This window comes from Daucus carota, chromosome 9 (assembly GCF_001625215.2).
Source record: "Daucus carota subsp. sativus chromosome 9, DH1 v3.0, whole genome shotgun sequence".
NCBI classification, from domain to species: Eukaryota; Viridiplantae; Streptophyta; class Magnoliopsida; order Apiales; family Apiaceae; genus Daucus; species Daucus carota.
Genome location: NC_030389.2, coordinates 7,771,674 through 7,843,762, shown reverse-complemented (window position 1 = coordinate 7,843,762; position 72,089 = coordinate 7,771,674). Strand labels below are relative to the sequence as shown.

Below are 72,089 nucleotides of genomic sequence, written 5' to 3'. Positions count from 1 at the left end.
ATTATTTGTACACTGAGGCTTGAACATATTAATGAACTTCTTTCAGTGGTGTGCATCAGCATCCTGAAATTCTTCAGACATATGATTTTAATAAATCACTTGACGTTCTTCGTACGGATTCCTTCAATAGAGCTTGCTATTTTACTTTCTTTCTTATCAGAGTTGAGTTGATACTCTTAAATACAAATAGGCTAAACATGTGCCTTTCAAGCAAAGACAAATTATTTTTTTTAAGAAAAGTTATATTTTCTCTATTTTCATATATTTTTCTAAATTTATACACACGGATATTCATAAATTTTATCAATGCCATAATATAATAATTATTAAATATAATTATTTTTATGCCTTGATTGAAACTTAACTAAACAATAATTAATTGAATATCAATCCTTTTTTTTCAAGTATAAAATATATCAGCTTCTCTTTTTTCTCTTTTTTCAAAAAGAATCCTTTTAAAACAATCCTATATAAATTTTAATATTATTTGAATAAAAAATTAATGAAATCTTTTCCATGCTTTCATTCAGACCACAAAAATATTAATATTAATAATGGACAAAAAACATAACTTACAAACACACATTATTGGATCCATTTTGAGTGGAAAAAAACATAACTTACAAACACACATTATTGGGTCCGTCTTGAATGAAGAAGTTTAGGTAAGAGCAATCCTAGTATCCTACAATTTTCGATTCATTCGGAAAAAGTCCAACCGTACTCCGTAAACAAATTTTTGAGAATGAAAATGTAGGGTACGAAAATGTGGGGTTGATTGTCTTTTGATAGTGATACTTCTATTGAATGAGCATGGCTTGAAGTTCGTAACGTAATATCCACAACTCCCTTTCAGGTTTTTCTACCTGCCGGTATTGCACAAGTGAAACTAAACATAAATGTTATATAATATTTACTCATTTTGCGCATTTGGTCATATATAAAAGAAATCTAAGCATGTGCATACATTGTCGGAACAAAGATTATGAATAGAAACTATCATATATCTTCGTGATAGAAAATATTTTATGACTGAGGTGCCTTGTACAAAACTTCAAGTCCTACTAGTAACACAAGCAACTTGCCTTAAAAAAAAAAAAAAATTGTCTTCAAAACCATGCTTGTACTCCTAAGTATGATTAAATTTGTAATTATTCAATTTTTCTTATTCATAAATGAAATGATCCTTTTATTTGTTAACGCTTAATATCCTAATATAGTTTACAACTGACTCGTCATCAATTGAATTTTTATGTCTTCATTCAAATCAATAAATAACTCCGACTAAAAGATCCTTACGCTTGATATAAATGCTTCAAAATATTGACCAAAATAACCAACATACGGATCTTTTAACACTTCAACTAAATCTAAGTTGTAAAATTTATTTGTATTGGAGGTTTGATGGTATTAATGAATTTCTTTCAATTACTTGATTCTTTGTTGTTGCTGGATATTCTTGACATATACAATCGTGTGAGAATTAATATTATTCGATGTCTATATTTGTGTTGTATTACATATCATATATATTATATTATATTTTACGGTTATTTAATCTTGATTGATGAGATTTTGAAGATTTAAATATGATTAGTTTCTTCATCTAGAGTGTGATTGTGGAAATCAATGATGTCATTAAGACGGGAAGGCGTGGAGGTCTAAAATCGTTTGTATGAATTATAGTTAGAGTTGATACGGAAATGTGCTTGCGACAATGACCAAAATTCTTTTTTATAATATTTTATATAAAATATCATGACATTAATAAAATTGCTCTTGTAATATATTACTATGTAAATTTTTATTAACTCGTAAATATAAAAATAAAAAATGTCAAGAAAATATTCTTCTTACCAGTTTCTTGTTTTGAATTATTTTGAAACTTATTACATAAAAACACAGTTTAAAGTGAAAAAAATTACATGAAGTTGTGAGAAATGGGTAAATTGCTAACTATGATTGGAGCCCAATGTACATCTAAATTCAAATAATCCACCGAAAAACATTTTAAGAAAAAAAGAAAAAGGAGCCCGTAGCCACCAGGAAACCAAAGCTAGCTAGGCGGTGGTGGTCAGAGTCGAGTCCATCGGTCCACCCAAACCCAGCCACGTGCGCAGTTTAACACCCTCCAACACCCCCCGCGCACGTTAGCCCTCCTCCCCACCCTAACCTCTTCTTTCCTAGATCTCCAAATCAGCCGCACACCTCTCCCCCACCACCACCCCACCCTTATAAACCCACCCCACCCAATCTTTTTAATTATGTTTACAACACTCCGCTTATCGTGCGCCGCCATACCCTTATCGTGCGCCGATGGCTACCCCTTCACTTTCTCCCCAAGATCTCCCGAACCCACCTCTGGCCCCACCCGCTAACCCGTCTGGACCCACCAACCCGCGCCGCCTCCCTCCGCCGTGCTGGTCGCACGATGAAACGGTGGCGCTGATTGACTCGTATAGGGAGAAATGGTATTCGCTGAGGAGGGGGAATTTGAGGGCTTGTCATTGGCAGGAGGTTGCGGATAGCGTGGCGTTACGCAGCCCGAATGAGCCGGGGAAGACGTCTGTGCAGTGTAGGCATAAGATGGAGAAGTTGAGGAAGAGGTATAGGAATGAAATTCAGAGGCTGGCGTCTGCGGTGGGGAGGAATAGGTATAATTCTTCGTGGGTGCATTTTGAGAGGATGGATTGTATGGAGAAAGGGCCTACTGCGGTGGCGTTGCCTGTTAATAGGATGACCAAAATTGAGGATGATGTGGATGAGGATGAGGAGGAAGAGGAGGATAGTGATATCGGGTTTTATCCAAAGAGTGTTAGGAATGGTTATGGTTTGGGTGGGAATGGGAATGTTGGGAATGGTGTGAATTTGTGTTCTTGGAATAGGATTCCAGGTCAGGGGAACTTGGTTTCCCCGACTCCATTGGCAATGTATAATAAATTTGATGGGTATAGTACTCCGAAGGCTAGTGAGGTTCCGAGTTTTGGGGGTTTTAAGAATGGGAGTGTAGGGAGGTTTGGAATGGGGAATAATGGGAATGAGGGCAGAGTGGAAAGTAAGAAAGAGAGTAATGATCCTGCGATGGAGTTGGTGGGGGCGATTAAGGCGTTGGGAGATGGGTTTGTCAGAATGGAGAGGATGAAGATGGATATGGTGAGAGAAGTGGAGGCAATGCGAATGGATATGGAGGTGAAGAAGACGGAGATGATTCTTGAATCACAGCAGCGCATTTTGGAGTCTTTTGTGAATGCTGTTTCTGAGGGAAGTAACAAGAAGGCAAAGAGGATGAGTTCACCCTCGTCTTAGATAAGTTTAAGTAGATGGTCTTTGGTACTATGAATACTATATTTAGTTTATGCTTGACTGCTAATCAACATATTTATTGCGGAATCGGTTTTTGATAATCATTAATTAAGAAACATGGAACTTTTTTAAAATGGCAATTTTCTAGGTATGTTGATCTTCAAGATGATTATTATATAAAATGGGTCCTAATGATTGTTTTGTGAATGTGATGCTATGCGTTACCAGTGTTTACTTGGCTTAGTTTAGTTGGTTTGATTATTTGATTGCTTTTATCTTGGCACAGAAAGTATGAATCATTCTTGAGATGTCTGGTTTAGTTCAACTGAGCTGTATAGTAAGTCCTCTGTGGTTCTGAAAATTTGTTTGAAGTAGAAAGGAACTTATTTGAGGATATTTTACATGTAATTGTGTGTTATCTGTAGATGAAAGATTATAGATATACGTATAATTAGATGAATATCATATTTATTTGGTCAGATCTTTAGAGGTTTGTGTTAAAATCGATTGAGGTGTAATGAATGTATAATAATATGTCGATTATGAATGTGTAGAATGAACAGAGGGAATTATTAAGGGACCATTAACGTTTAGACGGGTATTAAAAGCAGAGTGTAGTTTTATAGATATTTGTGTTGAAATTGATTGAGGTGTAATAAATGTAAAATAATATATCGATGATTAATGTGTAGTAGGTATAGAGGAAGTTATTAAGGGACCGTTAACATTTAAACGCATATTAAAAGCGGAGCGTTTTTTTTCATTGCATGAAAAATCAGAGTACTTTAGTTACAATTCTGTAGATGATTTACATTCGTAGTACTTCAGTGGAAGGTTTTATATATTCATTTCAGCACATTTAGCTTGGAATATAATATAAACTTTTTTAACTGGTAGCATGAAACTGAAACTATATTCATACAGCGTTAGATATCAGAAAATTTTGTTTCCTGGTGTTTAGGTTCCTTAACTAGAGCGATTGAAACACGTCATATGATCAAAGTAGGTCCTAGTTTATTCACCGTAGACTATACCTCTAGCAAATTGTTTCAGGATAAAGCATTATGATGATGTAGATGGTGCAGGGTTTCAGACATGACTGAGTTCTGAGTTGTAGTTGGGAATTTTTTCTTGTATGAGTGATGACTGCCTTGAGATGAAGATTTGTGATAAATGTAATTATATTGTGTCATGATGATTAGTTTCCACTACGACATTGGAGGAAATAAAGGTCAGAAGCCTGCTTTTTCTGGAAAAACTTGAGCTGTTCAGGATATAGAGACCTTGAACCGCACTATTATGTACCGATGGTAACAAACCTTCTTTGTTGTAATGATCATGAATTGCTCCTCTGATAATTTTCTCAGGTGAAATATATCAGGCTTTGTGAATGTTATATTTGAATAATCTGTTTATTTGCTCTGATGTGATGTTCTGCATAGGAAGTAGGCATATCGGGTTGTGATGTTATGCATCACTTAGCCAGTATCAGATCTTCAGATACTTAAAAACTTGGTTATGTAACCTACTGCATATGATTGGATTAGCATATATTTTCTTAGTTTTTGATTTTCTTCATCATTCTGCCTCAGTATATATTTACAAAGTTATTATCATGTATGCCATAGTGGTATACTGGGAAGCACGAACTCTTTGTTTCAATTGTTGTATGCGAGTCCGAGTCGCCCAGCTCAGGGATTCGACCGATTGTGTATTGGACTCGCCGGGTGGAGAGTCAGGGTGAAACGGGGTTGGACCCTGGCCACTCAGCCTCTACTTGGGGCATACTCGTTTGCGACTTGGCCCTGTCTGAGGGCAGATAGGCCTAAGTGAAAAAAAATGTCAATCTAAGTAAGAAAAAGCCCAGCCCAATGTCTTTATAACTTAATTTTACTAGCAGTTGCGTATACATACAAACAACTTCTATAAGTACTCACAAACCTTATCATATGTGTCTCTATAACCCTGTTATCCCTCAAGGCTCAAACCCAATGATCTACACATCCATGTTAGTTTTCTACTTATTTTAGGAATGGAACTTTGGGTACTTGTTATGGATTATGATTTATGAATTAAAATGTCAAGTGTTTTAGATATCCAAATTTTATCATAAAATATTTTATTTGCCGAGTCTCGTACCCAAGACTGTTCGATGTTTGGCGAAAACTTGAGACCCAGTGCCGGAGTCCGGTTGAGTCAACTTTATGGACTTTCAGGAGCCTGTCTTGTTGAGTTGAGAGTCCGGTTCAAGAATGTGATTACCTCATTTCTTACTATATGAACAGTTTATGCTCAAAATTTTCATATATGGAGTTATGAAACTCTACGAATAAATTTCTGTATTCTTTTCTGGCACAATGATTTTTGATGATTCTAGAAGACTTCCCGTGCTTAATATCTGAGATTCTTGTCAAAATTACTGTTCTGAAAGCGTTCGGCGGATTTAGACCATGAATGATTTAGACTAAGAATGTCTCTTGGCATTACATAAGTAAAGTTGAATTTATTTGAAACTTTAGTTGCACACATTTTAATTTGTTTGTTTCAAACATTAGTTTCCGCCTAATTTGTTTTCTTCTCAGTCCGAGTAGTGACAGAATGCCAGGTCCACCAAAGAACTCCTGAGAGAGACTACGTTGGGACCGTGTGGCTAATTTCATTTTTCAGAAATAAAAACTTATTTTTGGAGAAAAATATATGAAATAATATTTTTTTTCTGAAACAAACTCTTATTTTTTTGTGAAATAATGAATATGAAACATTTCTTTAATATTTATATTCAAAAAAATTATATAAATATGTAGTTTTTTTTCAAAAAAAAAAAAAGAGCTTTTGTTTTGTTTTGTTTTTAAAGAGCCTTTTTTTTTTGTGGGAGGTACCCAAACAGTCACACGTTGAAGCATGTCTGGGAATCTGAATATAAATTGTGAGCGTATGTAAATTCACGCAGCGTGTATTATTATTAAAAAGTTACCCATCACCGTCACGCAGATAAAATGTCAATATCTGGGACGATTTTTGGAATGTTGAGTGAGGGGGTGACGACGGGTTGGATCGAGTCGGATTTTTTGAGATCCAGATCCGATTTATTATATTTTGGGTCGGTTCGGATTCGGGTTTAGATGTTTTAAATGAAGATCCAAATCCGATCCGTGGGATTTTTTCGGGTTTCGGTTCGGGTTTAAATCGGCTTAATTCGAACATTTAACAAATTAAAATTAAATAAAACCTAAACATTATATATCTATAAAAATGTGATGACTAATTGATTTAAAAATTTAGGCATATAAAAAGGGGGTTTCACTTCATTTAGTATAATAAATATGTGAAATATGCTACTTTGGTTCACAATCATTCAACTTATTGTTTATATCTTAATTATATTTTGATTATTTAATGCATAATAATTAAGAATAATGCAATATTGGTGAAATGAATGTTAATTACATATCGCGCATATAATATTAAGTAAAATGTTCATATACATAATTCATAATTCATAATATTTTAATATATACACTATACATTTAACACACATATCCATATCCAAATTTCGGGTCCGGTCTCTCTTCGGAATACATATCAAAATTTAAATTTTTTCGAGTTTAAAAATAAGATTTATGTTCAGATCCAGATGCCAAAAACATCGGGTCAGGTGGATCTAATCAGTTCGGGAGGGTCGGGTATTCATTGAGCATAGGAGTGTAAAATTCATCATCAAAAAATCTCTTTCTGTGCATATTGCGCATCTATCCAACTTGCTTTTCTCCGATGTTTATCTTGTAATATATATTATCTAAATTGAAAGTGATATTTAATATTAATTTATTAATCACGTTTTAGAACAATGTTGGTCACATAATGTAGAAAAGGGGTCCAAGACTAAAAAGAAATTATAAGTTATCAGTCTGTTGCATAATTTTTACATTAAAAAAAATGTTTAAACAGTCTTATATATAAATGTTTTTTCTCAACTGAAAACTAGCCCGCGAGGGAAAGGGAATTGCCATTTTTTTTTCTTTTCTTTTTTTGACAGAAAAGGAAATTGCCATTCTAAACATGAAGCCTCAGGGGTTCTCTTATTTACTTGCTTGGTCAATTATTTATTATATTTTATTTATTCATTTTGCTGGATCACAAGTTCACAACTATTCACAAGTTCCCAACTTATCGTTTGCTATGAGCTTATGACTAAAAACATCTTTTCTGATTGAGTTATGATCAGATTAACAAATCAGAGGAACTACTTGACTATTACAATTTACAGGAGCCCTTAGATATTCATGTAACATGTACCATTCATTTCGGGTGGCGCAACCTGATTTCGAAAAATTGGGGTAAAAAAAAATTTGTTGCTTACGTTTGGCTGTCATGGGCAATTTTTTTTTAACTAACGTTTGAAGTTTAACAAGTGCGGAAGTTTATGTTAGCCCCTTGATTTCGTCCCTGCTTATATATACAGTTCCTTTCTCCGCACATATGAACACGAGATTACAGTTTAGGTTAGTCCCTTGATTCCGCCCTTGTTACGTATATACTGATTCAGCGATTCTGATTTTCATCCGAGAAAAACTGAATTTAAGCAAGCTAATCTCAGATATTAACACATTATTATCCATACTCTTTTTGGCATTTTTGTTGAATATTATAGTATTATACTGTGTGGCCACAAGCGAAAAAAATAATTCAGTATTGAAATCGTTTGCATATACCTTTTGTTTTGCTGACACTGAAGACTTCTTCTCCGGTATCAATTTTTTCTTTCACCAGCAAGCTGGGTTGTGTTTATTATAATTTTTGCAATAGTTTTTGCCTTTCGGCTGCATTACTAAAGAGCTCGAATTCGAATACATCTTAAAGAATTTTTGCAAGATTGTGATTGAGCAATTTAAGCATCATTTTTCAAAATGGGCAAGTGCCTAACCAGTTCAGTTGGACCAATTGAACTTAACCGAATAAACCCATAGATCTATTCTTTTATTTGTATTGATTGTGGCTGAGCATCTAATTATAAAATCAGCCCAAAGTAAGATCAGATCATAAAAATTAACAAGTGGGTCTAATTGTTTGGCATGAAAAGAATTCGACAAAATAATGGATTTGACAAGAACATTACACTTTGGGAAATAAAAAATTAGGGGATAAAACTTAAATATTTGAATTCGACTCGACAAATAACTGAAAACGATATCCAAATTTGTCGACCGAGCCCTAAAATCCAAAAGAATTCGCCATAAGGTAGATTTAAAATAATATGTTCATTAAAAGTGGAAGATCGGAATCAAGTTTTGACGTGCATGCAACCAATTAAAGCTCATCTCCATGCAAAATTAACCCAGTGCATAGCAAAACGACGTAAAATTTGAATTCTGTTACCCAGGTTTTCACTTTATTCCGGAGTTTTGATACGTATCCTTCCTGATATTGAATTCAACCGTTGGGCCTCCATTCCTCATTCCCATTTTACAGTCTTGAAATCGTGACATTTTACGCCCCATGGAGATGGCGCGGTGATTATTAAGTGCGTAACAAACAACTGAAATTTGTTTACTTATCTTACATTTTGGGATTACTCATTACACGAGTGAATGTTATGATTAGTGTCGTTTGATATTGCTGTTGCAGATGGCACTCCAAAATATAGTGCTCCCTCTGTTGTTTTTATATAAGATTTTTGACTTTGGCACCTACTTAGGGGTTGGTCGGATAGCAAATTCATTATTTTTAACTAGTTGAGAAGCCACGCGTTGCGCCGGCCTATAAAAATTATATTAATAATTTAATATTAATTTTTGTAAAATTAAATAATTTTGTGGCTATCTAAAAACTATATTAACGTTTCAAAATTTATATTTGTAGGATAAAATAAATTTTATATTATAAAAGTTTTGATTTAATACCAATACTAATATATAAAATTGCAAAATTGGACTATAATTCATTGTGAAAAAATGAAAATAAATTTATACAGGTAATTAACAATTTAAAGCACCACGAATCTTAATTTTATTTGTGTTTTTTTTTGTAAAAAGTAATCATGTTCTTACATTGTCACCTTCCGCCAATTTTTTTGGATTGATTGTGCACAAAAACATCTAACTTAAATCCGTCAGGTTGTAATATTGAGAGAGAGGAGGTTGTGTTTAGATGATCCAAAACCTTACGATTTACAGGGGTATTTATAAGTATAGAGAGACTTGTGTGCTACTCTTTCCCATAATTAAATAATCTAAAACAAAATCAAATTAAAACTTTCAAGTTACTATATTCCGTAAATAATCTGAAACAAAATTAGATTCTGAAACTTGCTTCTTATATACCCGAAACTAAAAAAGGTAGTTCTAATTTTTGATATTTTTCATCCAAAAATTCCAGAAAATTAGAAAAATAGAACGGAGGGCTGTGAAAGGCGCCACTTACACGCCCCTCGCTTCTCCGCCATATTTTTCTGTATACAAAGTAAATCATATAAAAATTAACAACAACAAACATGTTCGATGAACAAAACAAATATTATAAAAAATAACCAACAAACATACATCACTAATAGTTAATCTATTGATATCATCCATCAATATCATGTCAAGACTATATTCTTTTCCCCTGTTTCAATTTTTCAACTCCCAATCCTTCACTTATCGTTGCAGAAGAACGGTACCACCGAGTTAGAAATCAAGCAAGAGAACTATCACCGGAGAGAGGTAGAGTTGTGGTATTGAGGGAGATGGGGTTGTGTTTAAATGATCCAAGACCCTGCAATCTGCAGGGGTATTTATAGGTGCAGAGAGACTTGTGTGCTACTCTTTCCCATAATTAAATAATCTGAAACAAAATCAGATTAAAACTTTCAAACTACTATATTCCATAAATAATCTGAAACAAAATCAGATTCTGAAACTTGCTTCTAGATTAAAACTTTCAAACTACTATATTCCATAAATAATCTGAAACAAAATCAGATTCTGAAACTTGCTTCTAATATACCCGAAACTAAAAAAGGTATATCTAATTTTTAATATTAAATAATCTGAAACAAAATCAGATTAAAACTTTCAAACTACTATATTCTATAAATAATCTGAAACAAAATCAGATTCTGAAACTTGCTTCTAGATTAAAACTTTCAAATTACTATATTCCATAAATAATCTGAAACAAAATCAGATTCTGAAACTTGCTTCTAATATACCCGAAACTAAAAAAGATAGTTCTAATTTTTGATATTTTTAATCCAAAAATTCCAAAAAATCAGAAAAATAGAACGGAGCGATATGAGAGGCGCCACCTACACGCCCCTCGCTCCTCCTTATAAAAATTATATTAACGATTCAATATTAATATCTGTAGAATAAAATAATTTTGTGATTGTCTATGAAAAGTATGTTAATGTTTCAAAATTAATATTTGTATGATAAAATAAATTTTATATTATAAAAATCTTGATGTAATACCAATACTAATATATAAAATTGTAAAATTGGACTATTATTCATGGTGGAAACAAACATACTATCACTAACAATTAATTTATTGATATCATCCATAAATATCATGTCAAGGCTATATTCTTTTCCCGTGTTTGGATTTGGCGACTCCAACATAGCGGTCTATAACTACATTTGCTTGCAACAACTTTTATTTTTCCAATACTGTATAAACAATTTCACTTTGCAGAAAAACGGCACCACCGAGTTAGAAATCGAGCAAAAACTATCACCAGATAGAGGTAGGGTTGTGGTATTGAGGGAGAGGAGGTTGTGTTTAGATGATCCAAAACCTACAATCTATAGGGGTATTTATATGTGCAGAGAGAATATTGTGTGCTACTCTTTTTCATAATTAAATAATCTGAAACAAAATCAGATAAAAATTTTCAAGCTACTATATTCCATAAATAATCTAAAACAAAATCAGATTCTGAAACTTGCTTCGAATATACCCGAAACTAAAAAAAGTAGTTCTAATTTTTGATATTTTTCATCCAAAAATTTCAAAAAATTAGAAAAATAGAACGGAGCGATGTGAGAGGCGCCACCTACACGCCCCTCGCTTCTCCTTTATATAAGTATATTGATGATTGATTATTTTTGTGAATTAAAATTTTGATTACATATTTTTATTTGGAAAAAGAAAATTTCAAAAATAATACTTTTAACTATCTAGTCAAAACACTTAAAAGCGTGTGTCAAAAAGTCGAACTTCATATTTAAAAAAACATTAAAAAACAGAGAGAGTAACATATTTTGACTCAGACATATTTTGACTCTGATAGTTGTTTTTTAAAAAAATAATTGTCCGCAAATTTTTTAAAAATACTGCATTAAAGTTTTTGCGGGACACATATTTCACTATTGAATCTTTCAGAAAATTTTGAATTCTGACATAAAATTATTTTTAAACAATACGACGGTTTGAACAACACTATCAAACAATTATTATTACATAAAATATAAAAATCTTGAGAAAAAAGGAGAAAGAAATGAAAACTAAAAGAAGTCTAAAAAATCAAACGTTTTGCATAAATAATTGAGTAAACTTCAGAGTTTGTGGTCAAAATTTACACTCATTTTCAAAATGTTGGCAAGAGTTCCAAATTTTCAAAAATATGACCAAATTTTGGCTCCGCTTTTAATAAGTGTGGCTCCCGTTAAATGTGTGGCTCCAAATTTTGACATTTAACGGGAGCCACACTTTTATAAAACGGAGTTAAAATTCGGCCACCTTTAGAGAATTTAGAATTTTAGCCAATATTTTGAAAATCAGTGTAAACTTTAGTCACAACTCTAAAGTTCACTCTAAAATTTATCATAATATATATAGTAAATATAGACAAAAACTAAAGATTAAATACACGACACGTTTCGGAACACAAATTACAAGTAAGGATGAATTTCACTTTCAAATACACGAAACACGAAAATATACGAACATTTGGACAGATGTACTCGTATGCACATACATGAGTGCTGTGCTAGTTGTATTGCTCTGACTTCACAAACAATGTAATAATAATGCTTCTTTATTTTACCGTTTAAAATATATAACATGTTTTAAATTTTTAAAGTCAGTCCCATATTCTATGTATTATTATTGTTGCACTTCATTTGTTTGTACTTTGTATGGAATATTTGGTTTTATTAATATTTGGTCAAATTTCAGCAAATTCATACTCAAATTACTACCGGAGCAACAGTTCGAATAATTATGTGACTTTTTAGTTGCTTTCTTGACCGGAAGGATTCCTAAATATGTTGCCGGCTTTCACCCAGAATAGATAGTTTGGGATTGAGAACTCGTATATAGTGGTCGTTTTGATGAGTTTAAAATAAGTGTTTCTTGCTTAAAATAAAAAAGTGGAGTAAAAGTTAGAAGTAAATCAAGACTTATAAGTGATTAAAGTGTTTGGGAAAGAATTGGAAATCCTGAAACAAACGCTAGTTTTTCTAGCTTTTTATAAGTGCTTCTTGACTTATTACACAAACGATACGAATAAGTACTTATAACTTATAAACCTAGAAGCCGACTTATAATCAGTAAACAAACACCCCCATAATTTCATAAATTATGTGATTATAATTTTCTTTTCCGAAAAATATTATAATATCTAAATTTTAATTCAGAAATGAGAAATTTATAAAACAATTTTATAAATTTTGAAAATACTTGTAAAAATGTACTCTAATACTCCCTCTGTTTCATATTACATGTCCATTATTGAGAACAAAAAATTATTTCAAATTATTTGTCCATTTCAACTTTCAATGGGGTGTAGTCAATATTTGTATTTGCAAGATGAGTTTTATGTCACACCTTACTAAATTATATTTCCTAGATCAAATATATGTCACATATTATACTTGTTCAATGCAATATATGCAATAATAAATGAAAGATTTCTACAAAAGTTAATTTTTCTTAATATGCGTAATTTGTTCAAAAGTGTACATGTATTATGAAACGGAAGGAGTAGATAAGAATTCGACGAAGAGAACATATTTATTCCTTGTTTTCAGTGTACACGTGAAAAAAGAGACCGCCGCCGGCTGAATCTTATGGTGTTTACAGGGATAACAGTTTGGTCCAAGTTTGTCGAACAAGACTGTAGACGGCAAGTTTGAAAATAATGAAGTTTGTCACTAGTACGCAGTTCACAATTTTTAAATTTTTGCGATTATATTTTAACAAGATTTTTATATAAGTAATTGATTATTTTTGAAATTAAATTTACAAATATTCTATTATAGTATAAAAAATATTAAATTTATAAATTTTTTTTTGATAATATAGTAAATCTATAATATCATGTAGTATTAAATCTAACTCTTAGCTACTTTTTTCAAATATATAACGTGTATCATTTTTTTGTGATTAACGAAATGGGATACTAAGAAAAATTGAATTAATTAAAGTCAAAATGGTAACAACATGTGACGCCCATTGTCTTACATTACAAATACATTACAAAATCGTTCATTTACATACAATTTAGTTTAAAATATTATTATAATACCGGAATCCGAAATTATAATAGACACAAAAAACTACGATCATTCTAGTCGCGGGGACTTTCCGACGTACCCTTCGCTTTGCTTCCACATCACGCTTTTGTTGGGTTCGTCCTATTTTGATCGAAATATTAATTGTAGAAGGATTAAAACGATGGTAATTATCAAATAAGATTTGAAGTAAATTCGAATTAGAATATTTGTGATGCTTATAAATATAATTATTTGCAAGTGTTTTATGTATTGTCAAATTAGAGAGTTGTGTGAGAGATGTATAAGAGATACTTTTGTGATCAAGTTGAGATGTTTGTATTCAAGAGTGTTGAGTAAGAGAGAGATTCCACTCTTGTAATATATCCATATTGTTTTACCCTCCCTTGATGGGTTTCCACATTAATTCTTTGTGTTCGTTAATTTCGTGTTTATCATTGTGTATGATTAATGTCAATCTACAGCGGATGCGAGCCTAACAAATTGGTATCAGAATCACGTTCGAGAGTTAGATTCGACTTTAAAGAGGAGGCAATCACGAAGTCGCTAGTTTGCGCGTATTTGATCTTGAGTTGATTTTTTGGCTTGATGGAGGATCTGAAATCGTTGAGGATTGATGCACCCAAATATAATGGGAAGACGGATTTCACTATGTGACACTTAACCGTCAAGGATGTGTTAATTCAACAAGGACTTGATGATGCCTTGGAGCAAACAAAGTCAAAAGAGAGGAGTGATACAAATTGGGGGGAAATTCAGAAGAGAGCGGCGAGTACAATCAAGCTGATATTTGCATCTGATGTGAGATACAAAGTGTTGAAAGAGTCGACACGGATGGAGATATGGGACAAGTTAACAAGCATATACGCTTCGAAGTCGTTGACCAACCGACTTAATTTCAAGATGGAGTTGTACTCTTACTAGACGAAGAAGGTAATCTTCATGATCACGTTAGTTGTTTCAATCAACTCATATGTCATCTGGCTAATGTTGATGAGCCGATGAAAGACGGGGGAAAAGCTTTGTTGTTGTTGTCATCATTATTTAGGTCCCTCAAATATTTCAAGTAGGTATTGTTTGTGGGGAAGAAGTCTCTTGCGCTTGATGATGTGTTAAAGGCGTTAAAAGATAATTAGAGGATGACAAAGGATGTTGTTCCTTAAAGTGGTGAGACAGTTTTAGTTGTCAAAACTGCTAAAAGAGATGGGAGTCACACGCGCGATTACCCGTAAGGAAGAAGTAAATCTCGGTCGAGTGAGAAGGATATGAGCACTTTTGAGTACTATTATTATGGTGAATCGGGTCATATGCAGGTGTTGTGTTCAAACTCCAAAAAAAACTTGAGATCCTATAAAGAGATGAATGAAAATAACAAAGTTGATGATGCCCACTCTACACATATGATCAAGGATGGAGAGTTTTTTATGGTGAGTGAGGATATCGTTCCTGATCAGGTGATGAATAAATCATGAGTGATGGACGCTGCAATTCTATGCACATATGTATGGATAAAGTGATGTTTGAGACTTTATGCATGGATGAAAGTCTTAGTAATATCATTATTGGGGAATGATGAGAAAATGAAGGCTCAAGAAGTTGAAACTGTTTGTCTTAAATTCCATGATGGTACAATTAAGAAAGCTCTTACTGTGAGATATGTACCAGATGTATTAAAAAATGTGTTGTCTTTGAGCGTGTTGGCATCACGAGGGTACATGTTTGTTGGACGAGGGCCAAATTGTAAGGTGTATAACGAAAAATCTTGATTCTACAAGGGGTGATGAATAAAAGGAACACCTATTTTTAATAGAGCAACGAAGATGAAGACCGAGAAAAATGTAAGAATCTCAGATTCAATTGAAGTTTTAGTGAATTCGAGTCGAAGGAGGATTTCCTTGTCTTACTGCCACTCACTTCCGAACTTTCCTCCGTGTACGTGTCATATGTATTCTTTACTATTTACAAATTATAATAAATGTAAGAATGAACAATTGAACCATGTGTCATCCTTAGAGTCTGATCATGACTGTGAAAAGACATCACACACACCTGTCTCTTTTGCTAGCATAAGGGTTATCACTTTCAACCCTTAAACTGTTCCATTTTAATTTTAAAGACAATAACTAATACTCTTTTTTATCACGGATGCAAATCGTTCGTGTTTACTGGTTTACAAAAAATTAAAAAATTCCCAAATACAAAAAATTCTTTTCTCGGTTATGTTTCTACTTTTTGCTGCAAATGCGAGCAATCCACCATTAATTTAAAAATCAAAAAACTCTTTATCCACGCTCAAATCATATAACATAAATGATTGTTAAAAAAAAATAAGAGTAAAAGTATTGAACCAGAATCTTGGCTATATTATACTTTATATATGATGAAAATATATATAAGGAGGAGATGTACTGATATTAATATGTTCAAGATTGTATCAACTTATCTAGATTATTTTTGCGTAACTTAACTAAATCTATATGCAGGATATAGAGGTCCAGTCTATTCTTCCAAAATCCAATAAATATGTGCACCAAACTCATCGATAATAAAAAGATCACATTAATCACTGTCATTGTTTCCTCACATACATGTTGTCCTCTGCATCTCTACTATTAATGAGTCCGTGAATCTGGTTGTGTATTTTTTTTTTCATTCTTTCTATCCAGAAAAGAATGAAAAATATGAGAAGAAGTTCAATTATATTATTATAAACTGTACATAAATAATGAAAAATATGAGATAAAGTTAATTATATTATTATAAGTTATTTAATTAATAATATTTTAAAAGTGCCGCTTAAAATTGCTAATATGTAAAACAGTTTTCAGTTAAAAAGATATGATAAAAGAAATCCGATAACTATTTTGCTATTTTTTTGTTATATGCGTATGATATATAAAATATTTGTTATTAAAGTTGCTTCACGCAAAAATGAAGAAACAGCTTCTCTTCTTTTCAAAAAAACATAGACATGTTTTAACAAAACCGTTTTGTAACATGAATTTAACATGAATTTAAACTACCGTAAAAATAAAACATTACACCTTAAAAGTTTTGTTCACGTATTTTAAAAGTTTTGACCGTACACATAAAATTATAATTTTATGTGTACGGTCAAAACTTATAAAACATTAATATTTTTATTCACGTATTTTTAAAAGTTTTGACCGTACACATAAAATTATTATTTTCAAATTTCTTTTGTAAATAAAAATATATCACTAATATTTTTATTCACAAAAAGAAAATTTTAAAAATAATAATTTAATTTTATGTGTGCGATCAAAATTTTTAAAAGTACGTAAAAAAAGTCAAAACACTAATATATCCAAATAGAGGGAGTACTACCCATGTCCATATATTAAAGCGCTGTTTGTTTTGGGGTAACTGACAAAGGGAAAGGGACAGAACTAACTTTATTCCCTTTGTTGGTATTTGTTTTATAAAATTTGTCATTCTCTTTCTCTTTTTTTAATTGTAGGTTTACCCAACTTCGTATTTGATTTCCCTTTCCTCATTCTTTTTTCATTTCCATTTATAATTTATTTCACAAATCATTAAAAATAAGAAATGATATGTGAATGCTTTTTTGAAAATCAAAATTAAATTTTAATTTAACTTTTATAAATTAAAAATAATTTATAAGTCAAGTCATTCAAAAAATAATAATATTTTTAAATAATAAATTATATTAATTTATAAAAATAATAAAAATATATCATTATAAACATAAATATTATTAATTTTTTTCAAATTAAGTGATATTTGAAAAATTAGATACAAAAATAATCATATAACTTTCATTCCGTTTCTGGATCAAAACCAAACACGTAATACAATTCAGCATCATTCCTTTCCTTTTTCTTCGTTTCCCTTTCAGAATTCCATTCCGTTTCCCCGAGTTAAACCAAACGGCCCCTAAATGTTTATATTCTTTGCATAATTTTCAAATCTAATACTCAAAATATTCCCTCGCTTCCAAATTAGAAGTGCACTTCGAGCATGTATTGAGCGTAAAATTGAAGATATATTCAGCACATAGCCGCCTAATTTTTTTAAAAAAATTATTCGATAAACAAAAAATTAAGTATGAAATTCCTATTCACAACAGAAATTTAAAAAAAATAATTATATAAACGGTCAATATATTTTAAATTACTTGTCCAAAATAAATTAGAACTAATTTGGAAAGGAAAAGGTATAAAAAAAATGTTTGCATGGTTGTACAAACATTAGTGTAAGAGAGGTCCTCAAAGCTCAAATCCTGTACATTCTTTACACCCTGCTGTCGGCTTTCCGATTATGAGAAAAACAAGTGAAAAAAAAGTAAAGTTATAAAGTTTAAATTCTATTTGTGTTCTCGAGTTTTAAGAAAGTAAAGTTATAAAATTTAATTTCTATTTGTGCTCCCGAGTTTTTAGAAAGACAAAAACAAATGAAAATATATTTTTAGTATAATTTCACTCCAAAACTTTGACATCTAAAATGAAATGCAAAATAGGATGCAATTGACAGCACTCTACATCACTTTACTTACCACCTTAAAACAAACTCGGGAGCCCGAGCAGCCCTTAGTCCAACTTCTCCCTCTTAAACTTCATCTCATTTTCTCTCCCACAGAAACCCAAGAGACCAAGTAAATATACAACAATGATTCAAAGAGCCAGAGCCTCTCTTCGCCATGTCTTGCACAAATCTTCACCTTTGCATTCTTCCATTTCCAAGGTTAGTAGTTTCAGCTACAATATCTATGTATTCATGTTTCATGCAAAAGCCAAAAGGTTTCAACTGTTAACACTGCTCTGTACAACAGGTCAGAGCTAGGCACCTTTCATCTGTTAATGTTGCTGCATCATTAAAAGCTGATGACCCATCTACTCTTACATGGTAAGTACTTCACATTTATGATGTATATTTATGTTCTTTTTGTGTTCTCTTGTGTTTGGTAATCAACATACGGTTTTTCTATGGTGTGCCTGTGGGCTAAACACTAAAATTTATAAGTTTGGTTGATTTTGGTTGGCTACTACCGCAATAACCACACCAATCAAAGTGAGCCGAACATATAGAATTTAGTGCTTAGCATGTGCCCATGAGCACACACTAGACAAACCCATTAACATATTTTTATGATTTGTGATTAGTAGTGAGCTTGACAATTTCGACTGGGATAATCTTGGGTTTAATCTGATGCCTGCGGAGTTTATGTACACGATGAAGTGTTCGAAAGGTGAGAATTTTACTCAAGGAGAGCTTTGTCGCTATGGAAACATTGAATTGAGCCCTTCTGCTTGTGTTCTCAACTATGGCCAGGCATGTCTCTTTTTTTCTAATTTTTTTATGGTTACATACCAGATGAAATTTACCGTGTTTCGCTTTGCATTATTTTCCAAATGTGTGAGCTTGTGTTCTCAATTTTTCTGTGTAAAGCATGCTATGGAATATATCGGTGGCTGTCTAGATTTATATTGTTTTTTAGTTCTGTATTATGCTATGCCAGCCTAATTTCTGCGAGATTTTTTTTAATTTTAAGGATGTACCTCCTAAGCAACTTGAAAATATTGCATATGTTAAAAGATTTATGCATAGATTTCATGATTTTAGAATATAAACTGACAGGGATTGCTGGAAGGAGCCAAAGCCTTTAGGGGAGAGAATGGGCGCCTTCGTTTGTTCCGGCCTGAACAGAATGCAATTAGGATGCAAATTGGGGCAGAAAGAATGTGCATGCCTTCGCCTTCCACGCATCAATTCGTTGAAGCTGTAAAAGAAATTGCTCTGGCAAACCATCGTTGGGTGAATTTCTCACGCATCATGCTTAAATTAATTGCCTAAACTGTCACTGATTTTAAGTTTGGTTTCATTTGAGCAGTTTTCTGTTGTTTTATCTACAGATTCCACCAACCGGAAAAGGGTCACTTTATATTAGGCCGTTGCTTATGGGAAGTGGCGCTATACTTGGCGTCGCTCCTTCTCCTGAATACACATTTCTCATATATGCTTCCCCTGTTGGCAACTATTTCAAGGTAAAAACTTATGCAGCACACGCGAACAGAGTCTTGTAAATGTACAAATTCTAAGATTGTCATGGCTTATTAAAATGTCCAGGAGGGTACAGCAGCATTGAATATGTACGTTGAGGAGGAATTTCATCGCGCTTCGCGTGGTGGAGCTGGAGGCATTAAAGCTATTACAAACTACTCTCCAGTAATTAAATTTAGTTATTATACAAATCATATTTATGTGTTGTTTGCAGATAAACAATTAGCTAACCCTTATGGCCGTTTGGCTAGAAGAAGACTTCATTCGGTGATTTGTGTTACAGCCATCTTGTTTTGCTTGATTTTTGTAGGTTTTAAAAGCTCAGGCCAATGCAAAGAACAGGGGATTCTCTGATGTACTATACCTTGATTCCAATAGTAAGACGAACATCGAGGAGGCCAGTTCTTCTAACGTCTTTATTGTTAAGGTATATGTACTTATCGGTTAAGACTAAGTAATGACAAATGATCTGCAGACTGCAGACTTTGCCTGTGCACAAGGCTCAGCCGATACAAATACTAAGGCCAATGCTGTTCTACATTGGTATTATTATTACACAATCAAGAATGGATACCCATTATTAGAACTGATTAATTGCAGGGTAATGTGATTTCCACGCCAGCACTTAGTGGTACCATTCTTGAAGGAATTACGAGGAAAAGCATCATTGAGATTGCAAAGGATCTTGGATACAAAGTAAGGTTCTGTTCGAGTTTCTTGACATAACGGATACAAGCTTCTAATTCCCTAATTTTTCCATGTCTGTGGAATTTGCGTAGGTTGAAGAAAGGTGTGTTAAAGTGGAGGAACTAAACGATGCTGACGAAGTTTTCTGCACTGGAACTGCTGCAGGCGTTGCTCCGATAGGAAGTGTTACCTATCAGGATAAAAGGTAAACACACAATTTCACCACAAACTATGTGTTTGTTTAACTTCGTCATAAACTATAAATTCAAAAGTGATGATCTAGTCGAGATTTGAATTCATAACCTCATGTTAGATTTGAGTGTATCTGGTTTTATTTAAAATTCTGCAGTCGACCATTTTAAAAGATGGAAATTAAATTTTAGTACATCTTGCAGGGTAAATTACAGTATGGAGGGGCAGCTCATTTCCCAGAAACTATATTCCACACTTGTTGGGATTCAGAGAGGGCTTATCGAAGATAAATGGGGATGGATAGTAGAGATAGACTGACCTACAAATCATTTCAAATGCTCTGTATGTCAAAAATATATGTTTTCGGAGAACCTCATAATGAATAACACACATTATTGTCATGTACGATTTCTGAAACTACCGGTCTTTGCAAACATCTTTGCAGACAAAGGCAGTGCCACACTGGGGCTGGGGGGACACGTGCCCCCACAGGTTTCCCTTTGTGGGTCCCACATATTAGTAATACTCGTATGTTTTGTCATTTGTGTCCCGGATAAATTACTAAATCTCTCAGCTTCAGTCTATTTCAGTTCTAGCAGTAGTTTCAGCATGGTCATGCTTCTCTAGGATTTGTATGTCTAATTCAGTTGTGGTAGCAGGTTGGTTTTTAAATAAGATTTGAAGGGTAGGATGTTTAGCCAGGTCTGTTTGTTCCAGTTTGTAGTACTTGCTGTTCGAATTTGTAAAACTAATTAAGTAACATATTTTGAAAATAATCGAAAAATTAAAAGTGCCCCCCTTGAATATTTTGTCTGGCTCCGCCACTGTTTGCAGACATTAATGTTATCATAAAGACTAGCTTGTTATCCGCTACAAGTCCTGAACCTGAAGCTGAAACTTCATAGTTATCATGACAAATAAAAACCTTAGGATTCAGTCATGGCTATGACACCACTTTGAGGGTTTAGCAGCTATGATAGGTGCACTACAAACTAAAAGAATGAAGACTGCAGAGCCACAAACAATAGAATTTTAGGTTACTCGATTTAGAGAATTGCAAAAGTTTTATATTGTTTGGACAAACGGCACTTTATTACCTACATTTTTGGTAATTGCACGGTGTATCCATTAATATATTTCAACGTCACATGTTATACCCTTTTGGCGTATTATTGTCAATTTTGATATATCACTTTGTTAAATTAAAAGTGTAAAATAGACTTCTTTTTTTTTTTTTGACAGAAGTGTAAAATAGACTTAAAAATATGTAACACTACATTTTAGTAAATTCTCAAGTCTATTTCGCTCTTCTTATTTACAATATGATAGGTCGAAATAAACATAAAATGTTACATTTTTTGGGTTCATAATGCAACCCAGAAAATGTTAAGAAGTATTGTACAATTATCTAAAATATAGGTAATTAAGTGCAATTGGTCTGTACTGAAGGATGCTTTTACTATTATTCCATTTATACAATGTACACCACCAGATCTTAATTTCCGAGAATGCTCTTTCAGTACTTGCAGTAAAAACAGGTGATCAACATCAATTTTATAAGTATCAGTAGATCAAAGAATGTACCACGTTCTTCTTTGTCTGAACTAACTTTTCTGCAAGAACATTATTTCCATTCAACAATAAAAATTCAATGTCGAAGCACATATAAAAATAGGCTTCGAAGGATTTTTAACCTTAAAGCATGGCCGTTCCATACCTTTTGAGGGCCCTGGGGCGAAAGAAGAAAATGGGCCCTAATTTTTTTTACTTCACAAAATTTGATAAAATATGACCTTGTAGTAATGCAAACTCAAATTTTAGTCAACTTCGGTAAGAAAATAACTATAAAACAATAGAGTGTACTGGATGTTAAAAAAACAGAAGATTAAACAAATGTTTGATGACATTTATCTGTTAGTGCATGATTGATAGTATCATTAGTTTAGTTACAGTCACTTAGGATAGAATAGGCTCGTATATATATAATAACAATACATAAATTATACAAATTTTGGGCCCCTAAACTTTTTGGGCCCGGAGCGGTCGCCCTGGTTGCCCTCCCTCTGGGCCGGGCCTGCCTTAAAGTATCACTGCAAATTGGTTCCCAGACCTTAAAGTTTGGTTACTAGAGAAATAAAACTCTCATGTATAAGTTTGTTGGGAAAAAAACCTTCCCACTTGATACAATATAACAAGTGCCAGAGTGTGAGGGGTATGAAGTGAAATAGCAATATATCATACTTAATTACTATAACCATGATTCCTGAACATCAACCATTCTAATGCCAAAACAAAATAGCACATATGTTTCAAATGATCTCAATTTTTTAGATACTTAACATTCTATATGTCGCAAGAAAATATGTTTAAAATTAAATCAGGCAAACTACCAAAACACTTTTTTTGTATATTCTGATCCCCTTTCTTTGAATTGTTTACTAAAGCTTTCAATCCGCTCACAGTTGTAACACACTTTCCGTTGTACCGAAATGGAGCTGAATTAATAGTCAGTTTCCAATATTGAGTGACTCATTTAGTTCTTCCGTTCGGTTATCACCAAAAAGATTAAAAAAAGTTGAATGAACTTTCATGTTTGGGCTCTCTGGTGCTCAGTAACTTGTTTAAAAACCTGAATCTTGTTTCAAGAAAATCTCCCATTTCAACCGAACCAACAGGCATTATATTACGAGCAATATTTGGTAGCATACGCATATAAAATTCAAAATTACATTAATCAAATATTCTTGCGGAGTCAATATCTATTGTTCTGAAATTAAATGTATGTGTTGCCTATTGTCATTCCGGAAAGTGCATACACAATTGAAGTGACAAAAAAACATGATGTGATTTTGTTGCATCTCATTCTTCCAGAAAGAATATGTAAAATTACTCATATATATTACCTCGTTTGGACTAAGATCACCTTTATTTTTCTCATGCGTTGTCTCGACTTTACGTACAACCTGATTCATAGCTTCGTCCATAAATGCATCATCATCAAAGTTTTCAGTTCTTTAGTGACGGAGAAATAGGTTGTGATGCAGACTCTACATCTACTTCCTATTGTTCTCCATCTGCTGGCTCAATTTCAATATAACACCATTCAATTAAGCATTCATATTGTTTTCCACCTCCTTCATTCCTATTTTTCTTGTTTAGTTGGAATTCTCCCAACATGTTGGATCTCAGTAGTTTGATTTGATTCTTGATTCCTCAAAATTAGTTAAGTTAATTAAGAGCATCTACAACGGCGTTAGCTATAATCGTTGGCTAAATTGAACCTGTAAGACATTATATAAAATTTGTTGAACCTGTAAGACATTATACTTCAATGGTATTGGCTATATATTGGTTGGCTATAATTTAAAAATAGAATGTTATTAATATTTTAGTTTGTTAAAATAGAATATATCAGTTTAATATGGTAATAAATGATGTGCAATCATCCTACAGATTTTTAACAGACTTGTGGAGGTTCGACAAATATAGCCATCTTTACGAGGTTGGCTAAAATTATAGATAACAGGTTCACCTGGTTGGCGTATGAATTTTTCAACAGGTTGGCTAAATTTTTTATATTTGGAATGCCAACTCATTTTTTAGCCAAGGGGTTTGTATGGTTGGAGATGCTCTAATGATCAGTTTGAGTCAAATTTATAATAAGTGACTTATTTGAGTTTCTGGAGTCAGTAGTCACATACTTCATGTTTAATTAACACATTTTTATAGGTGTTTATCTATACTTATATCATGTCTACACATATACATATATATATGTATGATTCACTTTATTTGTGATGCACTAAGCATGAGGTATTCATGAAAATAGTTTCCTTATGGTGTATGCTCTATGTACATGTTATAATGCCTAGACCATCCTCTACATGCGATATAGCGAATATATTTGATTTGATTTGATATGTCCTTCATCTAAGAGCATCTCCAACCATCTAAAACCCTTGGCTAAAAGATGAGTTGGCATACTTAAAATAAAAAGATTTAGCCAACAGCTTCAAAAACTCAACTCCAACCATGATCAGCTGTTGTCTATAAATTTAGCCAACCTCCTATGGATGGCTAAATTTGTCGAACCTCTACAGGTCTGTAAGAAAATCTGTAGCAAGATTGTACATTATTATTACCATATTAAACTGATATATTCTATTTTAACAATTTAAAATATTAATAACATACTATTTTTAAATTATAGCCAATCAATATAGCCAGTACCACTGAAGCAAAATGTCTTACAGGTTCAACAAATTTTACATAATGTCTTACATGTCCAATTTAGCCAACGATTATAGCCAACGCCGTTGGAGATGCTCTAAGTCCTACATGTATTTCATATTAATATATTATCAAATAAACTCGAACATCTAACTCAAAAATTTTAGATGTACTCTGTAAAATGTGATTTTGGTGGGAAGATGTTATTGTTGTCTATCAGTTGGCTTTCAAATAAACTATGGCAAACAGACAACTACTAAGAAAACTCCAGGAAAAAAAATACTCTCCCGTGTCACATGTGTTTTGTAGAATATTAAGAGGATGGGAAATGTACAATCTTAATGATATTTCAGATGATTAAACTAATACTTTCAAGTAATTCAATTAACCATTTAATTAGTACTACATCATCACTTTTGAAAGGGATGTTTTTCTTTTTGACAATGTGAGACTACAAATGAGTATCTATTTTTCTTTTCGACAATGTCGGCTTATAGGTCTTATAGATGAATACTTGTGGTAATACTTTCTCACCTGAGCACATCAAGTGCAGGATAATGTGATTTCTACTCTAGCACCTAATGGGACATTTCTGGAAGGGATTAATTACTAGAAAAGGAGAGATTGCATGAGATCTTGGTTATCAGGTAATATTGTGTTTCGGAATCTTATAACATGTATAACTCATTTTTGGGGAATTTTATCCTTTAGGTCGACGGAAGGAGTGTTAGTGTAGATGAACTAGATGATGCCGACGAGATTTTCTGCAAACTGCTGTCAGTTTTGCTGCTGTAGGAACTAGGAAGTATCACCCACCGGAATAAAAGGTAGGAGTATAATATTTGGCTATACATGCATTTCTATCTATTCTACATAACTAGATGATGGAAATCAATCGAGCTGGTTTATTCTTCTTGATGTCATATTTTGAAATCTCATTATAATATCTTCTACATCAAATGAATTTATTACACTTTTGGAGGCTAAGCTAATTTTACAATCTTTTTTATATAAAAATTTTATTTTCCTTTTCCCCTACTTGTGTTACAACTTACAAGTCTGCAACAATGCATTGGATCTTCGGCTCCGCCTAATACACAGGCCGGCACTATTTCCATGCAAACAAGTATGAAATTATATTAGGAACACAAGCTAGCCGAGCCGTCCAAAACACAGGTTGATAGGAACTAAACACACATGCATTATACATGTATCTTTAGTTTTGCATCTCAAAACTCAAGTGCGTACACGCCTACTGATTATTAAAATATTTTAATAATTATTTCGTGTTTTTCTGTCTCAAGGAATCATATATCTTCCAAGAAGAATAGGACAGACGAGGGAGAAGGAGAGGAAGAGGAAAGAGATATTTTTCAAGACAAGATTAAATTTTTTACACATATATTTAAGAGCATTGATTTCATAGTTAGAATATTTAATTTACAAATTTAACTTTTTGAATTAAAGTATATATTATAATATTATTCAAAAAATATATTTTAATACTTTAATTTTAAATATTTTTATTAATTTATAATTATATGTCAAAAAATTAAACATAAATACTTGAAAACAGAAGAGCACTTCTCAACCAATTTTTGTCGTCAAAACCAGATTTTCTGGCATGTAGTGTTGGTACCTAGGCCCCACAAGATCTCTTACAGCAAAAACCAGAAATTTTGAAAGATTCGTATTTATATTATTCCTTCCCTCTCATATTATATACATTATTTTAATTATTTAAAAATTAAATTAATTAAATTTTGATCATAATCATATACATTATGAAGTGTTCTAAAAATCGGCAAGTCGGCCGAGTACTCGTTTTTAACCCCTCATCCGATCCGAGTTCCGAGTAATCGGGTTCAAAACCGATTCATTAAAAAATCGATCAGAACTCGGTTCGACTCCGAGTACTGGAGGTCAAATCCGAGTTTGACTTATCAATTTTTTATTGTTTTATTTGAAAATTATTTCAAAAGAGACTAAATGTAAATTTATAGAGTATATGTTTTGGTTTTGGTTTTGCAAAGTATTGACATTAAGTAGAAAGTATATGTGTTTTATTATTAAAACTTGTGAATGATTATTATGTCAAAAACAATCCAGCAAGTAACTTTTATTTGAACTTCATTATTTCAAGTGTGTTATTAAAATATTAATATTATTAGTCAGTTTTATTATTAATCAGTATATAACTATATATGAGAGAAAAAATTAATTAAAAAAAATACCCGATTAGTTATCCGATAACTCATTCCGAGTACTCTCCCCAGCTCCGAGTACTCATTTTTCCAGAACCAAACCAAGTTGAACCGATTTTCGATTTTTACAACCTTACATTATCTAATACAAAAAACTAAAAAAATTTATTTTAGTTAAAAATATATCTAATCCTTATTAAGGTTTATTTTTCACATCTTTAAAATAATTAATAAATATTATTTAGATATATCAAAATTTGGTCAAAGAAATCACCTAATAATTAATAGAGGACAGACGGGGTAGTGTAGAGTATGTCTTTATTTTTCTCTCCCATAATATTATAGGATCCTCATGCTGCATGACTTCCGAATAATTTATTCATTTCCAGCTGTTCCTCTTAATAATTCGACTTCAACGTATATAGCTCTTGTTCTCTTCTTTCTTCTGTGAATGAGTAATCATATAACACCACGAAATTCATCATGTTTCAAAGAATTACGACTTTACGCCAAATCTTCAGTTCTAAGTTCATCCAATCTCAAGGTTAGCCACTACATCACTCCAAAAATACTCTTTCCCTTGGACAAAATCATGTTTTCACGTTAAAAGCTGTTGTTATTGTCTGTAACAGAATTGCACCGGGGCATTATTTTACGGACATTCTAATATGTGTGTGCTGTTTGTTTCTGTGTTTGTGAATCAGGGGCAAGATCTAGCTACCATACATCTGGAGCTGCAGTTTCTTCAAAAGAGTACGAGCCATTTGCTCATCAAAAGTGACTTTTTTTACATAATGCTGATAATTATTTTTCCCCTATGGTATATTTGCTACTTTAAACACTTTGTGCTCATTGTCTGCAGTGAAAATCTTAGCGTCGATTGGGATAATCTTGGATTTAATTTGATGCCTGCGGATTATATGTACATGATGAAATGTACAGAAGGCGAGAGTTTTACACAGGGGCATCTTGATCGCTATGGAAGCATCGAGCTGAGCCCTGCTGCTTGTGTGCTAAACTATGGCCAGGCAAGTGATCTTGTCGTAAATGAGTTGAGCGGAGTCAAGGGCGGATCTAGCACATAAACTTCAGGGTGGCACCAAGCAAATTTTCAGAAAACAGATATATATTTTTAAATTTTGTGGGGGCACTTTTATAATTTTGCAAAATTTAGAATGGTGAAAAAATGTAAAAAAAAAAAAAATTGGGGGTACACATGTCCCGGTGTCTCTTCCTAGATCCGCCCCTGAGCGGAGTATAAGGTCATAGTATACGAAAAAGATCATATTTGTTATGTAATGTCTATATATGGACAGGGATTATTTGAAGGTACGAAGGCCTTCAGGGGGGAAAATGGAAGGCTGTTTTTATTTCGACCTGAACAGAATGCAGTTAGGATGCAAATTGGTGCTGATAGAATGTGCATGCCTGCACCTTCAACCGAACAATTTGTTGATGCAGTAAAAGAAATTGCTCTTGCTAATCATCGTTGGGTATAAACTTTACTACTTGATCACATAAATTTGAGGAGTTCTTGATCATTTGTTCTGGTTTTTATGCTCTCTCTTATGGACAGATTCCGCCTACAAGAAAAGGGTCACTTTATATTAGGCCATTGCTCATCGGAAGTGGCCCTATACTCGGTGTGGCTCCTGCACCGGAGTACACGTTTCTGATATATGCTTCCCCTGTTGGAAACTATTTCAAGGTCCATGTTCTTGCTATTTCTTCACCCTAATAAATTCCAAGAATAAGCAGAAGAAAAATCTAGTGCAAAAAATCTCCTCTGCATTGAACCTTTTAGTTTAATTTTATTCATGATTAATTTATTTCCTCAAAGCAAATTTTAAAATCAGGCTCATTTCTGTGTACAGGAGGGTATGGCACCGTTGAGTTTGTATGTTGAGGACGAATATCATCGCGCTTCGCCTGGTGGTGCTGGATGTGTCAAAGCCATTACAAATTACTCCCCAGTATGTATACTTTAATTTTGCGTCGATCAAGTTTTACCTTTTACTACAATTTTTTGGTGTTTCTAATTTATTTGTGTCCTGCAAAAGAGAACAAGTTCTCCTCTCAAGATTTTCATTCTACAAAGGGCTGGTTTGCTTGTGTGATGTAGGTTTTGAAAGCTCAAGCCAGAGCAAAGAGCATAGGCTTTTCGGATGTTCTGTACCTCGACTCCAGTAGTAAAACTATCATTGAGGAGGCCAGTTCCAGTAACTTTTTCATTGTCAAGGTAAGTTCCAGAGTAACCTTATGAGTTCTTTTTCGAATTATCTTCAAAAAATAATTTTGGGGGGAAGATGTCATTGTTGTCGATCAGTTGACTTCCAAATAAACTATGGCAAACAGACAACTAATAACCAAACTCCAGGGAGAAAAATACTCTTCCTGTCACATGTGATATTTAGAATATGATGAGTATAGGAAATGCACAATCCCAAAGATATTGCAGATGATTAAACTAATACTTGCAAGTTAATCAATTAACTATTTAATTACTACTAAATCACTTTCGAAAATGATGCTTAATTATTAACATGTGCAAAAATCATCTCAAGTGCAGGACAATGTGATTTCTACCCCTGCACCAAATGGGACATTTCTCGAAGGGATTACCAGGAAAAGCATCATTGAGATTGCAAGGGATCTTGGTTATCAGGTAATATTGTGTTTCTGAATGGGTTAACAGTTAACAGGCAAAAAGATCACTGAACTTATGGCCAACTTGCAGTTGTGTCACTGAACACAAAAAACATGCAAACGAATCACAGAACTAGACTTAACTTGCAGTCAACCTGTTTCTAAATCTTATAACACATGTTTCGTATGATTTTGATAACACATTTCCAATGCCTGCTCTATCGACATTACATAATGGAACTAGTAGTACCTACAAGAAACCACGGATAAATTTATCTTTGAATACATAGGTACATGTCTGGAACTTGTGTAGGTTGATGAAAGGAGTGTTCGCGTGGATGAACTAGACCATGCCGATGAGGTTTTCTGCACCGGAACTGCTGCTGGTGTTGCTGCTGTAGGAAGTATTACCTTCCGGGGAAAAAGGTATAAAATTTGTCATAAATTTCAAGTATATAGTCGCGATTCTCTCAAAATCCTGGTTCGGTCATGCATCAAAATTTTCTCGGAGCTGAAAATTTAAAGTTCTTTAGCGTGTGTTGAATACGCAGCATGCAGTCAAGTTTTTATTACTGAGCATGCACGTTGCTATATACTCAAAATTGGCATTGCAATAAAAAAGTGTCTTATTTGCCCATTATGGCGTAGAGAAGAATTAAAGATTCCTCCCAAAGGAGCCTTGTTTTGCATAACTATGTGTTGATATATATGCAGATTTGACTACAAAGTAGATGGGAGGCTTGTTTCTCAAAGATTGTACTCCACACTAGTGGGAATTCAAAGAGGAGTTGTGCAAGATAAATGGAAATGGCTTGTCCGGATCGATTAGCTGAAATCTCCGTGTGATGTTTTGCCGAGTATGGAACGTGAATGGCCTGTAATACTGCAATATCTTATTCACCCATGGATCTAGGATTTTAAACTAAAGGTGCAAAACATAGTATTGAAATAGTAATATATTATATATATAATTTTCATTATTGTTATTGTGTAAAAATATAGTATTGAAAATATTATTATATTACATCGGTCTAGAATAATGTCTAGGGTTAATTATCAAACTAATCACTGAAGTGGACAAATGGTATCGAACTCATCACTGATCTCTACGGGGTCTCAAGTGGCTCACTAAAGTCGCTTAATGGTATCAAACTCATCACTGCCGTTAAAAAAATTAACAGATGTTTAGACCGAATGACACATTGGCGGTAGGGTTTGACATGTGCCATGCCACATAAGTTTACATGGAAATAATGTATGCAACCCCTGGATTTTGTGTCAGATTTTTACAAGAGAGAGAAGTATCTGGAAACATACAACCATCCTTTAGGAGCACTTAAAGGACAAGACTACTGGCAAGTGCATTCCACTGATGAGATGTTGCCACCAGATATTCCACATAAATTGAGAGCGAGGCTAAAAAATTGAGAGCAAATGTGGGGAAAGTGGTCATCGAAAGAACAAATGTCAGAAAAATATGACTATGGGACAACCTGGAGAGCATAATAATGGAGAAACTGCTAGACAAGTTTAACATTTTAATTCTAGGTTCACTGATATTTCTTAGACTTGTGTTCATTCGGTTAACATTTTAATTAATTAAGCTTGAACAATGTTTGTTTTTGGATCCATCTTTCATTTAAGCTTTAAACATTATGTGTTGTTTTTGGAAATTCAAACAATGTATGCTGCTTCATATGTTAAGTTTACATATATTTTTATTTTCATGTTTTTGTTTGGTACAAGAAACTCCAAAAGAAAATTTAAAAATATTTTTTTGCCAACAATAATAATTATAATTATTAAAAGAGAAAACATTTCAATATTATTCAAAAATAATTATAATCTAATAAAAAACATAAAATTTAATCTTAATTGTTTAGTTAATTATATATTAAAATTTAGTTCCATGCATTTATTTAGATAATTATATCCTAAAAGTAATTTAATAAAAAAATTGCATACTTTATTTCCATGTAAACTTATGTGGCATGCCACATGTCAAACCCTACAGCCAATGTGTCATTCTGTCTAACATCCGTTAATTTTTTTAACGGCAGTGATGAGTTTGATACCATTAAGCAACTTTAGTGAGCCACTTGAGACCCCGTGGAGATCAGTGATGAGTTTGATAACATTTGTCCACTTCAGTGATGAGTTTGATAATTAACCCATAATGTTTATAATTCTAGTAAACATAGATAGGAGGTTATTGTAAAGAATATATATATATATGGGCTTACTCCACTAGAAACTACTTAACTACAAAAATCACTCATTCGTATATCAGAAATCACTAATTTATATATGCAAAATCTGACAAATATAGATATATAAATATACATATATATAACGTATATCATCATCATCTTCAATCATACTACATTGATGAAACTCTCAGCATCATTATCAACCCCTTCCACTACTGCCGCCTTCAGTTAGAACCATGAATTGCCTATCACTGTTTTGTCATCATAACTTTCCACTACTAATGACTATCTACCATCACCACACACCTCATCCCGCCATTTTCTACCATCATAGACCTTCTACAACTATAATTGATCATCAATAATCGACCACCAATGTCAATCCTAAGTAAATTTTCTTCAATTAATAAAAATAAAAAACTGATGAATATACTGTATAAATAGTGATTAACAGCTGAGAAACTAGTGATTTATGTAGTTATAAACAGTGATTCAAGGAGTGGTTTCTAGTTTCTAGGATAACATTGGTTTTTATTTGATCACTAGTATATATATATATATATATATATATATATATATATATATATAGGGTCAACTTCTTTTTAGAATCACTATTCTAAAAACAATTAAAATATTAAAAAGTTGTGCAGCGCAGAAGAACTGCACATACAAAAAGTGTCGTGTTTATGAATTATATTTCAATATGATTTTTGAACAAACACAATGATGTAAAAAACATGTATTTAGATTTTGATCCTGAAATTTTTTTTAAAATTTAAAGTTCTGTAGAATCTTATAATGGTTCTATTTTAAAGATTTGTTCTCTCTTGAGCGCGACCCATTTATATTTAAGTGTGCTCAAGTGTAATTTGTTATGCAACATATTATTTAACCAAATATTATTTCAAGTATTAAATTTCTAAAATTGTATTTATGGTTGATTTTTGTTGAGTTGCAAATATGGTTCCAACAGTTGTAAACCATATTTTTGAAAATATTTTTGAAATACATAATAATAACTTTTTGAAATATGGTTCCAACAGTTGTAAACCTTGAGTAAGATTATGGTGGTTGGCGACGTGATGAGATACATAATAATAACTGGGAATGGAAGTATAGGTGTTTTTGTGATATTAAAATTGGTCCGGCACGGTTTTTTTTCTGCCTTTGAACCAGTTGCGCATTATTATGTAAATAAAAATAATTTTGAAAAGATTTTTTCAACGTTGCAATTCTGATTGTTCCTAACAGTTGCAGATATGATTGCATACGCAACCAGCGTATTTTTGCAAATATTTTTTGAAACAGAGTATTTTTATAATTTATTTTAAAAAATGACAGTCGCAAAAATTGTTTTAAACTTGGTTATTTATGGAAAAAAAAACCTAAATATTTTTTCTAATTTAAGCTAAACCACCGCATAGGAGTATGTAGGTGTATGAAAAATCTATCGCCCTCATCTCTCTCTCAATCGAGTTGGCAAGCACATGCAATCCTAGTAGTGCCCGTGAAAGCACATGTCTTATGCCCCTCCAAAGCATCATTTACAACTGTCAACCAGAGAAATATTGTTTTCACTAGAAAAACAAGCCAAACACAGAGCATTATCACAACTCGCACCAATTATATAGTCCACATTTTTTTGTCACTTACCCATGTCACAACACGACTCATTTCACAGACCACTCATGTCTCTTTCCAGATTGGATCTGCTGTTATCTCACATTGTCTGCCTTCAAAACATTACACTGTCACCTCCTGTTAAAGTAATGGAATCTTGCATTTCTAGCACAACATGCAAAGCTTCCTACAAGAAGCTTGTGTAGTATTTAACAAAACTTTTTGACACAGACTGACACAAAAGAAAAAGAAACTACTGTGACAGCAACAATCTGTACATACCATTTCAATCAAGTCCACTTACACATAATCAAACCACAAGATTTTTAAAAGGAAAAAGAAAAAAAGTGGGTCTATACTAACAATGGATCACATATTGTTGTAATTGTGCGAGTTCAGAGCTGGTTCCGTCACTGCTGAGTTTCACCTCCCTTTGAACCAAGTCTACGATGTGTAGCAAAGGGTGAATGTTGCAGGCATTCCATATTTTTACTAAATTCGGACAATGTCTAGCTCAAACAGCGAGTTCTTGCTGCGTTTGCTGCTGTGAAGATTGATTGTCTTCGTCGAACAAATGTACCTTGGACGAGGTTGTTATGTAGGGTACTGAATTCGATTTGCTCAATGGGGGATTAAGTAGCATCTCTCTTTGTAAGTAGGAGCAATAGGTATGAAAAGTGGTGGGGGTGACATTTAACTGGAACCCTATGCCAAATAAGAAGTCCACTTCAAGAAAATTCATCTCCAGTGTGCTGATTCCACCAACTTTTGCATAATAGGCATTATTGTAGTACCTGCAATTCTAAACCATTAGTCATACAAAGTAACACTTTGCAAACTTAGTTGTTCTTTTACTAAAAGATTACAAGGACCCATTTAAAATTTGAAGAAAGGGTTTAATTTTATAAGGACAAATTAAAATGGAAGAGATATTTAGAAAAAGTCATGGATGAAATGAATGATTGACAACAATTCATACCATCCACTTCATTGCCCTTTTGTTGGGTGGTTACACTGTTGTTTGGTGGCTGGCTTGAAAAAGACACTTTAAATAAATGTTGTTTTTACCTTTATTCACAAGTTTATACATGTAAGTGAGGATATTTTAAATTATATGAATGTCATGAACCTTGCTTGCAAGTTACAAGTTTGATCATATTATATACTAGTGAATTCTGTTAAGAACTTGAATTTTGATCACACTTGAATGTAAATATACATTTATATATGCTATATGGTGTACAGTAAATCCTTGATCATTGCTTACTGAATTGTGGTTGTAAGGGCCTAAGGAAATGAAAATGGTAATTTTAATTTATGCACTACAACAAAAACGGGTATTTCCCACCAGACAAAACCAAGCATTAATAAGGCTCTAACAGAGTTCTCTGTTTTCTGATCCGAATTAGTACATTTTAAAAATAAAGAAAGATGAATCTTTAACTAAAATAGAATTGAGGTTTAGAGGAACTCACATGTCATCCATGAACTTTGCAGCCACCAAAACACTTGTGATGAGCAACCGATGAACGTTGAAAGAATTCACAGGCAAGGCAGGCTGGCGCTGAGTGAACCGATCAAGATAAACGTATGCCACAACGTAGCACGATGGACTACAATTCGCGTACTTGAAAATCCTCTCCAAGTAGCTCTGAATTGTGATGGTTGGCCTCGTTAGGCCATGAAAAACCGACACTTTCTGCGGGTGGATCAGGGCATCCATATCATTTGATTCAGCAACTTTCTCAAGCATGGAAGAGAGGAATGTTATGAGCTTGGACAGTACAGCAGGGCTTTCGAGCTCTGCCATAATTTTCGGAACTTCTAAGAGAGCACTTGTGAACACTTTCAAGTATGTTATGGTTGTTTCTGTTGAGAATAAGTGAAAGCAAAGGCTTTACTTTTCACTATATAACTAACAGAAACGGTGGTTGTTTATTGAGTAGTACACAAATTGTCTAGAGTGCCCTTGCAAACTTTAATGCCAGAATTTATTTGCATGACCAAGATGGTCCATGTAACTTTCATACTATGATTTAATTCGAAAAAAATAAGCTTGTCATTGTAGAGATTTTTATTTCCAAATTGTCCCACATTTGATAATTCGTGATAGTTACAAATTTGTAACAAGTTGAGATTACAGATCTGGAAGGTAGCTAATAATAGAAAGCTAAATGACAGCCTAAAGGGCTAAGTCTGTAAGTTTACCGGGTTTTCGGGGGGCGATTTGAAAAGAAAAATTTTACAGGGACGAAACTAAAAGAAATGTAAAAGTGGTGGTTGGAGAATTTGCCGAATTCGAAATTGGGTGTGAGGCCATAGAGCCAATGGGGTTGGAGTACTTTGTGAGTCAAAAGGCAGGATCTTAGTTGGATTTGAACTGGATTTTGGTTCCTTCAGTTCGATTCAAAATTCAAAAATAGAAAAACAGCTGCTATATTTAGTGTATTAATTGTTTTATTATTGTCTGCAGACTGCAAGTATGTCGGTTATTTTACATATTTGAAAATTTTTATCTTCAAATTTTTGATACAACTGCTATGAATTAGTTTGTTAGTACTATGATGCGGACAAAGTGGTAATTTGATATGATATCGAAATTAATAATCTTGAACAGAGCTCAGACCAAACAGAATTGAACTGCCATTGAGGTGAATGTAAAAGACTGAGAGTTTTGAGGTGTTTTGTGATGAGTAGATATGTTGAATGACTCCCAAAATCTCAAGGTGCTGGGAGAACGAAAGCCCATTTATCGATCGAGAGTTGAACACGGACTCGATTATGATAATTTTGGGAGTCGTATGGAATCGAACCTGAATCTCCAATGAGCCTGGAAGGAGGAAGTCAGTAAGGGTACTGCCATGAAAAAAATTAAAACCTCGAACTCGAGATCGTAGTTTTACAATAAAAATGACTTAACAGCATCGTATTATATTTTAACAAGATACGGTGTCGTCAGGCCACGGAAGAGTATTAATATTGGGCCTGTTTGTATTGGGGAAGCAATCTGTTTTTCTTGACTCGTTTGTGTAAATAAATAGAAGCACTTTTAACAAGCTGAGAATGCTAGCTTCTCTCTCAGAACTTCTGCTTTTTTTCCAAACACTTTATTAACTTATTTACTTTTCACTTCTAATCCACTTCTTTATTTTAAGTATAAAATTACTTTTTTTAAGTTAGTCCAAACGACTCCAGTGATGAGCATGCCATACTTATTGTACATGTCTATTCACGGTGGGTGAATGCAGTTTTTCATTCTGGGGTCCTTGTGGACCTTGAATGTTGATAGATCTTGCATGCATGTGTTTTGATTCTTGTACACATATGTGCACTTATATTTGATCAATGTATGCTCCTAAACATACATGATTCCATCCCCCAACAAATCTATTATTCGATCTAGTCTTGATGTAACTAGACTCCTTTAACTATTAATATTGATCCGGATGATCAGGCCATTGTATAGGTATAAACATAAATCTGATTTTCTATATATCGATTTACATCCTCTTGTCAGGTTTCGGAAGAAAAACAAAACGTATGTTGCAGAATATAATAACCGATTTACGTTTGTAATAGACCTGACTCTTTCACTCGAACTCGAAGAGGAAAATAATAATTTGCAACACAAGAACCAAGAACGGAAGAGAAGGGGCTTATTATTTGTGTGTCCGAGACAGCAATACCAAAATATATAATTGCATCTGACAGAATGTAAGCTTATTTCGTCACAAAACAATGATGTCTCCAAATTTCACAAAATCATTCAAACTCTGTATCATAGTATGATAGCTAGTACAGTTTAGTTGTTTTTAAATACTCAGATCTCGACCTACCATAAAAAAACACTTAAATTAACATATACTTTGTGATATATCATATATGTGTGTCTATGCTATCCTTGTAGCTTCATGTGGCCGGAATCACATAGATCCGTCCTGTTCTGGAAAAATTATATAAAAAAAATTCAGCCTTCTGGAAAAATTAGGTTTCCGCATTACAAATTAATAAAAAAGATATTATTTGTCGGTCAGTAAATTGAATTAACTGTTCTAATTAGTTGATGTAGCTGTTTCTTATCAGATATTTGAAAATCTATTATTTAATTAGTTTATGATATTTTTAATTTACATATACTTCAAAATTCAAGCGGTCTCTCACACTACAACAAAAAAGTCAAAACCGACCGACTAAAACTGGCCGCATAACTTTTGCAGTACTAAAACCGACCGAGTCGTCAAAGCAACTAAACGACAACGTTCTGTCATGTGGCACCACGTAAAACCTATCAATCTGTTACCTATCAAATACTAATTTTAAAATTTTCACGTTATCAAATTGATAATTTAATATTAAACTCTGATGTTTTCATCCCAATCTGTACTTCTCAAACATATCCATCAACTAATCTTCGGTGTACAGATGTATTACCACTTACCATTGAGTCATTGACCACATTGTCATAGCTATAGCAAGTGTTATACTGACAGATCACAGAACCACAACTCTTTTAGTTTATGGAGGAGTGAAATATATGTAGTCGGTGGATCGACTTGTTGCCTATACATATAATAATTTTCGAGTTGAAATAATCATATATCGCAGGTAAACATATACGTCCACTCATGCGTATACGGGTGGGTTGTACATCAAAATCTTTACATGCAAATTAAGCTTGTGATTCACACAAAATAAGACCACCCGAATAATTGCAATTATACAATTAGTTAGCTCTTGTGATGGTGAAACTTGCAGATTAATTAAGACAATCTAATTGAGTTAGCCAGTTAGGTACAACCACGGAAGCACTTTAGCAGTGACAAGATAGCAAGCACGATAATAATTAATTAGAGAAAGAAATCTTTGTTTTTATTTTACCGCAAAAGATAAAAATAACACAATCTTGCTTTATGTCACTTTCCTCGTGTAATAATTCGCATCTTTTAGATTTAAGTAGAGTCGCTCCAAATTTTGGACAAAGTATCGATCAAAATTTATCCCCCAACAGGACACTCATCCAGATATTTTGCATGTTCAAGGATTTTTTGAAAATATTTAAAAGAACTTAATTTTCATAAAAACATGTATTATATTATATTGTTTGTAAAAGTGCGTCTTTTTGAAATAGTTGTAAATTATGCAATTAGCAACCATGTTTGCAACTAGAACTTCAAAATTTAGTAAATGAAATTATCTTTCGTTATTTAATAATTGCTTAACATGTTGCCCTGTGTAAATAAAATGCAACCTTAAATACAATAAAAACTATTTCAATTATTTATCAAAAAAAAACAATTTCAACTATCATTTTGAAAAACTAAAAAAGAAATCGTATTTGGTTGTATAACATCTTTTTGTAATAAAAAAATCAGAAAAGTATAAAATTATGAAAAAAAATTGAATTTATTTTAATAATTTCCCTTTTGACTCGCCGACTATGATTCGACATTCACGAACCTGCATATTCATCTGATTTTACAAACAGTCAAGGAGAGAATAGGCTGTCATACACTTTTGATGCATGTACATTGTGCGTGTAACTCCAATCGTGTAGGGTTGAGGGAATCGGCGAAAAGAAAGTAAAAAATGTAGACAACTAATGACAGGCTAGAAGTATTTCTTCTTCTTAATCTTGGAGTAAAACAAGAGCAAAGCTGCTTTTAAGTATGTGTCGTGCACAGACTGTTCTTTACCCAAGCACTTGAAATATATACATTTAATTGGTCATTAACTCTGGATAAACTAACTATGCAACTTCTGGAAGCTACAGAATAATGTAGAACAAATGAACAAAACTAGAAAAGGTGAAAATAAAGCACGAAGGAAGAATGAAAGAGTGCGATTATATAAAAATGTTTTCGGTTGATGTAAAATGGACATGCAAACACCTTCGACGACCCACGTGCACTCCATGTGATTTGCTTGTCACAACTCTCCCTTTCTTGTCTTGTATAAATAGCTTTATTATATTTTAAAACATATATGTACTGTATTATCAATTGGGCTTTTTTTTATTAATAATCACGTTTTCAATCTTATTTCCAAAAATACTACCTTATCCAATCTTATTTTCAAAAATACTACTTTCTTTAAAATATTTTCAAAAATACTGGGGTTGCATATGCAACCATATATGCAACTACAAATCCTGATTTCAAGTTTCAGATTTCAAATGTCATTTTCGATCTCATCATTGGAATCGATATATATATATATATATATATATGCACTGATACCAATAAAATCAATCTTAAAATCTATTTTATTTCTAGTAATAAAATAAGGGTTGGCATTTTATTCCATTGAGTTTTAGTAATTACATTACACTTACCATAATATTTTTCATACCATATATAGAATGTAATATTTATTTTTTCTTTTATTATAAATTTTTTCCATTTATTAACTATTTTTTCTCTGTCTTTATGATTGTGGTTATTCCTAAATTGGTGTCTTTTTTCTTTATTATTTTTTGAATTAAAATCTTCATTTAAATTTTTCCAATTAACTGTAAATTCTTTATTAATAACAAGAAGTTGGTTATTAGTTGGTTTTGGTTCAAAATCTGAATGTGTAGGAGATAAATTTTGTTCATCTTCTTCTATCATTTGACTGTTGGTAGAATAAAAAGGACAACTTGTTTGACCTTCATTTATTATACCTTTTGTTCTTATTTCTCTAAGTTTATGTTTACTTAATAGCTCTGAATCTTTCCTGGAGGCTGTTGATGAATCAACTAACTCTTCTAAGATTAGAGGTCTATTTGGATTATCAAAACTTATTCGAACTGTACCATCTAAATATTGTCTAACATTCTCTAAATTCATTATATTATTATTTATTGGTCTTTGGGGTGTTTCATTTTCTAAAATCCATTGACTAGGGAGATTAATATCTTTCCAAAGGATTGTTTTTGGAACTTGAATATTAGCTTCACTTGTACTTCCTTGAATTAAAACAGTTTTATCTTTAGGACTTTTGTTTAAAGAATGAATATTTAAATCTGTTTTCATAGTTTTATAATGGATTCTATATATTAAAGCTAAAGGTTGTGACCCTTCAATCATTTGGGTTATCTCTCCTGCAGTTTTAATATTTAGTGTTAAAGCTTTTAATAGATGGGGATCATTAAGACTTAAGGTAAAGTCAGGAAAGCAATTAAAATGGATTGGTCCATTATGAAGGCTAGATTCCATTATTCCTAATATACTAGGAACATAGTTTAAAAATCTCGCATCTCTCAGGCATAATAATATACTAGAATTAATACCTTTAATAGTTAATGGTTTTACTGCAACTTGAATTAATTATATGTGAATATAATTGTAACCTTTTTTTCTATATTTTTTAATTATTTCTTTATCTAAGAGAGAACAGTTTTCATGTTCTTTGTTAATAGCATAAATTCGTTCAACAGTTTTAACATTATAGTTTGTTTTAAAGTTATCAGTAAACGTTGACTCATAAATTTGTTTTGGATTAACACTAGGAATATTCCAATTTCCTAATTCTTGACTAATATTTTCATAACTGTGTTCTTCCTGATTAATAAAATCTGGGATAGGAGGGATCAAAGACATAGATGACCTTGAGCTTACTGAAGAACTAGTTCTAAAAAGTTTATTCATTAAAATCTAGACTGAACTTATTATCTTCTAATTTCAGTTTTTAAATGCATACCCTCTTACCTTAAGTAGGCTCATACCTATGTTTTAAATGCTCTTACCTAAACTGCTCACTCTCTTGAGACTTACAAAGGCTCCTGGCTATGACAAATAAGGTGGACTACAGTAAGATAGGTGACTAAAAACTGGATTATAAGGATAATGAGATAGTTCTGAGAATTTGAACGAATAACTGGATAGATTACTAGAACAACAAAATCACAATAATCACTATAGGCTCTGATACCAAAGGGAGGCGGAAGCAGATGATATGGTTGTAATTATCAGAGATTATCCGAATGAATCATCAAAAGGTTCAAAATCACTATTGATTAGATTAATTACTTCAATATAGAAGATATGCTCTGCTAATCTTGTAAGTAACTTCCATATATATTGAAAAATATTTTAGTAAATATAAATCTTGTTAGTTATATCCGCCTTCATGGCTGGTTTTTGTTAGTACGATCCACCTATTTGGCTGGTTTCACCAACCTACGGATGGTTTAAGTTTAAGATATGTTATTTATATTTTGCTTATTCTGTTTCTATATCTATTTAGTTTATCTTATGCTCCCAGATTATATATATATATATATATATATATATATATATATATATATATATATCGATTCCAAATATGAGGTCGAAAATGACATTTGAAAACTGGAACTTGAAATCAGGAATTAAGTTGCATATATGGTTGCAATAGAATCAACTGAATGCAACCATATGCAACTGAATACAACCATATGCAACTATATATGCAACTGAATTCCTGATTTCGAGTTCCAGTTTTCAAATGTCATTTTCGACCTCATATGAGGTTGCGTTGCAACTTACAGTTTTCAGTTGCATTTAGTTGCATATGAGGTTGCATTTAGTTGCATATGAGGTTGCATTCAGTTGATTCTATTGCAATCTAATGGCCCCGCCAGGGGCACCCATACTTCAGTTGGAACTTACAGTTTTCAGTTGCATTTAGTTGCATATGAGGTTGCATATGAGGTTGCGTGCAACCTCATATGCAGGAACTCGAAATCTGGAATTCAGTTGCATATATAGTTGCATATGGTTGTATTCAGTTGCATATGGTTGCATTCAGTTGATTCTATTGCAATCTAATGGCCCCGCCAGGGGCACACCATACATCCGTTGCAACTTACAGTTTTCAGTTGCATTTAGTTGCATATGAGGTTGCATTTAGTTGCATATGAGGTTGCATTCAGTTGATTCTATTGCAATCTAATGGCCCCGCCAGGGGCACCCATACTTCAGTAGTATTTTGGCAATTTAATTGAATATATGTTATAAGAGATAGTATATTTGCAAGATTTTAGAGAAGGTAGTATAAATGCAAATAAATATTCAAAAACGAGTATAGTTGGTAAACTCCCTAAAATTAAACCGAAATAGCAACCATACTTACACCTAACAACGAATTTCTGGTCAACCTCATAAGCCTACTAGGCATACCCATCCTGGAACCTCGTATGGGATGCCGATTAGCCCCTGCAACTTAACTTTGAAGAAAGTGTCGAAGAGAACAAAGACTCATGTTGCAGAGATGGAGGGAGTAAACAATGGCGAAATCTCTCGAGTAAGTGAAGGAAAAGGGAAAGGAGAAGCAGATCTTTCGAGTGGTTGAGAAAGAATTAGCTCTTCAAGCAAAAAAGGAAAGAGGCAAATGTGCTCAGACTAAAGTCTCTCGAGTTATAGAGAGAAGAAATAGAATTGTAGGAGAAGGTCAGTATGGCCTTGAAGGCAGAAGAGATTGGGGTTCGTGCTGAGTCAGAGGTGCACAAGGAGAAAAGACCAAGGGATGACCAAGACGAGTCTTCAAATTCTAAGTTGCACTTTCAGAGGTTGAAGTCACAAGTTGAGAGCCCGTTGGATTTCGAAGAAGAAAGTCCCATGTAAGGAATCGCCTATACCGAGTGGAGAAGGAAATGTTCGGGGAGAGGAAGCTAACCCACGAACCTGTAGTGATCGAGGAGATTGAGCGGTACCGATCACCGTTAGGGAGAAAATTTCCAAAGATGATTAGTTCAACGGAAAGGACGATCTGATAGATCATTGCGAGAAGTACGAATCCTTGATGACGGGTATTGGTCATTGTGATATAATGACCTGTAAGATGTTCAAGACGTATCTGAAGGGTCCAACAACAATGTGGTACTGGCCGTTGAGACCTCGATTGGTCAGTTCTTATGAATAGTTGAAGAGGATGTTCTTGAGGCATTCCTCTCATATCTATGTCCAAGGAGAAGGATACAGAAGTGTTGAGCAATTGTAGGCAAAGAACTGAGGCGGACTAGGGGGATTATCCAGATCGGTTCAAGGAGAAGGTTGGAATGGTCACAAGTTTGGATAAGGTCAAGGTAGCAGGCTTCCTTACAGCCAGACTCGATCACATCATAGGTAAGAAACTTCGATCGAAAAGATGATTAGGCTGTAAATTTGATTCAATTTGGACTTGAGAGAAATGTTAGGGCCAAAAGATGATAAAAGAAAAGCTCCTGAAAAACCAAAACGATATCGGGATGAAGTCAGAACGATGTCATGAGGGACATTGCTTGACAGATCTAGCAGAAATGCCAGGAAAAAATATGCAAGGCAAGTGTACAGCTAATGCCACTCAAGCTCTGAGAAGCAGGTGCTGCTGATCTCTTTTACTAAGGAGAATTATGAAGATGTGATTCGGTCGAACGAAGATCACCTAATCGACAAACCGGTGATAGGATAAAACAAAATTTGTGTATTAATCTACATTAACCATCTTTAGCTGGTGATTCGCCGTACGAAGATCACCTAATCTGTTCCTAGGGTATCCATCTCTTGCTTGATAATTTATTTTAATCTCACTTGATTAAGGTTTCAATTTGAGTTTATTGTATATCATTGTGACCAAGTTGTTAGTAGTTATAAGTGTTGGGAATCAACATCTACATACCTCAAAGTTGATATAGTTTATGTTTTCGTCCCACTATGTTGGAGTATAACATCAATGTTTTTCTTTTCTCTGCAACCAAATATAATAGTTAACATTTAAAAGTTGTTAATTGTTGCTAATATTAATAATAATATTGGTTGCAACTTTTGCAACAATGGTTGCACATGTTGCAAACAAAATTGCAATTTTTGTAAGTCTTAGAGATATTTTTTAATTTGACTTATTAAGATTGATGCCCAAGGTTGCAAAAAAGGTTGAAACTACTTGATCTATCTCTATATATACAATTCAAGTTCCCACAAACAGTAAATCTATACTACAATTCCAAACATATATATACATAAACACATAAATATATATATGTAGGGTTAGGAACAAATAAAATTCTTTTTTAAGAACTTACAAACTTTTTTTTGTTCTTCCGTCATGTTAATCCTTAGTTATGGAAAGTATCCGTGTTGAAAATTCTTCAAAAAACATCATAATTTTTAAAAATAACGCATAAATATTTTGTGCATTCAACACATTTATAATTTGGGTTCAACATCGGGTGTAGACCACTAATTATCATTGTGTTAAATATATCTACACAGATGCTTAAACTATACCTTTGGGGTTTGGGTAGGGTCTAGAAACATAAATATTAGTTATATAATACGTTTAACTTAGTTTCTACATCGAAAAATTAGTTTAGTGTACTTCTCCAACACAATTTTAATCGATGTTCAACAAAATCTGTTAAAAAAAATGTTGAATTCAAATTATATATGTGTTGAACGCATAAAGTTTGTAAATTTGTAAGTTTGTATCAGAACCCACCCCTATGTATGTATACATACTTTCACATTCTATATATTAGATTTATCCACTGTTGTTCTAGATCTTAAGTAATTCGACTCTAGCCCAACTTGAGATTTTTTAGATCGGATACAAGGCTATAAGCGTTATTAGTACACTTAAAAAATATCTTCTTTCAATTCGATCCCTATCACTATATTACTACATATTCATTATAACACATAAATATGCTTATAAATCTTAGTCACTAGTGTGAGATTTCTCCCACCGCTTTGATTCAACTCAAAATCGTAGTGATGCTGCTCCTATGAGACCGATTGACCAAAGGCGAACAAATAAGGCTGAAACTCGAAGTTGAGGATTGTTTACGAAACTCTCACCATCGCTCTGATTCAACTCAAATGTTGTGGATTTGATTGAAGGAGAGGAAATAATGCACCACCGAAACTCGAAGCTAAGAATCGTGTCATTACATATGTTCCTACAGGACCGATTAACTGAACGAGAAGAAGAAACACATTATTGAAATTTCAAACTCTTGGATCGTTATCGTACATTTAAAAGGTTTATTCTTTCCGATCAGAATTCGCGAAAAAACTCCTAGAATGATTGTATCCTTGTAACTTTAGAAAGGCTAGCAGTCAATTGAAAAGCACAATAATTGAATTTGGTAGTTATAAAATAAGTCCTAACTAATATTAGTAATTTTATTGTATTTCATTTGAAAATTTTGCAATTTATTGTTTAATTCTATACCATTTATCGTGAATTATCGTTGCAGTAGTATGAGGCCAGGGTTTATTTTTTTGGTTGTGAAACGTAAGTATGGACACTTTCTTACGAAAGATATTATTGAAGTGAAGATCAGAAGATTCGGCATTAAAATATGATAGTAATCACATTACTTGCACATTATTGTTCAAAAAGATAGAACGAATAAGATTGATGTGAAACAAGAGCGACCACAGTACTCACTTTCACTTCCAAAGATAAAATCCTTTTGCTTTGTCATGTTCCTCTTCCTATTATTTGAGATTATGATTTCATCAGAGATTTCTCGGGAGCACAAATTTATTCTGATTTTATTATTATAACATAGTACTATATAATATAAATGTAACTTTTGTTGAATTTTGCAAATTAGTCCAATTTGTATAATATTGTGCACCGTAACTATTAAGTGAAAGATGGTGAAAATATAGGCGCACACCCTACTTAAGTACTAATCTCGTTGCTAATTAATGAATATTGGCATGCTAATTAACCTTGCTCCTGAATAAATCACATGCTTGAGTAGCTCGGCCGACACACATGCTAGTCAGATGTATTCGAATGAATTTAGTTTTTCTCTTGTCTAGTTGTCTGAGGATGTATACGCATGAAATAATTTTGTAAAGTTTTTGTTTTATCACCGACACAAAATTAATTGGTCCATGAGATCTATATGACTATACATCATATCTAAACCCGCACCAATTTTTTGTGATTTAGTAATCCGCATGTTGTAAATAAACTGTCCATGTGACTTGTGTGAATTAAATAGAAATACTTATTAATTTATTTCCCGCCGCTCAATTTAACCACTGATATCACCCATGTCATGTTAAGTTATTGTCATTTTAGAAACTGCCAGATTATAGAACAGCAGTAAAATTAGCTAAAACAAATTCATATAGAAACTCTCGGTGTTAACAAACATTGGGTGTATAATTATGGCATAAGAGTATAGTATACAACATTTTGATAGTAAAACAACAAATGTACAATGTTGTACTGGTGCCTGATACCTACCATTTAAGTACACTACTTTCCTATATCAGGAGCTAACAATAAGACAACACTTTACTTGCACAAATTATCTTATGTATGGTATAGACTATAGAACATACAAAGAAGTATAGGAGCTTGAATCCTTATAAAGAACAAGACAGTCAACTGCTCTGTTGAAGGTTTGTTTTAGCACTTACCGTCATCACCCAGTCATTTCAGATCAGCATCAGTCAGCTGGGCAGTAATCCCATAAACGTTGTAGTCTCACAAGAAATTGTGTTATCATGCTGAAGCTCTCTTGGGCACTTGGTGAAGACGGGATATTCGCAGACACGTCGCTGGCATCACCTTTTTATTGGCCAGTTTATATACAACCTGGCCAATTTTGATGGGTGATGTACTTGTTTGTAATACTTCCATGAACATACACTTTTGGCTCTGTGATCTGCAACAGAGATAGTGATAGGAAATTTCAAGTAATAGTTTATTCATTATATATTGTAGACATTCACATATAAAAGTAATAAACATATCAAATCTTAAGACATTCACATCTGCAGATCAAGAAAGTATCAATCCTGTAACAAGTGGCTGGCTAGTGACAGGATTTATAAAAAAACTGTGTAGCAAGTTCTACTGTTCTTGTAACATATTTAGGACATTCCTCTACACGTATACGACCTTTACGCTGTACTGATTTCTCACCTCCCCCCTGTTATTAGGGAGATTGACATTTTACTTATGATAAATCTCTCTACTGTAGCTCTCAATGCCAAAAAATGGGCACCTCTCTCACCCATGACAATAAAACTTATCATCAATTTCCAAAGATTCGTTGCACAGCTTTAGTAAGGAACTTGTCGTCACATAAAAATACAGATGTATTGATAGGGTTAAAGGGTAAAAACCAACCGCAACGGTCTCTTATTTCCATCATAACCTACGATAGTTCCAGCATAAGCACAAGTCCATTTAGAGGAACTTGTTGGATAGCTCTAGTCTTTGTTGAACAGATGGAACAGCTAAAGCGGACTGAAAAATAACCCTACTGGCGAACCTTTTAGGTTTTTTACAGTTACACCTGATGCAGCAGCATCTTTGTGACATGACGAGATTTGCGAGCAAGAGTTCGAAACTCAGTAAACCCAAAATTTTCAGAAATATAATTGGGACACTGAGGTCTAATATTGCTGGCTCCTGGTAATCCACCTTCCAATGCAAATATTAGGATTCCGAGAGGGGGCTTACCATATAAGAATGAAGATACAAATATTAGGTCTTACTATCACCTTAAGATTTTAGTGCAGCTGGTACTCTAACAAAGCATTCAAGAACCTATAGAATGTGAAGCTTACCAGTGAAACCTGTGGAAAACCAGTTTGAAGTCGAAGACGCGAGAAACCATTTACAGAAAATAAGCACTTGAATCCTTTAATATTGTGGTGCTCACTACATAAATATAATTGAATATGGATGTCAAAGAAGATATTGATCTCAAGAAATTATGACATTAGCAAAAATAAAATACAATATTGTGACTAATGACAAAAAACTCACTTCAGAAGATACGTAAAATTTCTGTGACAGTATTCATCCAAAGGTATCTCCTCTTCTTTAGAATACCTGAAGCACAAAAGTATAAATTGTCGAATGAACGTGCAAGTGAAATGTTCGAGATACCAGATAAAATGGGAATCATCTCACATTATGGCAAGAAAGCCTACTCTAGTGAAAGAACTATAGTGGCTTACATGATGCTCATTCTATGAACATTCAAAGTGTAATGCATCTGATGCTAATGCAAGATATGATTTTTGGGCAATTCCAGTTACAAAAAGAATAAACAAATATTTCATAGGGTAATTTCAAGGTTGTGGAATACTATTTTAGTAATCGGCACAGTAGCAATATTGGTACTAGAAGTAGATATGCATACATATTTTATAAATTTTGACTGAAGATTATTATATATTGACACACATCACATAGCAAGCCATGTCTGAAGTACATTATCAGTCTAACCCTGCCATAAGTTGAAAACTTCATGTGTAACACCATAACCTAATCAAATTATAAATGACTTTGACGTTCACTGATATGATTCCTGTACGTTGAAAAATTAAAACTCCAGTATAGAGGCCTAGTGAATACCTCTTTTCTACTCTTGGTCACAGGAAGTTAAGGGTTCGAGCCTCAGTAAAGACATGGTGAGTATTAAGTGACCATACCGCCCAAAAAACAAAAGGAAAGAAAGATAAATATAAAATTCATCTTTCGGAAACCATATTCACAAAGTTTTGGCTGAGCTAAAAAAAATCATTACTTAATGAAAGAATGGGAGGAAGCAAGTTATTACTATACCTCCATGGGAAACCATTTTCACAAAATCTGGATACTCCATTGATTGCAGAGAACGTATCTATGTGAACTCGCACTTCATCTGTACTGTTGGTGACATAACCTGTAAGTAACTCAATTACTTAATATACAAAATTGATATAAATTATAAATTAGATCTCACAGAGGATATATTGCTTAAAAATGCACAGATTATGTACTCAAACTGATTGACGCGATTACATAGTTTTATAATACCAAGAATTACTATAAATATAAGAATGCAAATATATAGAACTCAGTCGGACGAGTTCTTTTTTCTTCTTCGGAGAATTTATGATGAGTTTTCTTTTCTCTTGAAATTCAAGATATCGAAGTTCATTACGATTTATGGCTTAGTCTTTATTTTCCTGTGTCCTGTGCTTAGTAGATTACTGTGGCGATCAAGATACCTAGGGTTTGGGCTCACACACCAGACTCAAACTCTTCACTGCAACCAGGAATATATATGCTCAAAATTAGCATAACCCCAGGTATCATATAACCACAATATCAAAGTCTCAAAACTCTTAAGATTCTAGTATAAATGAACAAGGTATCAGATCATTACCCCCAAAAATTTGTATGGTTGTAAAAATTCATTAGTATATACCCCAACAAAATTCCAGCTACGTAGTATCTTACAGAATTTAATTCAAGAGATAAACATGGAATACCTACCTATTTTTCTCATTAGGTTTTACAACTTAAATATACATTGACTCTCATCTATGAACTAGAAGACCTGAAATAAAAAACAAACTTGACTACACAACAGCAAAAAGTTTGCATATGAGACGCATGTGCCAGGTGAACTGTTTGTGTGTGTGTGTGTGTGTGTGTGTGTGGATGAGGAAGAACAGGTCATATGTAGAGGAAGATCATACCAAAATTATGCAATTCTTTTAAGGCACTGCCACCTGGGTAATTTTCATACGATGCCATAAAAGTTGTCATAGTGCCTCCGAGACTACAAATTAGCACACAGGAACTGAGAGACAATATACTTTGATAAAACCCGACACCAAAAGAATATTCATCAAACCTGATAATGAGCAATCCAAGCATCACGATATAAAGCAGATTCCAGAGACTCTTCTTCCGATTGTTGTAGCTACAGAATGGTGATATCAAAGCTATAGATAATGAACTTGAAAGCCAAACTAAAGAGGAAACCAAAAGACCCAAGGCATATGCATTAAATCAGTTTAGATATTGACCAGAATCAAAGGGAGAGCACATACATTCGACTAGCTGCAACTGCTGCTGACAAATTAAATATTGGAATAGAACTAATAATGAACCGGAGCTCCTGCATCATTACTTATCTTGACATCAAGTATTTAAGGAATAATATTTAGTATACTTAGACTAGATGAGACCCAACTTATCTAAGTTACCTTGTGTGGAAGCTTTGAGTAAAGTAATATGAACGAAAAAACTGGAAGAACATAAAATAAAAGCCTCCGTTCAAGTAAAACTCCTAACTGCGACAATATATTCAAACAGCAAAGGAATGTCATATTGTTAGCAACTGGACATGTACAATACTCGTGCAAGATATAAATGTTTAAAAAATAAATATTAAAAAAATCACGAAAAGGAAATGTAGGTAACTTGCCAATATGAAATGATGGGGATTAGTTTACTATAGCAGAGGAACCTATGGTGCACATCAAAGGCCCTGATATAACAGTCTTAAGCTCAAATATTGGGGGTCTCGCGAAAAGTATCTCCGCTAACATCTCACCATCCTTGGACCCTACTGAGAAGTGGGACGTAGTAGGTATGATTGGTTTGGGTCAAAACTGTCTCAAGAACCAATATAATCTATTAAGTTACCCATATGTGAGCTATGGAGCCCCCAGTGCTAACAACCTTTTATTGGTAACTTCGGGCATTGGGCTACTCATAAGAAGGCGGCGTCATTTCTTCTAGATCTTAAGAAACTAAAAGGAAAAAAAAAAAGGTAAAATGAAAAGGCACAATGTTCTATAAATTCCACCTAATGGCAAAAAAAGCAAGATTGCCAGAAGCATCTTCATAACTGCTTCCAAAACCCGGATTCTCAAATCCTACCTTCTACGTCGCCATAATTAAAACTACTGTTGCCAAAATACTCTTAGATTCTATTAAAAATTTCACATAACATTTATTCCTTAAGGATCCCAAAAGTTTAATTCCTACAACTCCGGGTTTACTAGTTTCACATCTAAAAAATTCTAGTCTGATAATTGATATCAGCAACTATAATAGCAAGAATGAGCCACTAATAATCTGGTCACCTGTAAATGAGCCACTAATAATTGATAACAGCAACTAAAACTTCCTCTATATTGTTTATCTCCTATGAGAATTATCTGAATAATACTTTTAGAATTAACTCTTTTTGATACAAATAGCTATGTCCGTACTTGTAGTTTTCGCCAAACCACTTTCCATCCATCATTTATTGAATCACATGGTCATTTATCCTTCCTTTTAAAGAATAATAACTTTTATCTAATGTTTTGCCAAACATCTTATCAGTTTTATGTTGGCAGATTTTCCAAAGTAAAAGCCTCTTAGAGAACCTTGTTCAGGTTTCTTATTTCATTGGAAAATAAAGCACAACCAGATGATGAATTTAACTGTGGGCAAGACCTCACATGATCACAATAAAAGCAACACACTATATTAATGCATCCAACACCTTTACACTATGTTGTGCAACAAAACTCAGTGGTGATAACTAAGTGTATCATCTAAGCCTGGTCAGGTTCCCATGTACAAACTCTTTTAATTCATGTTATATATTTCTTTTATCTTGTATTAAAGGAATTCACTTATGCTCTCAACATCCTGTCATGTTGAAAAAATCAGATAAAGGATCCTCATTCCACATCCTCGGACGAAGTATGGAGTCGATAAGTAAACGTATGAGAAAACCTAAACCTACTGTAAAAATGAAGCCAAGTCATTTCATTAAATATAAAATACTAACAAATATAAATTTTATCTGGAGGACGAGTATCAAAGGTATGATACATATGATTCATTTGCAAGAAAATATACATCCTCTTCATTTATAAGCTCACAAAGCACTTTCGCACATAGTACATAACAATAATATAATATAATATAATATAATATGCACTTGTCTACTGTCTGCAGAGGTGATAAGTAGAGCTGAGTTCGAATCATCATAAAGAACAAAAGAGTTAATTATTTTTAGCAGGCCACTATTATTCTTCATACAAGTCATTGAGGGCTTATTCCTCAAGAGATTTGAAATTACTCTTACCATCTCCAAGACTCCAACACTTGCAGAAAACTGAGGAACTTGTGATTATATTGCAATGGGTAATTTTAAATAAAATTTTGGTCCAAGTGTCGCATAAAGATTACATTAGTTAAAGGTACTCCAGCCTAGAAAAGCTTGTTCTACATTTGTTTTTCATTTTGCTAACTCAACAATTTGAAACTGAGCAAATCAAAAGAAAAGTTGTCTTAAAAGATCTCCAAATATTTTAAATAAAAACTTTTAATGAAAATCATTCAGATGAACTACACAAAAGATCTTTCTAGTCCATAAGATAGAGATCAATGGTCCAGCAGATAGAGATAAAACTCGTAACATTTGTTCCCTAAACTTTCGAGAGTAGCAACATGATGTCGGGGTTTACCACTACTATTGTCAGCTTTAAGACTTTAAACTAGTACAAGATAAAATATTCTAAACATATTGAAACAGCAAAAAGGGCAGAAGAGCAAGAACGGTCACAGCTTATATTAGATAATTTTTTGCTTATTAGCTGCACTATTAAGAGTTGGTAAACTCACCGCAAAAAGAGGATATGCAGCAAGCAAGGACCGTGGAAGCGCAGAACTGAAGTACCAGTGGAAGGATTGTGTCTACAATAGCATATTAAGGATGAAAAAAAAAAGGTATGTACTAACAGAAGATGACATCTTAGAGAAGATCATCACGACGAATGTTGTCAAATATGATAACTTGTGATAGATATAACTGTTCGAAGCCAAGCTTAGCATTTCTTGTCAACTTCACCTTATACCAAGGTTACAAAAACATAATTCAGATTAAACATAGACTCATCTGACTGTTTTTTATATAAAAAATAAATAAATAAGGTTTATAAATAAGGCTGAGGTGACATATATTTTTTACCAACAGAGGATACACCCCACTCGGAACTCCTGTTCAAAACAGAATTGAACCAAAAAACTTCAAATTCGGGCCACAATGGCTTCCTCCATAAAAATGAGTCAACTAATACCGTAAGACCTGCATACATATAGAACTTTGGATCAATGATGTCAATTAGTGAAAAAGAAAATGATGTCAATCTTATCAAGGACTTTAAATAATTTCATGTTTCCTGTATCGACCAGCATTACCATATATCATAGTATCCTAGTAATTTTTTAATTTCTAGTTACCATAATTTTGAGAAGCTACACATACATAATCAAATACTAAGCAAGGGTTTGCAAACTTCAAAAAACAATTAACTTTATATACGTAGGTGAAGATCCAAGGAACAGGTTTGCCCTGCACCTTTGGTCCGAGCTGAAACCTTTAGTTCCATATTAAAAGGCTACAGTTAGACTTTCACAAAGTTGAGTGTAATTTCAATCCGTGCCTAACAGGCGCGGAAGAAAAAGTTTTATAGGCCTTAATAGTGCGTACAGTAAGTCCACGCTTATAATCTGACCTATTAGGCGGCTAAAAAAAATTCTACTTATCTTTTTACAAGCTTGCAAAACATGTCTCCTGTTGTGCCTAATAGTCATGGAAGGCTTGATAAACTTGCCGTTCAATATTTTGTCATACAGCTAGCAGATCAAATCGAAGAAAAAAATACCTACCAGGAACAAGGGTATAGAAGGGTGAGACGTACGAGAGTGGTAGTCCCCGAAAAGACCCGTCAAGAAATATCTCCGCAAGTTTTTAAAATATGGTGAAATTAAAAAAAACTACTAACTAAATCTAACATACTAATAAATTATATTAATTTCATGCTGGGACACGGAAAATCTGTTTTCGCAGTATGCAGTAAAAAAGAAAACATACAAAGACTGTACAACGCAAAGCTCCAAAGTACCACCTAACACCCACAAAATTCTCTCCCAACTACAGGGCAATTAGAACAATTAGCCTATAATATCTGTGGAATGAATAAGCAATATATATTTGGGACGGCGGGTAACTCATCGATATTGTCATCAGTAAATAGAGGGCATTTCACTATACAATGGTAGAACTATACATCGGTTGTATATGATCTTGATCAGTATGTTAATATTATTTTTGTGCATTTGGGATTACCAATCACTGTTTGTTAATTTTAATGTTTTTTTGATAAATTGGTGCAAGTAAAGGAAAAAGAGAGAAGGTATTAAGTCAGAATTAAACCCCCAGGTTGATTCAGACTTCCTGAACCCGGATGACCCTACTTGGAGCCCCCAAAAATGACATATAGAGGATGTTTAGTACTGTGTATTTGGCTTTTAAAGCTGGGGCATATAACCCACCTTTTAATAAGTGAACTCGATCATGGCAAATAATGTCATAGATATAAGTTCGAATAGTCGATACCAAGTACTAAATAGCCTAGCAACTAAAACTCTTTTACCACATACACATACAACTATAACAATTACTCAGCCTGATTCAAGCATTCATAACTGGTTATTTCACAGCATTCTACAAATTTGTAATCAGTCATTTGTAAATACAATTTGGAAAAGCAACATTCTCTTTTTTAGTTATACATGTTTGATAAGTTGTAGTTGATGAAAAATATACCACTTGAGTTTGACACTCTGGAACTGTATACGCTATATTACTTTCATGGCTCAGTGATCTTGAGAATAGCATGAATCAATCAGCTAAGAGATCATGAAGTAACTGACATTAGAAATATGTAAAATTACAAACCTATGGAAAACAAGGCAGCTCCAATGCAGTACCTGAGTGCTTTCCAGAATGAAATTGAATTTGTCTGCAATAAATTAGAGGATCATCTTTCTAGCACGACAGAACTAAAGATATAGTGAAGTCAATAGTTTCTATAAGAACAGGCATAAACCTTAGCTGACTATCTTAACTAATAAAATACATAACAAGCTGGAAGCACTCTATATAGAAACAGAACCTCCAATACTTTAAAAAACAACTTAGATTAGACATGTTGCACAAAAAGCTAACTTAGTCTACTTTAATCCAAGAAATAAGACACTTTTGCAGCATTTAGTCAGTACAATTTACATTGTATGGATGATGAATCCTTGTTATATATTGTTTGACATCTCTAAAAACAATTGAAATCTTTTCTATTCTGAATTTGCACTTGGCAACCTGAGTATATATTTTCTGTATGCACAATCAATTTGCGATATTAATAAAGAACTTCTATATAAAATCAAGTTTCCAATGGTGAAAGGAGGAAAAATGTTTAGATGAATGGAATGCTGAATTCGGGAATAAGAAATTCAATTTAGTGTGCATAAAAACCAAAATTAACTAGAATTACACCTATTGTCGATTAGGCTAATTGTCAAATTAGATCAAAACAGTGAAGATTCCTTTTAGTTACCGAGAAGTTAGGAAGACCAACCAATTATTGGTTTCATATAAGTACCAGTAACTTGAACTATGTTAACCTGACTCTTTATTTCACCTCCAAGAACCTGTTGTCAAACACTAGATCCCAGCCATGAGCAGATCAACACATCCATTTTGTGTTTTAATAACTTTGGTACTATTATTGGGCATTCGGGCTTGGAAGATAATATACCTATGAAGCATGGATGCAGGTGTAGGGCTGGCAATTTCTGGTAGTGGGTCGGGTTCGTGTTGGGTCAACATACTCGGGTAGTATTTTTAACTCAACCCGAACCCGACCCGGAAATTTATTGGGTACAGGTACCTAACCCGAACATGATTCGATTTAATTTCGGGTTACCCGACACGACCCGAAATAACCCGAAGCTCTCCGATTCAATCAATTTCATCAGCATGTACGTAGTCGACATATACAAAATTTTTTGGGAAATCATTTATTATGTAAGCTAGAATGGTGCTGGTAATTCTCACTAGTGAAAACAGGGTCTGGAATATGAGAATAAGAGTTTTAATTATACACAGATCCCTTAAAAAATCATCAGGCCCAGGATACACAAACAAACTGCATATTTGTTTCACAACTTCACAACTGAGAGGGCGAGTGAGAGCTCGAATCAGAATGAGAGAAACTTACCAATTCCGAAATTGAAAAAGTAAATCGAATAGGAATCCAGTTGAGAGGGGAGTGAGAGATTCAAATCGGAGTGAAGGGGGAGGAGATTGAGAAGTTGAAGATTCGAAAAGAGAGGGTTTTTGATTTGGAGGCTAAAAGAAGAGAGCGCGAGCGAGAGAATTAGGGTTGAGAGATTCAGAGATTTAGGGTTGATTCAAGAGAGGCGGTCGTGACTTAGTGAGCACTCTCAAAGAATCCGCACAAAATCAACTCTGCGACATTTTATCAAGAATCCGCACAAAAATCAAAATCACATACAATCCATTAAAATCCATAGACTAAAAACAGTCCATTAAAATCTCAATCGAATACCCCCCCCCCCCCAAGTGTCTTGAGGATTTTGTATATTAAGTAAACTTTTAAATATATAATATATATATGTATATATGTATATATGTATGCGGGTTGATTTCGGGTTACCCAAACCCGACTCGAAAATGACCCGATTCTTTCGGGTCAATTTTGGGTCAACCCGAATTCGTATTTTACGGGTCGAATTCGTGTCAGGTTATCGGGTCGTGTCTGAAATTGCCAGCCCTAGGTGTGGGGATGAGTGTACATATGAGCAAATCAAAGAAATATGTTGATTCCAGGTTAAAATTAAAATATATACATTATATATGTAATTCAAGAATTTGGATTTTATAAAACAAAATGCACAAATAAATAAATATGCTATCCATTATAATTACAAGACATAATATTATTTTTGAATAAAAAATATTAAACATAACAACTAAAGTAGTTCAATCATCTTAAATAAATAAAATTGACAGTCAATTTTAAAAGAAACTAAATAATCAACCTAAAACTAAAAGTCAAATTCAAATTCAAAAGTAATAAATTAGTCATATATATTAACTAATTCACATACATATACATAAATCGCTGGCATCTACACACAAATGTTGAAGAAAGAAAGTGCACAATTGCAAAGCGATACATACATATGTACAGATATGCAACCTAATCGATTACCATATCCCGTACCCCATGCATATGCCGTTGCACCTAGAAAGCAGGGATACTCTATATAGGAGAAGAACTGCGAATGGGACACGTGGGGGTGCGGGGGTGCGGCGGAGTGCGGCGGGATACGCCACGTGGCGTATCGGTGGAGGCAGCGAGGGGGATACACGGGGGTGCGGGAATGGGGGTGCGGGAGTGGCACGAATTGTAATTTAGAACAACTTTTTTTTAAAAAATAAAAACTTAAATTAACCTGGTCAAAAGAAAAGAAAAGAGGGGTCTGGGGTCAAAATTAGGTTTGTGTACGAGAGGGAACAGAGGCGGCGACTCCAGCTCAACTTCAATTATCAATCTTCAATCAAATCGACTCCATCTCAACTTCAATCATCAATCTTCAATCAAATCAAGATCTCCGGCTCAGCTATTTCGTTTGGTAAGTGTGTTTTTGTATATCTACTCGTGTGTCTATAGATTCTATGTATATATAATTGCTCGTGATTTATATCTCTGGTATGGTATGATTGATTAATTGGTGATTTGGGGTTATGTATATACTGGTATTACTATATATCTCTGATACGTTTTGATTTTTGAATTTTAAAAGATTTGGTTTGTTATATATGGAAGGTTTGTATATACAGCTTGAGTTACAAATGGTAAATGCAATAATTTAGGAACTGTTATACAGCTTGATTTACTTGTCGCGAGAGAATATTTATTAATTTCAGTTGCTTGCAATCTTATTCAGTAATGGAGTTCATGTCAAACTCGGCTACAACTACAAGTACAGGAGGCTCTAATTCTGTCAGCCAACCATCACAAAGTATGCTAGTGGAAGAAAACACATTGTGGAGGCATGTTACTAAAGTTGCAGTAGCCAAAGAAAGAGGGGGAAACACTAAATTTCGATGCAACTTCTGCAACAAAGAATATACAGGTTCATATTCTCGAGTTAAAGCATTGAAAACTAAATGCTTGGGAATTGCAGTGTGTTCCAAAGTCACCCTTGAACTATTAAGTGAATTTCAAAAAGAGGTGGCAGATGAAGAAGATCGGAGAAGGCCTGTTAACATACCACTGCCTCCTTCAAGTGCAACACAATCATGTAGCAGTGCTTGGGGTGGAATCGAGAAGAAGCAAATGCACTCATCCAAGAAAAGAGCAAGTGATCCAAATAATCCCATTAATAAAGCTTACAATATGGAGATGAGAAATCTGCTAGATGCTGAGATTGCAAGAGGATTTTATTTCGGGGGCCTGCCATTTAACTATGCAAGAAATCCTCACCATATAAAGTCATATACTATGGCTTCTGAATACAAACTCTCGGGCTATGTACCTCCAACGTATAATGCTCTACGCACTACTTGTCTGCAAAAAGAAAGAGCACATGTTGAGAGATTAATGGAGCCTATTAAAACATGGAAGGAGAAAGGGGTGACTATAGTTTCCGATGGCTGGAGTGACAGCCAAAGAAGTCCACTGATTAATTTTATGGCAGTCACAGAGCTTGGTCCAATGTTTATAAAGACTGTCAATTGTGAAGGCAATGTTAAAGATAGGTTTTTCATGGCAAACTTGATAAAGGAGGTGATAATGGAAATTGGAGCTCAGAATGTGGTTCAAGTAATCACGGATAATGCACCACTTTGTAAGGCAGCAGGTATGATTGTCGAGACTCAATATCCACACATTTTTTGGACTCCTTGTGTTGTGCACACCCTTAATCTAGCTTTGAAGAACATTTGTGATCCTAGTCACATTGAGTCTAACAGGGATGCCTTCACTGAGTGTCACTGGATTACAGAAGTGGCAGATCGAGCATCAATGGTCAAAGATTTTATTCTTAACCACAATATGGTGTTGACAATGTTCAATAATGTTGCTCCCTTAAAACTTCTTGGAGTTGCTGAGACTAGATTTGCACGGTGATTATAATGCTGAGAAGAATTAAACTTTTAAAACGTTCTTTAGAAACATTGGTGCTTAGTGAGGAGTGGGGAACTTACCGTGAATATGATTAGGAAAAAGCCTTTATCTTAAGGACTACAATGCTTGATGAAACATGGTGGGATCAAGTCGACTACATTCTGGAGTTTACAAGTCCAATGTATGGTATGCTACGTTTCGCAGATACTGACAAGCCATCACTTCACTTGATATATGATATGTGGGATGAGATGATCGAGAAAGTAAAGACTATAATATATAGGCGTGAAAGGAAAGAACTCAGCGAGGATTCTCCATTTTATAATGTAGTGTATTCCATTCTTATTGATAGATGGATGAAGAGTTCCTCACCTCTACACTGCTTTGCTCATTCACTGAACCCAAGGTATGCATTTTCCAACTGAATTTCAGCAAGTAATGTCAGAGTTTCTGAATTTATACAATGTACATTTCAGAATTTCAGAATTCTGAAATTTCAGAATATCAGAATTTATATATACAATGTAAATTTCAGCAAGTAATGTCAGAATTTCAGCTTGTACATGTGTTATTTCTACCACTGACTTTTAGTGATAAACATTTACAGGTATTACAGCAATACATGGCTTAATGCAGCTACGGACCGCCTTCCTCCTCATCAAGATATCGAGCTATCGGAAGAAAGAAACAAGTGCATTAAAAGATACTTTCCAGATGGGGAGGCAAGGAAAGCTGTAAATGTTGAATTTGCTCGCTTTTCTGGACAAATGGATAGTTTTGGCAGTGCAGACTCTATTGAAGATAGAGGCACCGAAGATTCTAAGATGTGGTGGCTGGTTTATGGAGCTTCTGCTCCAAATCTTCAAAAAATAGCTTTAAAGCTATTAGGACAGCCCTGCTCTTCTTCTTGCTGCGAAAGGAATTGGAGTACTTATTCTTTTATCCACTCGGTTAAAAGAAATAAGATTCTTCCTACTCGGGCCGAAGACTTGGTTTATGTCCACACCAATCTCCGGCTCCTTTCTAGAAAGAGTGATCAATACATTAAGGGAGAGACCAAGTTGTGGGATATAGGAGGTGATCGTTTTGATCCACTTGATGGTGCCGAAGAGCTCGAGATTGCTAGTCTTTCTCTTGACGAGCCGGAGATGGAAGCCATGATTATGCTCGATTGTATCACTTAAATTGCACTAGTTATTTATGTATTTTAGTTGTCAAGACTTAAGGATGATTAATTTAGTTATTCCACTATTTTGTTCTACTTAAATGCATCTTATGTATTATTTATATATATATATATATATATATATATATATATATATGTGTGTGTGTATGGGGCTTCTCAGTGGGGAACTAGTAAATTGAGTAACCTAGGAACTCTCTAACAGTTTTATACTACGGCATAAAAATAGGGACTACCTCTTAAAACACACCCACGTAAACCTAAACACTGGACACATAAAGTGAGACATATGATATGATCTATTTATAAAATATAATGTAGAAAAATACAGAACATACAAAAATATTTTAAATTTTAATTTTTTTTGCGCACTGTATTTTTTTGTTATTTATATAATTTTTGGGTTTTTCGGTGTTATTATTTGTTTTAGTACAATATTATATGTTTTTTATTTTTTTTGCTAAATACATATAGTGCTTTGATATATATTTATTTTAATTTTTTTATGTTTAATATTTTCTAATTTATACATGATACTTACTTACTTGTGTATACAATTATTTTTTAATTTTTATTTTACATTCTCTTAGAAATTTTATTTTTAAAATAACTAAACAAAATGTACAAAATAAAGGTTATAGAAAACTATATATATTATAATAATCCACGAGAATACAAGTAAATTATGATAAAAATATATAATTAAATGAATAAAACTTACATTAGTATTCTATATATTTTAACTATCTTGTGTTCTGTATTTATATCCTATGTTCTGTACATTCATATTATATTAATTTTTACATATTTTTAATATTCCAGAATGTATCTAACATCAGCGGCCTCCCTCCTCTCCTCCTCTCATCTAGGGTTTGTGCATTTTCAAGTAAACCAAGGGGCTTCCACTGGTTTTCTCCGGTGGAAAGCCCCAACCCCTTCATTTTTTCTTTATTCTCGTTAATTTCCTTTCAATAAAACCCAATCTTTTGGGTGTTTGTGTGTCTCTCCTCTTGGAGTGTGTGTCTTGTCTCTCCTTTTGGAGTGTTTTGTTATGTTTTTGTCTGGTTGTGATTGGGTTCATTTGGTGTTGGATCTATTGAAAACGAGTTTATTGATATTTTTGGTGATCTGCAAAGACTGTATTGATTCTGAGACGGTGGTGATTATTGCAAGAGCTCACCTTTCACAATCAAAGATTGTTCATTCTTCACGGGGTTACACTTTCGGCATGTCTATAGCTGGTATCCGGCATGTAAATAGCTGGGGTGCCTTCGGCATGTCTATAGCTGGTGTCCAAAATGTAGATAGCTGTGGTGCCGTTTCTCCAATCTCAATTCATACGATTGTTGTTTTTGAACATTGGGCTAACAATGGGTTTTACGTGATACGGTCAATTGCGATGGTACTATTTCCAGAGATGTTGGTGCAGTTTGGATCATTTGGGATGTCTTTGATTTCGTTTTTAGTTTCAAGAATTTTTAAATTCTGTGTTAAACGATCAGGAAACAAATCATCTAATTGTTTTTAGTATGTTATTTGTTTTACCACCTGGTTGTATCGGCAGTTGGGGATTTGTCCCGGCTATATTATATTCAAGTTAATGAAATCTTCTTGCATTTGTCAAAAAAAAAAAATATTCCAGAATGTAAAAACTAATAAGAATATAAAAATATTTTAATATTCTTATACTAGATAAAAAAGTACAGAACACAAAATATACAACATACCGGACATATTATAATTTTGTTTGTGTACTGTATTTTTTTTAAATACAAATAACTTATGAAAAAGTTATAAAAAAATAAAAAAATAAAAAAGAGAGTATAGAACTCATTTTAATAATTATATATTATATATTTATATTAGTAATTATATATTTAATCTTAGTTACACATGTTCAGTATAAATTATTGTATTTCTTTTGCTAAAAAATAGGCATGCATGTTCTGTACTTGCGTTCAGTTGCACCAGTTGTCTTATAGACACGTGCATGGCTCAGATCATAGTTCCTAAGTTACCCAATATAATTAGTTCCTCAATGAACCACACCCTATATATATATATATGTGATATTTTTAATATTTTAATATTTGCCGTATCCCCCCTATCCGTATCCCCATATTTTGGAATTTGACGAATTCCCGTATCCCCGTACCGCGCACCCGCACTCATGCTTCCTAGCGTTGCACCCAACCGCACTAGGTGTGCAGTGCTTCACAATAATGATTTATCTAAATCTTAAAGTGATCTTTTTTATGTCAAGTTTATATAAATATCCTTTCAAAATAGTCAAATAGTTTTTGACTCACTAATCAAGTAATCAACCAAGATAAAATCGAATATGATTCAAAGAAATAGAAAGAGAAAAACGGAAGCTCTAAAAACTGTACCAGCAAGAGTTCTAAGCCAAGAGGACCGAGCAGCAGCAGTATGTCGCATCGGAAGACTACTGTAGCAAAAATCTGACCAGCAAGAAAGAAAGGGCTATAATATAACAGACTTTGGTAAAGTTAAATAATGCTCTAAATAATAACTGATCAAATGCAGAAATAATCTTTTAAGAGGAGTAACAACAAAGGTATTCACTCAAAAGATAAAATATATCACGAAACTTGAAAACTGCCAAAGGGATTCAATAAAACGATAATATATAACACAAAACTTATAAACTGTGTACAATAATGAAGTTGGAAGAATGATGTCATGCATACTAACAGATACAATAAAAAAAGGTGATGCACTCATAAAGGGACAATTTTTTTTTATTAGTATACCTAAGGGTAAGTTCAAAGATTTTTGTCAGTGTTTTTCTATTTTACTATCTTGAATATTCAGCATCTTTGCTTAAAAGAACACCTTTATAGCACAATGAAGGTGGAATAATAATATAAACTAAATACAATTTAATTTATCCAAACATATATAGAACATATTATACTTCTCCAGCACAATGTATCATACTACCATCACAGTCTTTCTATTCTGATATCAAGTTTTACAAGATTTATTTAGGGACGTAGAAAATTCAAGACTCTAAAAATTAGCTTTAGTTTTTCTTGAATACCTACCCAAGAATATATCTACATTATATCGAATATGATTAAGCTCACTAGATGCAAGATATATGTACACATCAACGAAAAAAAATGCTGCTAATATATCTGTCTAGGTTCAGTCATGCAACTTATGCTTGTTGTATAAAGAAAACTGATAACAGACGATACATGGAGTTAGAATTCCCTGAGTAAATGCAAATTATTCATCATATTGATGCCAAGCTTACCATAAACCTAATTTAAGTGTCAGTTCAGTTCATAAAGGATTACACTTCTGGTAGTTGGTACAACATTGGACTACGTAAAAATTTAACACGAGGATAGTGAGGTGGAGTCCTAAAAAAGGTATTAGATAGCTTATAATTATGCTCCGGGCATAAGTAGTCTATATCTGACAAATTAAGGCTTCATAATTATCAGTGACTTATCTGATAAACAAACGTTCTAATTAATATAAATCATGATCCACAGATGCCATACCAGACAATTTAAGGCTGCATAAAAACTCCCTTTGAACCAATATCCATATGCCATATTAACTGCAAAAGGTCAACAAATCATCAGTATTAAATCATTATACAGTGAACTGCTTGTATTAATATGAACTTAACGACATTCGTCTAGACCATTGGTTTAAACTAGAATTACCTAAACCCATTGCCAGAATATTAGGAAGAGGGCGTGTGCAGTAGAACAACATATGAAATTGGATGGAGACAAATATCACAAAGAAAGCTTCAACTTGACGGCCAAACTTGTTTCTAATCTGTGTACAAAAGTGTACATTTTAGATATTAAAAGTAGAGTTGTAGTAATTGGTCAATTAGGTCTACAAGTTTTATATGTTTTGACTTTAAAGCAATCAACAAACAATAATCAATATTTGCAACTACATATACTTTATCTTAAACAACCAAAAACTAATATAATTCTTTGCATAACAAATGGATTTTTGCAACAATTTAATCTAAATCATCATTATATCTAAAAAAACATTTGCGATGTAGGACAAGTAATGAAATTAGAGGAAAGGGGATGAAAATGAGATTAAACGAACACAATAACAAAAAAGGATCACGGACAGGAGAGAAGCTATGGGTTGCAACCCATGAAAGAGACTCGATATAATATCCAACTGTTTTTTGAATAATCAAGTCTAAGATATTATGTGGATGACTGATGACTTATATAGGGAAAGGAAGCCCTTATAACATAAGCTAATAGACAAAGGCCCATAAAATTCGTTGGGTTACCCAAGAATACCTACTTCTTAGCATATATATAAATATATAAATACCAAAATACACTAGTTTCTCTACAATGTATATAATAAATAAACCAACCACCAACTAAAAGATCCCTTTTAACGTCATTCCCCGACAATTTGTCACTGCCATACGTATTTTTTCAAAGTTACAAGAGTTAAGGTCATTTCTACCATTTAAGTTTCACAACTTCAATTGTAGTTTTAGTTTTTCATGAAAAAACTTGTGAGCAAAATTAAGGCATTGCCCCACACGAAGGTGGTTAACTCTACAACTAAAAGGTTAATGTTGTGCTAAGACAAAAGGCAACGTTGTACTAGCAACTGCAAAAGAAAATCCAAGAGTGTGGACTTCGCTTCAATCAGAGGATCAAAAATATACTACAGCAGATGTAGATTGGCAAAATATGTACCTGGACACGGAAAAACCGTAATGTCAACAATATGATGCAGCCTAATGCCAAACGAACTACAAAAGAAGATATTATTAATCAATTTCTATTCAGAAAAAAGCTACAGAAAATACGTTTGATATACTGTAAGATTATGACAATAGGTTGCATGGGTCCAGGGCCTTCAGGCATACATCCATGTAAAATACACATGCATGAAACACTATACCATACACAAGAGGCCCATCAGTTTCTGACACCAATCAGATCAATTAATGAAAGAGCACGAACAATTCCATGAAAACAAAACACTGAGTACCTTAGTCATGCACCCCCTAAAAATAATTAAATAACTATATGCATTATATGCTTCTTGCAAATCAAGAATAAGAACAAATACTAATATAATATTAAAGATCCCCAAAAAAACATTATGCATGTGATATCTTCGATTACAATCACTTATAAGCAAAATCCTTGGTTTGTAGTAGTAAATCATGAGAAATCAGACTGGACAATATAATCCTTCACAGGATAATAGCTTAGGTACCGCCAAAAATTAGTAATCAAAGATTTAGCTATTCCATCAAATAGTGAAACTACAGATTTTGCACACCTTACAAAGATCGTCAGCATTCTAAACTGCTGCCTTAACTTTATAAAAAATAAATGCCAGTGAAGACTACTAAATTGCAGTCTTCAAGTTTATAAAATTTAAACGTGAAGTATGGGTATAGCTCTTATAAGGAAAAGACTACTACATAAAAGCCAGAGCCCAAACTCTTCTCTGACAACTAAGATGACTAATTCATAATTGACAAATAACGGATCCCCAAACCATTGAAAAAGTGTACATAATTAGATCGACATCATGAATATTAAATTATAAATAGTATTATAGTAAATCAGATACTGTATAGGATATTGTGCAATGTATTAATCCAAACTTCGTGTTTGAAATATATTTATACATAAAATCAGAATATGACACGCCGATCACCACTGTGCCTACCCACATTAAGCAAAAGTTCATACAATCCCAAGAATAATACACACAAGCCAACGTTTTAACAATTCACCAATTAATTTGTGAAACAAATTTGCTCCTGATGACCCTATTTTCAAAAGCAGGCAAGTAAAAGCCAACCAATATCCAACCCAAACGGCATTCCCATTCTTCCAAATTAACAATCCCTCAACTTAAGCCAACTCTCAACACACTGGTTTGTATTATCCTGCCCCGTATCAGGCTAAAGAAATTTCCTCATCAGCTTTTCTACTGCACCTTAAATGGAATCTTTAGTAGAGATGAGTTATGACTTATATCGAACTCTTTAGCCATACATGAAGTTTAATTTCATGTAGCAAGTGAAAACATCTCAACCACGGATGAATGATTTCTTTATCACGAGCTCTGTAGGTGTATAACAGCATTAGAAATAGTTTACTGAAACCACAAACATATTAAAGGCTTAACATATCTTCTAGAAACATATTACTGTGAACATCAGGCATATATGCATGATAAAAGAAAGTTATCTTTAATATGCCGACAGAACCTTTGAAGAATGAACTAATAAATATAATATTTGGGCGACATAGATCAGCATTTTAGCAGAAAAATGGCATACATCAGCAACTACAGATTATACCAAACAAGTATCCCAACTATCAATAGAGCTAACCTGCCAAAAGACCATAAATCTTAGGTAACTGCAACAAATTCATCACATATATGAGCGGAGATGCCAAACTTGATACCAGTAATGCACCTATAGAGAAAATAATAGAGTATTTAAACACAAAATTAGCTTTGCATATTTACAGTTCACTAATGAACATCCACCAATTTCAGTCTGACAAGGACACTAGTTGTTCTGCCACAGCCAGTCCATATACTGAATTAGATCAGTACGCAAACAGCCAAACCCCAAAATTAGGACTTACAGAAGCATGGGTAACATCATGGTGCTATACATGAACATGTCCTGCACAGATGCCTGTACCGCAGGTAACAGGAAATACAGAAAAGGAAAACTTCCATGGATTAAGATCATGAAAATGAAAACAAAAACAATTCTATTATGCAGACCTTAATCAGTATGAAATGATATTCTTAACTAAGAACTTCTTTGCTTGTTTGTCTGTTTAATATGACCAAATAACCAGTAAAAACCATTCTTACGAGCCTTATATTCATTGAAAGTTAAAAAGATATTTCACGTTTTTCAAGATGAGCTCATTATGCAGCATAAAGAAGCAAACATGCAGCTTATCAAAGAAAGAATAGAGTATGTGTAAAAGGAAACCAAAAATTATAAGATCCCTTAGGTACACAATTCTGTCCTAAGGTACATGTGTTATACAATCCATAACACTGCATATCATTAACCAATTACATAATTTAAACCCAAATATTAACTCTACAGGAATCACATCGTGTAACAACCTTCGATAAAAAAAACTAAAATTACAGGCAAGTTGATATGGACATACAACAAAGGATCTAAACTCTAAAGTTTACAACCCCTCCTAACAATTGTCTACTAGAAGTTCTTCGTGCCTGAATTTCAGGCATTAACTTACAATGATTTCTTGCCAATGAAACACAAGGATTTACAAGTAAAGTAATAAGCTATTGCATAGTAGGATTACCAATGAATGTGCGAGGAACAACTCCAGGGAAATCCAAATGATCGTACTGATAATCAAAACCATTAAGTAGCAATTACAACCAACCAAGTGCTAAACTGAAATTCCAAATTATGAATAAAACTTACATTCTCAATGTGATGTTGGTGATACAAAATGTCATGCATAGCCTGAGATCATAAAAAACCCCATTACTTGATCCAAAATAATACACCCTCCATTCCACAATGAGAGCCAGATCATATCACATGAATTTTCATGAATTTTTTACTTTTCTCACTATTTTATACAATTTCCTTAAACTCCGCGCTCCAGCCAAATGTAAACAGACGGTGGGACGGGTAGGACAGAGAGAGTATTATTTATACATAAGTTTATCGTAAAAACTTTAAATTTAGGTCCCCACTATGAAGTTTAATTTATTTAAACCCTAACAAGTATTAATTCTAGATAAAATCTCATTTTAATTGCAAATTATTAAATTGGTCAAAAAAACCATACTATGTCACTGCCACAATAATCACCCCACTACTGCAGTTGTACAATGGATCTTGGCCTCTTGCAATTGTCACATTCTATTTAAAAATATTGTCACATGGGAAGACTGTAATTAACTCACCTTCAACACAATCAAGTTATTTATAATTACTTTATATAACTGTTCTTTCTTCAAATGCCAGCATATTAAACATGGGAGAGTGTATTAGAATTCACTAATCAAAATTAATCACATTGACTAATGACGAAGGGCGCCATCTTGTTACACGATCAAGTGGTGCTGTTAGGGGCTCGGTTATTGAATCATTCGTGGTCTAGAACTATCTAACAGGAAGCATAAAGCTACGCGTATTCTACTTCTCTTCTTTCGTAGTTCCAATTTCTTTTAAACTACAGTACAAATTTCATATCCAATTTCTGATTAAACTTCTTAACCGGTTACGTAAAACTGAAGTGTGCAGTCATCCAAGTTGTGGTCAATTCAATTAGCATCATATGTGATCACCGCAAACAAGCAATATATTCCCACGAAAACTCGAAAAATACGAGAAACGGAATGAGAGGGGACCTGGACATTAAAGCTTTCTTCAACCTTGGTGTAGGGTATCATAACCACATAAAACGCAGCAATTGAGCCCAAAATCATATCATAACCTAAATCGGTAACATCCAAACTCATCAATTATCCAAATAGCATAATCACAAAGCATAAATGTATATATAATAATCGTGTATATATTACATACCGTAAGTTTCCATGAATCTTTGAGCCATCGGGAGAGAGATGAATGAGAATGATTTGAGTAACTCAAATCACCAGCTCCAGAGTCCAGAGAAGTAAATGAATTTACTGTGTTTAAAGTATCTTTAAAATTATTAAAATAAAATTATGAGTTAACATAAGGGTCTCTTTTTTTGAAAATAAGGTTTTCTTTCCAGAAATATCGTTTTTTAAAGACCTTTTTAAACTTATTGAATCGATTTTGAAAAGTATCAAAATATGATTTGTATCCAAAGATGTCTTTAGAATCATGTCTTTAGAATGTTTTTAAAATTTATTTTCTCAATACACAATCCCGACATATTGAATGGGAAAACTTCTAGAGATGCAGGGAGTATGATTTTATAAATTTAATATATTATTAATTATTAATTTATCATACTGACCATCCCACTCAGAATTATTAATTATCAAGTATTATTAGTTTTTAATTTTCACTAATTAGCTTGGGAGAAGTAAAGGTAATTTTCATTTTCTTTGATCTTTTAAAAAGATTAATTAATGGATCAACTTGTGTTCATTTTGCAAATAATTTGTTTGCCAGGAGCCTGATTTATAACGGGCCGATAACGTAGCCCAAATAAGACTGATCCATTACCTTCTGGGTCAAGAATATTCGTTTCGAATTTTAGGGTTTATCAAGTTCTTTACCAGCCATATATATCTAAATATTTGTTGTCACTGGTCATTTTATTTCTCGTATAATTCAACGCAGCAGCAGCAGCCATTTTTACTTAACAATAAGAGAGATGGAGCAGACCTTTATCATGATTAAGCCTGATGGTGTTCAGAGAGGCTTGGTTAGTCTTGCTTTATTTGATTACTGCTTATGTATATTGTATGTATCTCTGTGTAATTTCATATTTGTCTTGGATCTTGATTGTTTAGGTTGGTGAATTTGTGGGGTTTTATTGTTTCTAGTCTCTCTCTCCCTCTCTCTCTCTCGCCCCCTCTCTCTCTGTCTGTCTTTATGTGTTTCTGCGGGTTGTTGGATTTGTGGGTCTTTGTTTATTTTTAATTTTTGAGAATTTCTGTTGGTTTTTAAGATTAGGGTTGTAAGAATCTTGCTGAAAATTTATGATCTTGATGTTCATGTTGAGATTTGATATTAAATGTTAAACTGTTTGCTTTATTGATGAGATCTGATAATTAAAATACTGGTAAGAAACTGAAGAATTGAAAAGATTAAAGTATAGATCTTTGCTTGAGTTGAGAACTTATTGCTTAACATATTGATTGGAGTTGAGCAAATGAGTAGTCAGTAATCTCTTTTGAGTTTTTAGATGTAGTTGTGTTATGTAATTGTGTATCTTATGTTGTTCAATTTCAGGTTGGTGAAATCATTAGCAGGTTTGAGAAGAAAGGTTTCACTTTGAAAGGTACACTCTTTTACATGGATTATGTATTGATTTTCTTTTGTTTGTTCATTATCACTTGATTATTATTAGTACTATTGATCAAATCAATTTTTGTTAATGCACGGGGAAGTTCAAGGACCCACAAGTGATTATCTCTCTTATAGTGTATTTGACATGGTGATTTCAACTACTTGATATGATTTGATTGTTCTCTGAAACATAATTATATCAATAAATTGTCAAGTAGAAGACAATATAAAACATAATGATGACTCACATAGCAAATGTTCCAATTTTTTAAATTAGCTTTATCATGGTGGTTTATACTAGTTCAATGAAATAAATTCATAGTACTATGATAGCTACGAAATTTGTAGTACTCTTTATATTAAAAGGTTGTAATTTACAAGGGGTTTTCAAAGACTCATGTAAGAAAATAACTGCATCTTTAATAAATTCATTACACAACCTGATTTGTAACCCCTGGTTGTCTCTTTTATCATTAAAACGGGGCAGATAAGCATTCATATGTCTGGTAGCATATTTGTTATACTTCTTTAACTCATTTGCATAAATTGCGCTTGATAATAGGTTTGAAGCTTATTACTGTTGACCAGCCTTTTGCTGAGAAGCACTATGCTGATCTCTCCGCAAAGCCCTTTTTCCGTGGCTTGGTAGAATACATTGTCTCTGGCCCTGTTTGCGCAATGGTGTGGGAGGGTAAAAATGTAGTTACAACTGGTCGTAAGATTATTGGTGCAACAAACCCTGCCGAGTCTGCTCCCGGAACCATCCGCGGCGATTTTGCTATTGACATTGGCAGGTAACATTTATTTACAGTGTTGCTATATTCATAGTTGGTATATCTAATATATATATAGAGTTATGTATCTTATTTCTATATGCATCTTAGTGCTCCCTGTTGACAAATTGTGCTGATAATCTTTCTGGATGTGCAGGAATGTCATCCATGGTAGTGACGCAGTTGAAAGCGCAAGAAAAGAAATTGCTCTCTGGTTTCCCGAGGGCATTGCAGAATGGCAGAGCAGCCTTCACTCCTGGATCTATGAATGAAGTTCTTTGCTTCAATCTTAAAACAAAGTAATTGTGTTTTGTGATGTACTGTTTTACCCTTGAGGGATATATTCGACTTTGATGACTTTTTAAGCGTCCTAATGTTTCTTATGTGAGCTGAGATTTATAGCAACTATGGTTTGTTTGCATCATTGCCATGGCAACTGTTAGATGTTATATTGTGTTTTGTCACTGTTTTTCGCTCCTGACTCTTCGGAATTCTGGTATATCTGTCCTAGCTCTAGCTAGAAGTGTTCCTCACTATTGTATGTATATGCAATTACAAATATATAGGCCATAAATAGACATGATTAACAAGGCCTCTAGTCTTATCTCTAAATTTTTATTTACGAATGAATCAACAGAAGACTGTTCTCAGTTATCTTTCAAAAATAAAATTTCCAGGTTTTGTGAAGTTCTTATTCTCTTAAGATATTACAT

General features: G+C 33.4%; 7 protein-coding genes across 10 annotated transcripts; 5 read left to right on the top strand and 2 right to left on the bottom strand.

The window, feature by feature from the left end:
- Positions 1-1,997: 1,997 nt before the first annotated feature.
- On the top strand, positions 1,998-3,510 carry LOC108200333 (trihelix transcription factor ASIL2). The gene has a single exon (XM_017368443.2). The coding sequence runs from the start codon at positions 2,317-2,319 to the stop codon at positions 3,304-3,306; it is 990 nt and encodes a 329-aa protein (XP_017223932.1). The 5' UTR covers positions 1,998-2,316; the 3' UTR covers positions 3,307-3,510.
- Positions 3,511-18,339: 14,829 nt separating this feature from the next.
- On the top strand, positions 18,340-21,121 carry LOC108200505 (branched-chain-amino-acid aminotransferase 2, chloroplastic-like). 2 transcript variants are annotated; one of them, XM_017368680.2, is made up of 10 exons: positions 18,340-18,524; positions 18,613-18,686; positions 18,947-19,112; positions 19,419-19,595; positions 19,694-19,825; positions 19,908-20,006; positions 20,152-20,268; positions 20,442-20,537; positions 20,621-20,733; positions 20,924-21,121. In XM_017368680.2, exons 1-10 carry the CDS (start codon positions 18,450-18,452, stop codon positions 21,036-21,038), a joined length of 1,164 nt encoding a protein of 387 aa, XP_017224169.1. In that variant the 5' UTR covers positions 18,340-18,449; the 3' UTR covers positions 21,039-21,121. The 2 variants fall into 2 exon arrangements, with proteins under 2 accessions (XP_017224169.1, XP_017224168.1); XM_017368679.2 differs by having other exon boundaries at positions 18,350-18,524; positions 18,944-19,112.
- A 6,364-nt stretch (positions 21,122-27,485) lies between these two features.
- Positions 27,486-30,780, top strand: LOC108202014 (branched-chain amino acid aminotransferase 1, mitochondrial-like). The gene is made up of 10 exons (XM_017370374.2): positions 27,486-27,698; positions 27,859-27,907; positions 28,017-28,182; positions 28,471-28,647; positions 28,731-28,862; positions 29,029-29,127; positions 29,277-29,393; positions 29,724-29,819; positions 30,114-30,226; positions 30,515-30,780. Exons 1-10 carry the CDS (start codon positions 27,638-27,640, stop codon positions 30,627-30,629), a joined length of 1,125 nt encoding a protein of 374 aa, XP_017225863.1. The 5' UTR covers positions 27,486-27,637; the 3' UTR covers positions 30,630-30,780.
- A 3,109-nt stretch (positions 30,781-33,889) lies between these two features.
- Positions 33,890-35,530, bottom strand: LOC108200638 (cyclin-U4-1). The gene is made up of 2 exons (XM_017368858.2): positions 35,106-35,530; positions 33,890-34,424 (listed from the first exon to the last, which is right to left on the bottom strand). The coding sequence occupies exons 1-2, from the start codon at positions 35,438-35,440 to the stop codon at positions 34,145-34,147; spliced, it is 615 nt and encodes a 204-aa protein (XP_017224347.1). The 5' UTR covers positions 35,441-35,530; the 3' UTR covers positions 33,890-34,144.
- Positions 35,531-46,733: 11,203 nt separating this feature from the next.
- On the bottom strand, positions 46,734-69,446 carry LOC108202471 (dol-P-Man:Man(7)GlcNAc(2)-PP-Dol alpha-1,6-mannosyltransferase). Of its 3 annotated transcripts, none has more exons than XM_017370865.2 (20): positions 69,182-69,440; positions 69,004-69,089; positions 68,066-68,107; positions 67,941-67,986; positions 66,971-67,057; positions 65,307-65,362; positions 64,278-64,395; positions 64,110-64,168; positions 62,964-63,035; positions 55,133-55,196; positions 53,373-53,476; positions 53,014-53,085; positions 50,592-50,678; positions 50,436-50,503; positions 50,237-50,305; positions 50,079-50,161; positions 49,177-49,276; positions 48,373-48,438; positions 48,171-48,264; positions 46,734-47,260 (listed from the first exon to the last, which is right to left on the bottom strand). In XM_017370865.2, the coding sequence occupies exons 1-20, from the start codon at positions 69,207-69,209 to the stop codon at positions 47,180-47,182; spliced, it is 1,482 nt and encodes a 493-aa protein (XP_017226354.1). In that variant the 5' UTR covers positions 69,210-69,440; the 3' UTR covers positions 46,734-47,179. The 3 variants fall into 3 exon arrangements, with proteins under 3 accessions (XP_017226354.1, XP_017226355.1, XP_063940959.1); XM_017370866.2 differs by lacking the exon at positions 69,182-69,440 and adding an exon at positions 67,233-67,285 and having other exon boundaries at positions 69,004-69,048; XM_064084889.1 differs by lacking the exon at positions 66,971-67,057 and having other exon boundaries at positions 69,182-69,446.
- LOC108202472 (uncharacterized) lies at positions 57,695-60,539 on the top strand. The gene is made up of 2 exons (XM_017370868.2): positions 57,695-57,894; positions 58,210-60,539. Exon 2 carries the CDS (start codon positions 58,212-58,214, stop codon positions 59,391-59,393), a length of 1,182 nt encoding a protein of 393 aa, XP_017226357.1. The 5' UTR covers positions 57,695-57,894; positions 58,210-58,211; the 3' UTR covers positions 59,394-60,539.
- A 358-nt stretch (positions 69,447-69,804) lies between the features above and the next one.
- Positions 69,805-71,800, top strand: LOC108202474 (nucleoside diphosphate kinase 1). The gene is made up of 4 exons (XM_017370870.2): positions 69,805-70,016; positions 70,547-70,595; positions 71,166-71,397; positions 71,534-71,800. Exons 1-4 carry the CDS (start codon positions 69,966-69,968, stop codon positions 71,646-71,648), a joined length of 447 nt encoding a protein of 148 aa, XP_017226359.1. The 5' UTR covers positions 69,805-69,965; the 3' UTR covers positions 71,649-71,800.
- Positions 71,801-72,089: the final 289 nt, after the last annotated feature.

Bases quoted from the DNA above. Each gene is read 5' to 3' on its own strand.
- LOC108202471 (XM_017370865.2), bottom strand. From the start codon at position 69,209: ATGGCTCAAAGATTCATGGAAACTTACG. The intron at 67,058-67,940 runs GTAATCCTACTA...TTTTCTCTATAG, and splicing joins TGTTCCTCGCACATTCATTG to GTGCATTACTGGTATCAAGT. The intron at 63,036-64,109 runs GTATGGCATCTG...CTTGCTGGTCAG, and splicing joins ATGCAGCCTTAAATTGTCTG to ATTTTTGCTACAGTAGTCTT.
- LOC108202472 (XM_017370868.2), top strand. From the start codon at position 58,212: ATGGAGTTCATGTCAAACTCGGCTACAACTACAAGTACAGGAGGCTCT.
- LOC108200333 (XM_017368443.2), top strand. From the start codon at position 2,317: ATGGCTACCCCTTCACTTTCTCCCCAAGATCTCCCGAACCCACCTCTG.
- LOC108200638 (XM_017368858.2), bottom strand. From the start codon at position 35,440: ATGGCAGAGCTCGAAAGCCCTGCTGTACTGTCCAAGCTCATAACATTC. The intron at 34,425-35,105 runs GTGAGTTCCTCT...TTAGAATTGCAG, and splicing joins GCAAAGTTCATGGATGACAT to GTACTACAATAATGCCTATT.
- LOC108200505 (XM_017368679.2), top strand. From the start codon at position 18,450: ATGATTCAAAGAGCCAGAGCCTCTCTTCGCCATGTCTTGCACAAATCT. The intron at 20,007-20,151 runs GTAATTAAATTT...TGATTTTTGTAG, and splicing joins CTATTACAAACTACTCTCCA to GTTTTAAAAGCTCAGGCCAA. The intron at 20,269-20,441 runs GTATATGTACTT...GATTAATTGCAG, and splicing joins CTAACGTCTTTATTGTTAAG to GGTAATGTGATTTCCACGCC.
- LOC108202014 (XM_017370374.2), top strand. From the start codon at position 27,638: ATGTTTCAAAGAATTACGACTTTACGCCAAATCTTCAGTTCTAAGTTC. The intron at 27,908-28,016 runs GTACGAGCCATT...CATTGTCTGCAG, and splicing joins GCTGCAGTTTCTTCAAAAGA to TGAAAATCTTAGCGTCGATT. The intron at 29,394-29,723 runs GTAAGTTCCAGA...TCTCAAGTGCAG, and splicing joins GTAACTTTTTCATTGTCAAG to GACAATGTGATTTCTACCCC.
- LOC108202474 (XM_017370870.2), top strand. From the start codon at position 69,966: ATGGAGCAGACCTTTATCATGATTAAGCCTGATGGTGTTCAGAGAGGC. The intron at 70,596-71,165 runs GTACACTCTTTT...GCTTGATAATAG, and splicing joins GAAAGGTTTCACTTTGAAAG to GTTTGAAGCTTATTACTGTT. The intron at 71,398-71,533 runs GTAACATTTATT...CTGGATGTGCAG, and splicing joins TTTGCTATTGACATTGGCAG to GAATGTCATCCATGGTAGTG.